This window comes from Lathamus discolor, chromosome 1, assembly GCF_037157495.1.
Source record: "Lathamus discolor isolate bLatDis1 chromosome 1, bLatDis1.hap1, whole genome shotgun sequence".
Lineage (NCBI taxonomy): Eukaryota > Metazoa > Chordata > Aves > Psittaciformes > Psittacidae > Lathamus > Lathamus discolor.
Window position 1 is genome coordinate 10,873,237 of NC_088884.1, and position 71,398 is coordinate 10,944,634.

Below are 71,398 nucleotides of genomic sequence, written 5' to 3' on the forward strand. Positions count from 1 at the left end.
AAGCATTAACACATAAGTTCGAACATGCCAGTGACGGATGTACTAAAATAGAGGTGAAGAGAACTCTGAGCACCTCCAGCTCCTCTTGTCAGGCTTGTCACATCAGCCATGAATCCCCCCACCGCAGGCACAGCTACCTCCGACTGCAGAGACTGCTTTCCCCTGGGCTGTAGCCACGTATTTGCCCAAGGGTAAAACATTTGAGCGGGTAATCATCCAAATTTAATGACCCTGCCATCAGCTTCATGCCAGGTGCAAGACTTGTGCTTGGAATCTCTCATAGGCTTCACTGAGATTTGGAAGCAAAACACTACAGCCAAGCCAACCAAGCCCCACTTCCAATAAAGTGCCCCCCAAACCGAACAGCATTCAGAAACCGCATGCAGGAGCTTGCCAAATGCTCACGCACGTGGTAAGTTAGTCAAACGAAGAAGTATTTGGTATCTTTTTGATTGAAGCTCACTTTTATTACGTAGGTACATTTTTTTGTTGCATACCTGCAGTTTCCATCAGACAGTTTAAGTTAGTCAATAAACATAACATTTTGAAGGGCAGTTGAGAAGGGAATGTTACAGACGCTGGAAGAACATTGCACTGCAGAGTGTAGTTCTGAAAATGAATGTGGCTATGGATACATTTTCTGCAGCTGGAATATAGGCTAAAGAACATTTGGAAGTTGCAAGTCTGAACAAAAGAAGAATGCGAATGGTGTTACCACAGAGAAAGGCACAGGGCTGTTTCAGAGGAAAGAGGATCCATTTTGACTAGATAAAACTGCATTGAAAGGCATCCAAGAAGAGAACTTGCCAGTTCTAGATAGACAAGAGGAAGAAAATTGATGGACCTGAAATGCAAAAGCAAATTCCTGAATCTTTGTTATATCTGAAACTAGATAAAGGAATGAGATTGTAAGTGAAAAGGATAAAGGGTAAGGCCTAGGAGGAGTAAATAAGGTAAACTTACAAGAAATCTTAAAAACTAGAAGATGCTGGCCACAAGCATTCAAGGTTTCACAGCATAACAGGGCAAACAGAACCAACGGCGCTAAAAAATCAGACAGATATTGAGAGGGAGAGTGGAGAAAGCTGAAACACCGAAAGTGCAAACTAAAACATTTCTGAGAGGTGCTGTTCTTTTTGTGGAGCTGTGTTAACATATGCTGATTTATTTATTTCTTCCCCAAATTCTATAAAAATAATTAACTTGGATTTAAGAATGTGCATGACAAGGTCAGAATCAAACTATCTGTAAGGTAGGAAAGGCCTGTCTTTGCAGAGGTAAAATGAATGGTGGTAACAGGATGTGTTGAATCAATGACCATTAACTGTCAGTCAGCCTGACGTGTTTTGTCTTAGAGACAAAACAGTTTCTTCTTATTGCCTACAACAGTATCATCTGACCACATGCACTACGTAACACACTTTATATAGTAATTTGGGGGAAGGTTGATTGTCAGTTTAAGAGACATCATAGAATCATAGAATAGTTAGGGTTGGAAAGGACCTCAAGATCATCTAGTTCCAACCCCCCTGCCATGGGCAGGGACACCTCACACTAAACCATCCCACACAAGGCTCTGCCCAACCTGGCCTTGAACACTGCCAGGGATGGAGCATTCACAACTTCCCTGGGTAATCCATTAAAGTGCCTCACCACGCTCATAGTAAAGAAGCTCTTCCTTATATCCAGCCTAAATTTCCCCTGTTTAAAACCCATTACCCCTTGCCCTGTCACTACAGTCCCTAATGAAGAGTCCATCCCCTATAGGCATCCCTATAGGCCCCCTTCAGATACTGGAAGGCTGCTATGAGGTCTCCACGCAGCCTTCTCTTCTCCAGGCTGAACAGCCCCAACTTCCTCAGCCTGTCTTCCTACGGGAGGTGCTCCAGTCCCCTGATCATCCTTGTGACCTCCTCTGGACTTGTTCCAACAGTTCTATGTCGTTTTTGTGTTGAGGACTCCAGAACTGCACACAATGCTCCAGGTGAGGTCTCACAAGAGCAGAGTAGGGGGGCAGGATCACCTCCTTCAACCTGCTGGTCACGCTCCTTTTGATGCAGCCCAGGATACGGTTGGCTTTCTGGGCTGCGAGCGCACACTGAAGCCGGCTCATGTTCATCTTCTCATCAACTAACACCCCCTGGGATTGTCCAACCCAGGTGTAGGACCTTGCACTTAGTCTTGCTGAACTTCATAAGGCTGGCATTGGCCCAACTCACAAGCGTGTCAAGTCCCTTTGGATGGCATCCCCTTCCCTACAGCATGTCAACCGTACCACGCAGCTTGGCATCATCAGCAAACTCACTGAGCGCACATTGCCTCCACAGAAAAGTCTAACCAAGTAGAAGTGAATTGCAAACACCTGTTTTTCTGCCTTGGGGCATGATTCCTTGCACATGGGGATGAATGGGGAGTCAAGCTCCTGACTTGGAATCCAACCCCACATCTTGTGTCCACCTGAAATATCTGTGGGGCTGCACATGGCACTGGCGTGAAGCCCTGCAAGGTTTATTCACAGGAGGAAGTGTTGAAAGAACAGCCCTTGGCTTAATGACCTTGGGCAGCTAGCTCTTCCCATGGCTCCACTCTCACAGTGATGATACAGCTCTCATTCTAGCAGGGTGTGAGGATGTAATTAAATTACTGTTTGCAGAGTGCTTCACATTAAAAGAACAACTCTAATGAAAAGGAAAAGGCATTACAAGCACCAAAACAGGAATCTTGTGCATGCAAAGATGGTAATTTGAAAACCACAGTTCTTCATCTGTCTCATCCGCCTTTTTGGCCTGACATTTAGGAGACCCAGTAGGGGAACTTAGAGAGCAAACACCTCAAGAAGCTGGTGGCAGAGTTACCACGAGAGCTTCCCAGCAGCCATTCCCACTTAGTGGATGGCCAGGCAAACTGTCCCCCGGCCTGCACGCTCCAGCATCCTCACTCTTGTGATACCCCACGCTAGTTGTGCATTGTATGGGGTGGAATCAAGGACTGCAGTCTTCAATTGTCAGCTGCAATGCCATCTTGCTTATGGTTTGCTCTTAATAAGCTGGGGTCTTTTCCAAGCCAATAAGCTCATACAATGCTTTCTAGAGATCAGCATGGAAACAACAAGCTGCAGCAAACCACCTGGGCATCAAACTCCCCTTTGTATCCGAGAAGCGTGTCTTGCCCCAGCTGGAAACGCTGTGACCTCCCGCGCGAATGGCAGCATTTTCAGCATATACATTCTGAATGACGAAACAGGAAATTGGGTAACATGATGATGCCAGACTTTCCGTGGCCATTTCTGGGGAAACGTCACCAAAATGCGGCCCGTCTGCCAGGACGGGTTCTCCCATGGGCAAGCGGTAGCATAGAGACAGAAAAATGGTGGGTTTGTTGTAAAACGAGTAAACCCTGCTTGCGAGAAAAGGTGCTGAACCGGGCAGGGACGGGAGCCGGGGGTCCCCTGCCCGGGCCACATCCGACCGGGCGGCCGCACGGAGGCGGCCCCGGGGGGGCACTCTGCGCCCCGGGGGGCACCGGGCTGCCTCAGCCCCAGCCGCGGCCCCGGCACGGCGGCGCGCCCCGCATGCTCCCGCCTGCCCACCTCCACATGCACACACCCTCGGCGGGAGGAGGAGCCGCATCCTCCTCGCTGTCTCCGTTTCGCCAGTTTAATTCCCCCTCGTCCTCGCCCCCTTTTCTTTAATTTTTCTCTATATTTGGTTTTATTTCACTTTATTCTTATCACTGAAATTATTTGCCGGGCTCTCCGGCCGGCTCCTCCCGAGAGGGTGGATAATTCCTCGGGGGATCCCCGCTGCTCTAGAGGAAGGTAAGAAGCAGCTGATGCAATCGGAGGGGGGGGAACGGTGCCGCGGCTCCCCGCGCAGCCTTTGTCTGCGCGCCGCGGCCGCGCAGCTCCGGCCGAGCCCGCTGCGGCCGCGCTTTGTCTCCGCCGTGTGCGCAGTTTCGCGTGTCCACCAGCCCCCTCAAATGTGCTTCCGAGCCCCCGGGCGCTCTGTTTCAACCCTAAAAATGCGCGCAGCGGGACGGGGAGGGGACGGGACGGGACCGGACGGGACGGGGAGCGCAGCGGCAGCGCTGCGGCGGGGCGGGAGCGGGACGGCGCCGGCCATGCGGCATCTTGCCGCGGCGGAGGATTTGGGGGCCCGCCGGGATGCTGCCGTAGCCAGGCGCTGCGGCTGGAAAACCCAGAGGCAAAGAACGGGCTTTCGGTGGCAGCGCCGAGATACGCTGATAGTAATAGACGCGGTGCAAGCGGCGGGCCGCGTGTGCCGCAGCCCCTGCAAGATGTGCGGCGGCGGGCGCAGCCCTGGCTCGCTGGGAAACGCTCCTGCCTCCCGCTGCGATCGAGCGCTGCCATAGGGGCAGGGGAAGTTACACGGTATTCGGAAAATGCAGGCTGGGCCCACGGTGCGCAGGCGTGTGTGTGTGTGTGTGTCTGTCTGTCTGTCTCGTGTGTCTGCCTGTGTGTGCGTTTGCCCGTAAACGCGTAGTAGCAGCTGAGCCGCCCGGTTTTGGTGAGCCGAAGGCGAGAACAAAAAGGCGCAGGTTCGGGTGCCTGGGGAGGCATCCGCTCACGTGTACATGCGCCCGGCTTGCTCTCTGGCCGAGGGCTTGTCCCGCTGTTCTGCAGAGTTTGCAGTACAACCTGTGGCAAGGATGTACGTCCTTGTGAGAGGAGGACGTGTGTAAACCCGTGCTTTGTTTACGTGACATTGGGAGGACCCAAATAAACCCCGTGTTTGGCAGCTGGTTTTATGGAAGGCGAAGCTACGGTCTGCTTGTGCCTACACGCGCATGTCCTTCAGCTCTTCGTGGGCTGCTTTGAGGCGTTTCGACTAACCTCTGTTCCTAATGGTAGTAACCTGTGCTTTGTGGTGCTTAGTTCACTGTTAGGTTTGCTTGGGTTTTTACATGTGCTTGAAAGGCAAAATAACACGGAGCAGCCCTTGTTCTAAAAGTAAAGTATTAGGAAAAGATCCCTGTTGATAGAGAAAATACATTCTGGATGGGAAATACAAAAAGACATTCTAAGAGTCTTAAATCAGAAGTAAAAACAGCTACAGGGGGAGAAAGAAAGCATCCTTCCTTCTAACTTACTTCACTTGCCACCAAAGCACCAACTTTGTTAAAAAAGCCTGTAAAAGGAAATTCCATCTGTTGCTGAAGGACAGAGTATCAATAACTGCCCTTTCCATGGTCGGAGCCCCCCTGAGTTTGTGCTGAAATCCACTGGCAAAACCTGTCTGAAATGTGGGAATTGCCATATTGCTGGTGAGCAGAGGCCTTCTGCCGGGGCTCGATGGAAATTCACTGACTAAAATGGGATCTGCTTCACTGTTGTGCAGAATGACTCCTATTTGACTTTGCCTTTTTGGAAGGCTTTTTTTCTCTTTGAGAGGCACCATAGGGAGAGCACTTCAGTGAAGCACGCTGCAGCGTACTCTGCCTTGTCACTTGAGACTCTTTGTGCTGTGGTTGGACCTACGGGGCTCTCTGGCCCAGGTGAGGACAGGAGATGTGTTGGCAGTGAGCACCATGCTCTGCATACCCCTGTGCAGAGGATTATGCGTGAGTTGTTCGAGGCTTTCCGCAGGCTGCCGTAGAACATGGAGGACCCATTGTCCTTCGTATCCAAATCCTGCTTTTTACAAGGGTTTTAAAGGATGGAAGGGGAGTCAGAGTTCTCTCAGCTGCTCTGCTTGCAGGATGCTCATCCTGGGTCTCTGTTCTACATTTCCTTGGTGTTTTCTGGTTTTGGGGTTTGTTCTTTACCAGGGGAAGAGTGGTGACTGAGCAGAACTGGGACTGTCCTTCCTCTCCTGCTCTCCCCCATCTTCTCAGCTTGCCCATTCCTGTAGAAACATGCTTAGCACATAGTCTGACAATAACTACTGCTTTAAAAGTGTGTATTGTGACGGCAGAAGAGATGTTGTGAGATTATTTAAATATTCTAAGCCAGAATTCCGTTTCCTTTCGGGTAGGTATTTATTGCTGTGACCAGTCCAAGAAGTTTGAGCAGCCAATCTTGGGGAAAATGGCAGCTTTTCCATGTTGAAAGTGTTTCAGGGCCCTTTTGCAATTAACTCTCATAATATTTGTGTAAGCTGATCAGGTAAATATCACTCTGAGTCTCTTAACAGTCAAGAAAACTGAAGCAAAGAAATTACTTGTAAACTGGGGCAGAAGTGAGTTACATATGAACTTGTGCAAAGGGTTCTTCCTCGTAGTACAAACTTTGTTTTAAATAAGGGTTTCAGAGCTGCTATTTAGCCCATACACATCTGCACAGTCTGTTCCATTACTGTAACCTGTAAGCCCGACTCATGGCACTTCCACTTTCTCTGGAAGACAAGAGTTCGTTCATTTGTGGCTCTGTGTTCCGGGATCTCTTCAGCAAAACCAAGACTGTTGAGAGGATTTCACAGAGAAACATAATTAGGAAAAAATGTGACTATATTCCTGTGCCAAATGCCTTCCCTAAATTGACTGGGATGGGCCCAAAACAAAAATGTACTTAAAACCATTTTCCTTTATGGCTCATCTTTAAGTGTTTTGCCTAAAGTAATGAATCACTGGGTGAATCAGGCTGGGATTTTATGGTTTCTTATTTGCCTGCCTTTGATCAGCTGAGTAGCCTGTCGAGACTTAATTTGGGACTGTCTTCCCTTTCTTTATGGCAGCATGGAAGGGCAGCGTGGATGGAGAGCAATGGGGCAGAGCATTTTTCCTGTTGCAGCGCAAGGTCACGCAGTACCTAGAGAAAGGCTGAGAATTTGTGCTCATGGCTTGTTTTTCACAGCCTCCTTTTCTAAGCTTCCTTCTCAAGACTTGTGTCACTTGGTTGTTGCCCCCCCCCTCCCTTATCCCTTAACTGTTTCCATCCCACGGGGGCTATGTGTGAGGAGCCTGGAAATGAACAGTAATGGCTTTGCATCCACCAAGCACACAGCTGCAGCAGCTGGAAGGCCCACATTGCCAGTGGGCAGCATGGGCGCATGCCAGCACCTCGGTGGTTCCCCTTGATCCCCTCGAGCCCACCGGTGGCCGTGGGGCCAGGGTGAATCCGCTTCCTTCCACCACTTCCTTCCACCATCAGTGGGCCGCAGCCTGCTGCAGAGGGACAGCACCGAGGAGCTGGAGGCAATGACATTTCAAACACTGCAGATGTTTGCTCAGGGGATGTGAGTCAGTCTTTAATTTCCAAGCTTTCTGTTATCTCAGTGGCTCTTCCCTAATCTCTCCATTTTGTCCTTCCTGTAGATGGGGAGTAAATCGGGAGCTTTACGTTCCAGATGTCAGGTGTCACTAAATGCTGAACAAAAAGGAGGTAGTTGCTTCCCTGCCTCCAACGTGATACTGTTACGTATAAAACCTATTATTGCTTTTTATCATTTAAGTGAATAGTCTGTACACAGAGTTTCAGGCTCAGTGTTTCATTATTTATATCCATAGTCTTTTAATGGTCATATTGCTCTTCTTTAGAAGAACTTTCAAAAGTATGAGCGAAGAAAGGCGTCTCACATCTCAGGCTTTGCAGGAATAAAATCAGCTTGTGTGAAACTCAAGCGCTGGATTCTGATGACTCGTAACAGACCAGGAGGAATTCTTGGCAAAACTCCCTTGGAGATAAAAGTTGAGTCATATTTCAACTTTTAAGCAAATTATCTGGAATTCCATAGTTAAAATTGCGTAGTGTGTCTTGGATATTTGCCATCCCCGAGACTGTTTGACTGCAGGAAGCACACAGTGAATGAAATGCCTGGTTAGTGTGCAAGGGCACATGACAGAAAACATACCCAGAGACAGGTGAGATGGTGTCCAACCCAATCACTTATCCAGATGCCTCTCACGTACTGGGTCAGCTTTTGAGCGGCCATGTGTCTTCATATGGCACATTTTTAACGATGTCATTTACAGGATATGAAAAAAGCTGGCCTGTGAATTAAGCCATCACCATTACCACCAGGAGCGATGATGTTACTATTAAAAACACAACTTCTAGCAAAGTGCTGAGATTACACCTCTTCTGGGTACTGCCCAGAAAGGATTTGTGCTGGAGTCAGCAGAAAACATGAAGTTAGATTGTCTGTATTGACGCGTGTTCTTGAATGCAAACTTTTTGAGCCCCTTAAACTGCCGGTGTAGAATTTTAACAGTGCAGAAAACTGCAGTTGCAGAGATTTATTGGTTTTGTTGATGTTTCAGTCAGCAACAGAGAAAATCGCCCCAGTTCTTGGAATGTGTTTTAATGGCTTGTGAAGGTCTCAGTGTCCTTGGGAAAAATAAACTCTTTTTATCATCTTGTGTCATCTCACAGTCCTCCTTCTGAAGTCTGTGACCAGTTGTGATCTTTCCCATATTCCGTAAGGAGCACACAATGAATAAATTACCCATAATGGGTTTTACAAGACATGTCATGGGATGTTTAAAGCCAAGCTCCTAGGCCAGAGCAGTGCTTTTTTTACTGAACAGAGGGGCCGGATCAGCTACCAAATACAGACCTTTGAGGTTCCTTTAGAAGGATCACTAGCACTTTCCTGGTTTTCTCTCAGGGTGATCCCTGCTTCAGGAAGGAATGTTTGCCCATCCAAGTAGAAATATTTAAAGTAAGAGCATAACTCTTGTTCATTTACTGTTTATGTGTCTGGAGGGAAAGGTTTGATGGCAGGTTTCTGGAAGTTTTCATTTTGGGAGGTGTAAGGCTGGGCAGAGTAATAGGCACGGTGACTGGGAGTGGTTGGGATTGTTGCAGTCACTCCTCAGATGATTATTTACTTCTTTTCAACGTGAATTAGGAATAAAGCTCAGCCTGGGAACTTTTGCCAACATAGCATTTTTATTTTCATTTATTTCATGACATTTCTTGAATGAAAAGGCCTTTAAAGTACAGGTATTACCTTGCTGCTCCCAGTATAGCTCAGCATCAGCATATGATGAATCTTCATTAGTTGAAGCAGTTTTTTCCCCTTCCCACAGCATTAGCGGTGCCTACACTTGAGATGGTGACTTCCTTAGCTCTGTTATCCCAGTGTGGAAGCTCCCTTTCAGGAGCAAGGCCAGGACGGATTGACCTCTGACAATGCTCCTCTGTAAAGGCCAGATGATGAGCTTGAAGTGGCTACTTCACTTGTAGGGCATCAAGCTGGTTGATGCAAGCCGACCTACCCTTTGGGGCTGTAGATTTTGTGTAGATGCTGAGATTTGTCACACCCATGAACTTGAAATTTAAACCAGGTAATCTGGTATGAAATTTGTGTGACCACCTGTATTCCACTGGCTACGGAGGGGGCCTGGTGTGATCAGCCATGACAAAGGGTTTGCTCTCTATATCTAAGGTAAAGTTACCTTTGCAAAAATAAAAGAGATTTGCATAGTGGTTTTTTTTCCAGGTATCACACTTCTATCACCCTTTCCCTCTGACTTTGCAAGCACTTCACAAAGTGAGTGTTATTGTCACTATTACATCTTAATTTTACAGATAGAGGTGCTAAGGACAAGGTGGTTATCTTTTGCCAAAGATTGCAATGAGTTCGTGCCATGACAGTAAAAGTTTCAGTCCCAAGCCCCACCACTCTCTCTCCTCACCCTCCTCATGTTTTGGCACTGAGATCAGCTTTACTTGTGCTTGGAGATGCAATGCGTTATTTCACTCAACAATTTTCTTTTGTTGTTTCAGGGTTTTGGTTGGTGTTTTTTTAGTAAATCACTTAACCTGAGGCAGATTGAAAGATGGAGGAAGTTGTCTGCCTGAAAACTGGCCTTGAGCACTGCCAGTGATGGAGCAGCCACAGCTTCTCTGGGTAACGTCTTCCAGTGTTCCACCATCCTCAGAGTAATTAATTTCTTCCTAATATCTAATGTAAATCTACCCTCTTCGAGTATAAAGCCACTCCCCTTGTCCTGTCACTACTTGCCCTTGTAAAAAGTCTTTATTCAGTCAGTTTTCTGTGGGATTGGAGTTTGGGTTAAAACAAAAGAACGTTGTCACTTTTGCACTGCAAAGATTTCCTTGTGAACAAAGCAGCGAGCCGTTTTCCTGCCAGGCCAGCCTTGCAGCATTTCAGCTTCAGAGGGGCAGAAAGGCAGAGCAGGATCTGCACGTCAGTGAGCTGTGAAGTTTGCTCTCCAGCACGCTGTTTACCTCACAAGAGGGCTCATTTCAGCACCTGCTTTTGAAACGCTTAACGGGGAATTTATTAAGCACAGGCAATGTCAGGGCAGTTCTGAAAATGCTCCTGGGGGACCAAAGGGGAAGCTTCTGTGCTTGGATCTTAGACGAACTTTTACTTGCATGTTTAAATGCCGGGGGATATAGATCTCGGAGCAGAGATTGTCAGGTCTGTTAAGGAATTGTTCATTTTAGGAACTCATGGTCACAAAAACCTTACGGATTCAGCAGGCTCGGTTCTTGCCACCTCAGCAGTCGCCATCTCCTGTGGCTTTACCCTTTTATAAGAAGATCGTGCTTCTCTTCCAAAATAGGTGGACTATTTTATCCCTGCAGCCTCTGGGAAGACTGTTCCAGGATGTCACTGCTAAGGCCACCCTCTGCTTGACAGTCTGCTTTTATTTATCCGCAGCCTGGGTCCTTTTTGTTTCTATTGTGCTGACATTTTAATACCCGAGCGGTCGCTCCCCTGGTGTCTGTAGTGGAAATCTCTTCTGTAGAGCAGTTGGAAAGGTCCCAGCTCACATCCCCCCAACACCATCCTCTCACCAGGCCAGACCAGCCCCGTCTGCCGCTGCAACCACATGCTTACTGGCTCCTTCAGTAGAAAAGAGCAGGTCCTGCCTTACTGTATGCCTCGAGGCTAGCTTTTAAACCTGAAATTTGGCCATTTTGGGCTCTTGAGGAGATGTTAAGAGCGCATGTAAACTTTAAAACTGCATTTCTGAGACAGTGTTTGAGGGAAAAACCTGCTCATTCGCAAAGCCCTTTTCTGTGAGGTGGGGATGTGGTATGAACCAGAAGTATTGGGTCCTGTAAACCTAATTTGAAACAGGCCGATAGCATAACTGAACAAGTGAACTACTTCCCTTTGCCTTGACATAAGACCTGCAAGAGCCGGGGATGCTCCTGCTTGTCTGGTTGCATGTGAGCAGTCTGATGCGTTTGAGGCAGCCCTGAGAATTGAAAGATACTCCCAGATTAATCTGGCATCTGAGCGCTCACCACGTACCCCAGGGTGAATAGCTGTTTGGCAGTATTGCAGGAATTCATTCACAACATGGGGACCGGGAGAGTTGTGGTGCGGGAGCTCGGTTGTGAATAACAGCCTGTGGCCTCAGCACCACGCTGGAGTTGTAGCTCAGCTGAGAGTGGTTGGACTCCGGAAAATACTGGTCTTTCAGTTGATTTGCATTGCTGATGAAGAAGGACGTCACCGTAGCAGGCTTGCCTGATCTGCCTTTGGTGGTGTTCCTGGTGATTTATGAAACACATTGATCAGAGGAGAGATCGCCTGATCTCCAGATAATAACTGCTGGACACTAGATACGCATTACTCTCTATTCCTGTGATACATGAGCTTCGGTTTTGGTCTGTTTCTGTCCTTGTTCAGAATAAGCTTGACCATACGCAAAGCATCCTACGCGCATCCTCTTTACCAAAACCATAACATATTCAAATACCTGGAATACAGATAGTAGTAGAACAGAGGACTGCGACAACTCGCTCTGTTCCATACACTTCGCAACAGCGTGGACACGATATATTTGATACTTTTAAGCAAGAATGGAGAACATACAGAAGACAAATACTAAATACCGAAATGCGACTTAGACAATCAAATCGTTTTTATTCCTTAATTTGTGGGTGGTTGATCTTTTTTTCCTGAAACAAAGAGGACTCATTTGCTCATTGATTTATAGATACAAGTACCCCCTTCAGCAGCAGGTTGTGGGACCATGTGAATTTATAAGGTTAGTGAAGTTGATCTCATTAAGGAGTATAAGGTTACTGATGTTCCGCAATGCGTTTAGGTTATAAGCTGGAGTCCATCTAACAATAAAAGTTGGTTGGTGAGGATGGTCCCTCTTGTCCAGATTTCACTGGTTTATTCTGGTAACACTGCCTGCTGTTGGTGGTATACATCTCGTGGGTTTTCTTCTTGTGTTTTATATAGGTTGTTGACACTGTGGCTGCAGTTTACTCACCAGATACCAACCAAACACTAATATTTGGAGAAACACTTGGATCGGTACCGTTCCTCACCCAGGATGCCTTTCAAAGCTGGATTAGAACTGACTGAACTGCAGAATATGACTGTCCCCGAAGACGATAACGTCAGCAACGATTCAAATGATTTCACAGAGGTGGAAAATGGCCAGATAAATAGGTGAGTATTTTTCCATGGACACTGCCTGTGCTAAGAAACACACTGTTTAAAACAGCATTCTAATATATATGTCTTGAATTATTCATTACCGTCATGCTCTGTTTGAAGATGTAATTTGAATTTCATATGTGACATCTGTTGGGCATAGGCTGCAACAGCAGATAAAGCAAACAGAGTGGCAATTTATTCATCGTTTTGAATCTTTCAAATTAGTCTTAATAAAATGCACAAACATATAACGTAGCAAAAAGCCAACGTTTTGAAATGTCTGCTTGCACACAGCAAAGGACTGATAATAATGAATACAATTGGACCCATGGCACAATCTGGGGCAAATCTCTTTCGCTGACCTTTGGTCTCCGATATGACAGTTTTGACCTGCCTGGCCACCTCCATGCATCCAGGCTCCTGGAGATTTTACAAGCTCCTGGCTGGCAGCACATCCTGTCCTGGTCCATGTTTGCAGTTTGGCAAGTTAAACTGGGCAGTGGCTGCCGCTCCCTGGGGCAGGGATGGCAAGAAGATGGTAAAACAGAGACTTGCACCTAATTCAAGTTTACAAAACGCACCTATTTGTCAGTATCGGTGAAAATCACTAGGTTGTTTAAATTATTGGGATGTTGGCTTTTCCTATAAGCTGTATAGTCATTTCCAATGAGCAGCCTGTTCCACCTATGGGTGGTTCTTCAGGCCTTCGTACCAGCCTCCAGCAGGTGCTGAGGTGTCCTGTTTACAGCAGAGACCCGCTGGCAGACCCTGTTTGGGTTTTGCAAGCTGTAAAACGAGAAGATGTTTTTCGATCAAACTTCCTGTTCAGTTATTGCAAACCAAGGTGGAACCTGTGCCCGCACAGGTACACAGCCATGCCCAGCACTGGTGCTGCTGAGAAGCCTCTGCTGGCACATCCTCCTGCTCCTTTACTGCTGGGCTGCCACTGCCTGGGTTTATGGTCTTTAAAAATCTCTTCTTTGGCCCTTTGTTCCTTTTGGCAGCAGCTCTTCTGGACAAACTCACTTTATGATGTAAGAACAAAGTTAAGAGCTGTTTTTTCCCAAGTGAGGGTAGAGTCATAAGGCTCTTGCGGCCACATGGGTGGATAGGGAGCAGCAATAAGCACCTGGTTATTCCTTATGTCCATACCATGCCTGCAGCAAAAACAGTTGGCGATACCCTGGAGTGGGGGGCCCTGGCTGATGACATGGGTGACCCCCCAGCAGGAGGGTGCCAGCATGTATTCCCCATTGCCTGCTATGGGGAAGTGCTGGCGCGGCCGCCAGCCGTGTGGTGTGGCAGTGGGACCACAACGCAGCTGCACTGGTGCAGATTAGAGCTGGTCAGGAATTTTCTGATGCAACTGCTTTGATGGAAAGTGCCAAAGTGAAACGCGAACCACTTCTGTTAAAGGAAAAAATACCCTGCAACTTTGCCAAAACACAACAGTTCCAGTACGAACCTGCTCGCTTCCCTGCTGGCTCACTTGGCAAAGAGAGATGCTCAGGGGCTGACAGTGGTGAATTTTCTCCCTGGAGCCTGCCGAGGATTTATATCCTCAAGAGAAGGAGTGGCTGCAGCGGGCTGGCTGTGCCTCGCCTCCCCAGCTTGTTGGCTGGTGCCACCAGTAACTGTTATGGGGAAAAACCCTGCTAACACTTCATCTCTCAGTGAATGTTTATGGAGGGTGGGGAGGGAGCGTGCCGTATGTGCCTGATCCTCTGCGGTCACAATGAACTTCGTGGAGTCAGGGCGTAGTAAGTGTGGCAAGGTCTGGGTTGGGTCCGCACTGCCTACAAAGGGAAGAAGAAAAGTGGGTGAGGAAAGGGTGTCAGAAACTCAGAGGGAGAATTTCTGACTACTGCTGTGGCTATTAGGGCAGGTGAACATATTCCACAGTTTTCCATTCCTTTCTGGGTAACTTTTCCTCTGCAGAGCATCATTTGGTTGTAGGAGGTAGCTCATTAAGGTTGCCTGTTATCCCTCTGCCAGGGTGCTCACTGGGCAGCTACTTACTCCTGCATCTTGTGCATGAGTATTTTGCCCTATATACATTCTGGTGTGCCCATATTCCCCTCCATGTCTAAAACAAGAGTTTCAAGGCAGCTCACATTGACCACAGCTTCCAGCATAGCAGCACGCTGGCACTGGAGCAGCCCTGTCAGCATTCCCTGGGGCTGAGCCACCCATGGCAACTGCCCTGCGCAGGCACCTCCTCACCAGTACGGGTGATGAGCAGGCAGACAGACCCTGCTCTGTACTCCATGCCAAATGCATCCTGAAAGGGTGTGGTTATTCCCTTTCCATAACTACTTTGGCTAACACCTTATCTCTATGGAATAAGAGGTTAATGGATGTATGGAAGAACACATTTTGGCGTTTGGTGCAAGGTCTTGTGAAACTCCAAAGTCCCTCAGAATCCATGGGAATTTTTCCGTTGATTTCACTTGAGCTTTAGATTAGATCTGTAATTTTCAACCAGCTTTTTGTTGTTGTTGTTTCAACCTGTTTGGTTTTACACTCCCTATTCCATTTTAAACATTCTTTTTTTACTCCCAGTGCATCATTTTTCAAGCTCGATATAAAGCAGTTTTTAAAGATCTTTTGGAGAAGAAACATCAGGAGAGGCTGATTCCAGGTCTGGTTGTAAATTCCAAGTATTTCTTCAGTTTGGAAAAGAATTCTCTATGTTTGTTTGGATTTACATCCTTTTCTGGGCCTAAATATACAGTTATATATGCAGCTGTACATAGGAAGGGGATGTAGATTGGAAGGAGCTGTACTGGGAGGGTTTTTTCTTTGTATGAAGATACTAAATTTCTTCTGAGGATGTCAATAAAGAGACTTGCAACAAATCCAGACATGGATTTGGTGACTTTCAACCATGTATCCTGGCTATAAAATGTTGCCATCTTTGCACATAACTGTAAACCAGCATTTAGATGACCTGCTCCTTATCCGTAGCTATGCTGATGGCTTTCAGGAAGCTGATGGCTGAATGCCTGTCTTGATTTACAGCTACTGGTAAGTTTTCAGCCCTCCTTGTTCAGTTAACAAAGTTGTTAGACCAGATACGATCCAAATTTCACGGTGTAAATCAGACCAAGGCTTCTTCTGCATTTCTTGTTCCTGCCTGCCCCGGAAATCTTTGCTGTTGCTCAGGTTAGCGCTCAATTTAAGAAGCTGCCTAAGGGTGAAGTCCTGTCATCTTGGCAAAACTAGCTTTCCCTAACAAACGTTTAAGGCATTGTCAAATATCACTTTAATTTAATTATGTTTAAACGTATCTGAGATGGATGAATGGTTTTTGGCTAACTCTGCTTTGCCAAAATGGTTAGCTTGGGGATATCCCTTTAATGAAACATTTCTCATTTAAGTCCTCTAAGACATTAATCTTGGAAACCGTAGTTAAGCATGCTCCTTTTGAAACCACTTTATCAGTAAGACTAAGTTTCTGCTTTGCACTAAATCAAGCCAGGAGAAGAATTAGATGAAGAAATTCTTTCCAAGCCAACCATGAGGCTTCCTGCATCGCGAGGATGAGCTTATTACTTTTTGGCCAGGGTGTTCTGTTAATGTGTCTGAAAAGTTTTGTGTAAGTTGTTCATACTCACCTGTGATGTGGGAAACACATCAGGAGAGCAGAAACATATAAGAACAGGTTGTATCTTACAACAATGAGTAAAGTGTGTGAAATGAAGACAACAAACAGCGCAAATGGATTTCATGCTTGTCGGGGAGTCACAAGGCTTTGATGGCACAGACAATCCTACTGCGCATTTCCACAGCGCCTGTCACAGGGGCCTCTGGTCCTCGGGAAGGCCGGGAGAGGCTGGAGTAAGCAGTCATTTCACTTCATTCATGTGTATTTATAAAGATCAAATGTACAGCGTTCTGCGACTGTGAATAGCTTGTTTCCTAAGCGCATCTATTGAGCGGGGCAGATGCATGTCACGGTTTAAGTAGAAATTCCAGTATTCCAACGTGTGTTACTTTTCATATGCTATAGGGGGGGAAAAACCCACCTTGAAATGAAAAAAAAAAGTTTGTAAAAAAAGCAAAATCTTGGGAAAAATTGTTTCAGCTGAACCCATTGGATTACTTTTGCCCTGTTTTATTTAACTTCAGTAATACATTCTGTTTATGGAAAACTTAATCTGTCATTTGCTGCGTCTGTGCCACCTACCCAGCATAGTCCCGAGGCAACCTTCTTGTCCGGACTTGCAGGTTAAGTTGCCTGCAGTAGCAAATGCAGCACAGACTCCGGACCAGGCAGACCCCACATCCTGCACCTCTGCAGCACTGCAGTGAGCAAGCACCCTGGGGCTGGGAAACAAACCATACAAAAGCTGGGTGCAGTGCTATGTACCTCACGATTTGGGAGCACGGTAGCCACTTTCGTGTGTCTGACTTTGCCCTCCCATGCGCATCACACAGCATAGATGGAGAAAAATGTGCAGTGTGACATGGTAAATGTGGGGTGGATGGAGAGCCCAGCTTGGAATAGAGGGCGAGATGCTGGACAACAAGCCAAATCTATTTTAATGCAGGACTAACACAGAAGAAGGTACTTGGGATCGATCTATCAAATCAAACTAGTTTCCTTAAAATCCCATCCAGAAGGTACAAATGTGTTTGCTGGCCACAGAAGATAGAAGTTCTGCAGAAGCTGTTCACTGGGTCAAAAGTCTTCTAATGGAAAGTCCCACGGTTGCTTTATATTCAGGCAGTATTACTCGATTGTTGTCTTGTATCGTGTGCTAACAGTGATTTTCATCAAACTTTAATACCAGGAGGCAATAATAATAGTATTTACAAATGTGTTATTTCTGTAATTATTAAGGGGGCTGGAGAGGGATGAGAAGGGGGGGGAGGGGGGCAGACAAGTTACTTCTATCTGAAGTCTGACAAAATCTGCAATGACACATGGTCTCTGTAAATGACAGAAGAAGAAGCCCACAGATGTTCCCAGCAGCCCTTACAAATCCAAAAGAGATAAAACTCTTCTCTGTGCTCCTGCCTGTACAAATTGCCTGCGGGGTGTTTCGAGAGAGTCGGAATGTCTGTTTCAAACCTTTCACACTCTGCTGCCCGCATTCAAGAGATGGGCTTTAAACAGACATGAAATAGAAAAGCACATGCTCTGAATCAGGTTGAGATTTTATTCTGTGAGGATGAAATACCTACACAGGGAGCTTTGGAAAGTTAATTTTGGATCAGTCTGTGTTAGAAGTGATTGCTTTTCACTTCGTAAAACACTGGGGGAGGTTCAGCCATCTATTCTAACTGCGTTAGGGCTGGTAAATGTGGCACAGTGTCTACATTTTGTAGCAAATTAGTTGCTGGATTTAGTGGTTTAAAAAATACAGGGGAAGCCTATAGTTGTCTTCTATTGCTGTTAAGGAAGTCAAAGCAGACCAGTGGCCAGGAGTCAAAGTTGCAACCAACCCATCAGAAATAGTCCATGCACTTTGCCAGCTGTGCCCGGATTTAAGGGATGAACTCAAAATGCATATGGAGTACACAAAATGGTGAAGACACAGAGCCCAGTATGTCAGCTGTGGAAGCTAAGTCAGCAGCATTACAACTGCATGATCTTGGCATACACTTGGAAGCTGTGCTAGTATGCATCACTAGTAACTAGGTCACAGCTGGGGTAGCAGGGAAGTTTGGTAGAGCTCTGTCTGTATGAGTTTGCAGTTACATTATGAGGCTGAATACTGCTGGATGCACTCAGTGATGCAGAGTCTTGAGTCACGGTTTGAGCTGTTCACCCCTGGCCAGTAGATATTCCCAGCGGAGGGAAAGGACCAGTGGAGCTGCCCTTTGTGTTCAGCGTATTGTTTGTCTGTTTTAATTTAAGAGCCACCTCAATTCACCTACAGCAAGAAAGGTCTCTGACACTTGCTGGCAGCCCCTGGTTAGGTATGAAACATGTACAGTGGCTGACGCATTAGCCAGTGCAGCCTAAAACCATCTGTGGATTAGCAAAGATGCCAGGGACTTAATTGTACATAAACATTCAAGAGATGAAAAGCTGAAAGAATGCTTTATACAAACTAAAATGCTTGCTGAGAAACGATCTGTGAGAAAGTAACAGCTCATCCGAACCAGTATTGTCATAAATCCCAAAGATACCAACAGAGCCGCAGGAGGCAAATCTTGTTCTGGTGACGGTAAGTTCCTAAATGTGGATAAATCAAGGACACAGGACAAGTAAAGGGTGCAGAGAGAAAAAAAATATGCTTATTCCCTGGTTCTGTGCACAGAAGTGTATCAGTTTGCAGTATGGTGAATTCAGCATTGAGTTTTGAAAGACACTTAAATGGAAATCAAGTAGCCCTGAGCCGCGCACCGGCAGAGCACACTGCCTGGTTCAGGATGGTCCAGGCAGTGCTGGCTGCGTGCAGCACCTCTTCCTCCTCTTAACTCCGGACACACTGACCCTACGGTGGCAATTTAGGTGTTCGCAGGGTGCTGCAGTGCCACCCAACAGAGAGGGAAGAGATAGGGTCTGTCAGGGATCCTTGGCAGAATGATGACAGCACTAAATGGTAGTTACAATCAAAGCTTTATTTCCTCAGGATATTATGATTACTGTAGCTCAGAAATTATTATTAGCATGGCACAGGATTCTACAAGCAGAATCAATTAACTTAATGGTTTCTAATCACCTGGATTCTATGCAGATCAGATCAAATCTTACTGCATGGTTTGCTGTATCACTGTAACAACCATAACCTAGACTTGTAAATCTATAGAAGGATATAAGTCACTCCCTCAGTCCTCAGAGTAGCCAGAGGACGGTGGTGGTGTACCTGGCCACTGCGGGTCCTGGGTGTCACTGCCCAGCAGCAGCTCCCATCCAAGTTCCCCACGCAGGACTTGTACCTGCTTGGTTTTACAGACAATACAGAATCTGGGTGCTGTTCCAGTCCCCTGTGCTGTGAGGGGGTCATCACCACCGCCCAGAAGGCTGGTTGCCTTGGGACATTCAAGGCTGGCAAGGAAGGGAGTAATCAGACTGGAGCCCAGGAGTTTTGAGGCTGATAGGGAGGGGAAGAAGGCATCTGTTTGGTTTGTCTGCTTGGTTCACAGGACCTTCAGGGCCTGATTATGAGGGAAAGGCAATGAATACATGACCCACTCGGTCACAGAATGGCTGTTTGCCTTATGAAATGACGTTAGTAATGCTAAGCTCATGAGCAGGGGTTGGGAGCTGGGGATACCTGTCACGCACACCTCTGCAGGACACTTGAAGTATCTCCTCATAATGTCTCCGCAAATAGATTTCTTCCCCATCCACAGAACTGGTGCTGTTGCTTTACTGAACGCTCTAAAAGACTTACTCTGTATATATACATTTATTCTGATCTTATGCTTGTGTTACCTTTATTGATGCCCAGCATACACTGATATCAGTGAAGCCTAATCTGGCTCATTAAATAATTATGAGTCTGACCTCTTTTCGCATACGGTTTTTATATGTTGCGTATTTTGTAATCACATGCTGCTCACAGAATTAATGTGTTCACATCTCCTAAACACTTGCTGCAAATAAATCCTCTGGCTTCTTTCAGCAAGTTTATTTCGGATCGCGAAAGCAGGAGAAGTCTCACAAACAGCCACTTGGAGAAGAAGAAATGTGATGAATATGTAAGTCTCTCTTGCTGTTCTTTTCGCTGTCAAAGTGAACTCTATGTTGTGTATATGAAGGGCCTTTAGACACGGTCTTCAGAAGCACTGGGCACACACAATTATAACTGAAACTCAAGTTCCTGTAGGAGCGGTCTGTGCTCAGCACTTTTAAATAGATAAATAAATAAGTAAAAATAACCCAAACAAACGTTTTGGTCAAGTTGAGGCAAGGGAATCCCTCTGGCCTGTGCTAGGCAGAAATCCTAGTGGGTCCTTATGGCTTTACATTATATATATCAAGCACGTAAGATGTTTCACAGGCATAGCAAAAGACAGGTTTAAAATTGAAACTGTGGTATGAGTTGAATGTTGCCTCCACCATTTATGTCAGTTTTCAGCAGTCAGAGTGCAGCTGTGACAGTGTTCAGAGATGCTTTTTCCTCCTTCAAACCAATTTTTAAGTCATTTCCGTAGCAGTAGTTACTTATATCTGATACACTGCAATATATGTGGCGTTTGAAGCACAGATGCATTTCCCTGCTCCATTCCAAGCTGTTGCTGACACGTCGGTCTTTACTTCTCCAGATTCCAGGAACTACTTCTCTGGGGATGTCTGTCTTCAACCTCAGCAATGCGATTATGGGCAGTGGGATTTTGGGTCTCGCTTTTGCCTTGGCCAACACAGGAATTCTCCTTTTTTTGTAAGTAGTTGTGTGGTGAGTAGCTGATCCCGGTGCAGTTTCACTGCATTCAGAGAACATGTGTGCTGCCATCAAGTGGAGGGATTTACACTCCATCTGTAATCAAATATAACATTTGAGCCTGAAAGTGTTAGCTACAAGTTTGGGACTTCTTTTAGTCAAATCTCTTTTGGGGAAAAGCTACTACTTGTAATGCTAGAGCAGATCAAGTCCATGTTATTTTCTACCTGAGCCTAGCCAGGGATTTTTCCTATGGTCCATAAGCTACACATACATCAGAAATACTCAGTAAGTAGTAGTTGCAGTTGGACAGTACCTAGTTCTTAGTCACGTCACAGGATCTCCAGAGCTTTCATCAAAGCATGATGCAATAACTACTTTTTTGAAACCAAGAAAAAGAATGAAAGATTGTTTATATTCGTTTCTATGTTCCATATAATATTTTCATCTCACTCCCACGGTTTCTTCAGTTTCTTATGTGAGAGTCTTTGAGAACAAGCATAAACATAGCCAAGATTTTAGTATAAAAAAGAATTGAGGTAGAGTACTTAACTCCAGCAAAAAAGAGGCATTCTGTAAAGGCGAATTGTGTAGTTTACGAATGAAATGTTGCCAGTGGATGAGTACGATGGTGTTGTTCGGTGTTATTCTGGATCGCAGTATGATACATTCATTGTGAAAAGTGATTGTTAAGAAATCCATTGGGAACTGTGTGCAGGTTGCAATGATAAATGTTCATTGAGGGAAGAAATGCAGTTATTTACAATCTTTGAGAAGTGTTCAACACAGTTATTGAGTTTATAATTACTCTTATGAGCTGTCATTTCTTGAATGCCAAATCTAAAAACCTAGAACTTTTGTTTTCTTCAGGGTTTGGGAAATATGAGCCCTGTATATAGCGGAGTAGATGGCCAAAGTGGTACATATAGCCATCTGCTCTGGGGTTTTGTGCCCGGACAGCTACATCCGTGCTGCTAGCTTACAGTTTGCTGTGGTTGGGTAACATCCAGGAATAATCCAAGGCCTTAATCCATTTACATTAAGAATGTACAAAGTCTCATAATCATGGTGTCACTAAGCTAGGCTATAAAGTAGCTGGACTCTAATTTAGGTCTTTCTTATGCAAAGCAGCTGAGTTGGTTTTATTTTTGCTGCTTTCTCTTACCCAGTGCACTAACCTGTGTGAGATATTCCCTGTGATGCTCTGACAAGCACACACAGACCGGCGGTGGCAAGAACTGCTGTCACCAGGAAATAAAAGTTCTTTCTTTTCAGCCATGTTACCTCTTCTGTGATAATAGTGTCTCAGCCAAGGAGCACCCTCAGCTTCTCTTTCCTGCTTCAGTTTTCTGTAAAATCTCACCCCCGTCTCATTCTTGCAGCAGTTTTTCTTGAGAGTGAAGTGAAATGTGAAACGTGTTTGCTCTAAAGGATGTAAAAGGCAGTTTCTTTCAAGTGAAATAGATCAGACCAGTGATGCGAACACCAGAGGAACTTCTAACATCGTGTGATGGTGACTGGGCTCCTCTTGGGCTGAGTAGTGAGTGTGTAGATCTGTACCACCACATTGTTCAAAAAACTGCCAACCCTGAATGTAGAGATTTTATACAGTAAAGAACAGCATTATTGTCCACAGAATTAACTGTGTGTATTTAAAAATAGATAATTGTTTTTGTTAGCTTTGTAATGCCTTTAGATCTGTTTGCCTGGAGGTAGACCAGCCCGCTGAGATCAAAGGTGAGGAAGCTAGCAGGACCTAACTGACCCTTTGAAGCCTGAGGATACAGGATCCCAATGTGGTGTCTGCAGTAATGCATGAAAGTTGTACTCTTTTAAATGTTCTTTTATCATGTGACAATCTCAAGAGTTACAACTAGTCCACTAGTGGTAGATTTTTTTCTCACATTTAGTCTATCTTTCTCATAAATATATCGTTCTGTTGTCACTATCGCAGGTAGATCTTAGAACCATTTCTGCATTACAAGTGATTAAAGATAGAGTCCTAGCAGTACTTTCATTTCTGCACATTAGAAAACACTTAATTCATTGTTCTTGAGTAGCACAGATGGGGAAGGTTTCTGTGTTGCTTTGTCTAGTATTGGCTTGCACCATCCTTGAAAAGTAGAGGTGGAAAAATTAAAGGAGCATTTTCAGCACTAACAAAGCGTACCCAGCCTCATTTCCTCTCACACCTTTTAGGCTCCTGCAGTGTGAAGCATGCGCTGCCATGAATACCTGGATCTGTTCAGATCCTATACTCCTGGCAAAAGACATGCAAAATAAATATGGCAATGAGTATATACTCTCACGTCCTATTTGCATAACCTGGTGCCATAGCAAAGTGTCATGATTTCTAGGCAAAACAAATGTGGTAGGAACTTAATCCCAGTGCTGTTGATATCTACACCCTAGCCAAAGAAGAGCATCGTTTCCCGTATGCAGAAGGAGGGAAAGCTTCGCTGCAGAACGATGGCGTGAAAGGCTTGGGAGGTTGGGGATAGGCCAGGCCAGGCAGGGATGGCAGGAGCACTCCTTGCTGCCTGTGGTTTCATCTTGGAGAGCCAGGACCAGAGTGATGGATCGTGCTGCAGAGACATATGGTCCAGCTGAGTGCAAATCAGCCTGCCATGCCATGGCACTGCACATGGTCTGAAAAGCCCTGCTGAGGCACAGGACCTTGTTAGATGAGGTGCAGCATGAGACTACAACCAAAGTTTCACACTGCATTCTGCGGCTGCTTCTGCTAGGGTTGGCTGGAAGCAGCCGTAATGCCACAGCCAACTCCTCCAGAGGTGTAGGGCAGACCAGACCCTCTGCAAGGCTGCGCAGTGGCAAATGCCGTGCTCTTCCACGCTGTTCTGTACCCCATACCTTGTGTGGTTCAGAGCTGTTCTGTGCAATAGGGCAGGTGACCGCACAAGCCTCACAGGTCTTCTGCCTCTAAAGCCTGGGACTGAACAAGAATAATATGGCAGTTGGTAATACAGCAGCTGGGAGCAAACAACAGTGCCATTGCAGAACAGTTTGTTCTTCACAGCACTGTATGAATCCCCTGCCCTAAACTGTTTATTCTGGATCTGCTGGGAGGAGGTGAGTTTTGTGTGTGCTGTTCTCTTGCATAGCTGCCAGCACTTCTTTAAAGGCAGGCAGAATGAAAAGTACAGGAGTGCTTTTGGGCCTGCAGTGCGAGCTCCCCTGCTTCTGTTTTGAGTTTGTGCAGAGCGAGTGGCATGGACATTATCATTCCTTTCCAAGGGGTGGTTCTGGCACGAATATTCCTGCCCATACCACAGCCCTAACACAAACAAGTTTTTTATACAGCGCTAATAGAAATGCCAAGTGTCCCTGCAAGAACCCTATGGGGAGCTAGGGACAACAGATCAGATAAATACCTGGCTGCTTGGGAGTGTTATTTTTACCGCTGCAGAGGCTCCGTGAGCTCAGTGCCTGAAAACCGGAGTTTTTAATGTTGAAGTAAACTCGGTGCTGGCATGCGGAGCAGGAGCCATTTGGGGCTGGAGTGAGTCAGCCCAGCACAGAGCATAGGGGAGCTGTGAGCACCATGCCTGCAGGCAGGCAGGGGTGTAACAGCTCTGTGGGGACACGAGAAATGAAGCAGAGTGACCTCAGCCAGTGCAGTCTCCCTTCCCTTCTCCACCTTCTGGAGGAGAAACACCCTTTGGGCTGTACAAAGAGTGTGTTGTTACTGTCAACCATCGCTCTTTGTTGGCAAAAGAGCAGTTCCTCCTATCGCCTCTTTATGTTTCTCCCTTCTCTGGCCCCATGAAACTTGTGGGTCATTATTTGGCTCTAAAGTATTTCTAGTCTAAGATAATAAAAAAGTGGGGGGAGGAGGCTTCTTATCCTGTTCTTTCGTATGAAAAAGATGTGTTGCTGCCTATCTGTAGCAGCAGCTTGTTTTCTGTTAAATCTTAGGCTTGTTTTTCTTGGTGTCCTGAGAGTAGTTGTCATAATAAAGAGAGGAATTGCCAACAGATTGTCTGAATGCTCTTCACACACATCATGAAAACATCATCAGGTCTTTGTGTGTCAGAGTGCTGGAGAGGAAAGCACACATGGTGCTTGGCTCCAAGACACAGAGCAATGAGCAAATGTGGTTTTATGCACTTAGCCCCCGGCACTGACTAATTATCATTTGTGCCAGCAAGTTCCCTGCACAAACAGTTTGGTCATTACTTCCTCCAGTTCCTCTACATGAAGTCAAATTGTGGATCACAGCAGACCAGGAGTGGCATCAGTGAGGGAACACCAGTTGCCACCTGGACAAAGGATAAGCCTTTGGTTTCTGCCTTTATTCCCAAGGGAAGCCAGATGAGCTGTAACTCCCCTCCTCTTCCCCCTGCTTGTGCACTGGGAGGCACATAAAAAGCTATTTAGGCACCCTTTTGATAGCACATGAAACATGCCCTGGAACGGGTGCTTCCATTTGGTTTGGAAGTTCTTAAATAGATGACTTTGGATGAAGCCTTGTGTGGGATGGTTTAGTGTGAGGTGTCCCTGTCCATGGCAGGGGGGTTGGAACTAGATGATCTTGAGGTCCTTTCCAACCCTAACTGTTCTATGATTCTATGATTCTGACTTTCCTTCTAAATTTTTACCTGCCTCCAGAAAAAAAAAAGCTTTAGAGTAGGTGGTGAGGGACATATCGAGCTCATCCCTGCTCTGACTGAATCTTAATTCCTATCTGATAAGACATCTTTATTCCTGCTTCTTTCAGTATGGGGAGATATAACTCACCGACAGGCTGCTCTGCTGTCTGACATGGTTGAATCCCTCTGCATGCAGGTCTTTCTGCCTGCACTGTGGTGTGGTAAAACTGCGAACACTATGTGAATCACATGTATTTTTAGGGCTTTTTGCATTGTCAGAAGAGAGAAAAAAAAGATCTTGGAATCAATGGGAATATGACCTGACATGAAATACTGCAGTGTTAGAGCTCAGCTCTTACAGTAAGCTTTATTTTCCATTCTTTTGTAGGCTGCTCTTGGTTTCAGTGACATTGCTGTCTATTTATTCAATACATCTCCTGTTGGTGTGTTCAAAGGAAACAGGTAATTTAAGATGTTATTATACTCTTTCAGTAGACTTGTAAAGAACAAGAGATAAAAAGTGCTCATAAAAGGCCGGGTGATGTGTGTAAGATGGAATTTCCATTGCTTTGCTGACACAATGGAAAAGCCTAACACATTTTGGGTCAGAAGTCCAGAATTAACAAGAATTTATGACACGTCAATGGAGAACAGCGTGTGACCATCACTACAGAGGGAAAAACTTACTATAACGAGTGGATTTTGCTACCATGAAATGTTGTCTTCAGTGAGCTAGAAAGAACAGCTCGCAGTTTCTTTGCATTACAAAACCAATTGCGAATGAAATGTGATGAATCTTTGCCTATGGTGAAGCGTACCTGGAAATACAGTTTGTCCTTAATGGTTAGCGTGAAATTCGTGATAAGACTTCGTGGTATAGTGGGAGGTTTCCTACAACATAAAAGGGAACTGTTCCTCCAGAGAGAAGTGTATCTGTAGGCAAAATATATTCTAAGCACAGAAATAGGAAGTAACCTACAGCGTTACGTGTCACTGTGCTCAGAAATCTGGGAGACACTTCCCTTGGGAAACCGTATCTGAAGCTAGACTTTTAAAATTATCTGTGCACGAGAGCACTGCAATATTTTACTATGTAATTTGGACACACATGAGTTGCTGTAATAGCAGGTATTGCGCAGCATAGGTTGCAACAGCCTGTTTAAATTGGGTACATATGCCTAATTGTGGACATTAATGCCCTCTTAGTTCTCAGAATTTAAACCCTGTTTCTATGCTGCTGTTACATTTAAGCTCGAACCTTCTGTTTATACAAGTTTCGAAGCAGAAATGTCAGCTGTAAGGAAATATGGAGAAAACCAAACAATGGGATGCATTTTAGAAATCATCGTTACAGCCCAGCATCTGCAATATTTCTCTCTTTCTGTTCTCATCTTCACAGTGTCCAGTCTTTTTCTCAGCCTAAATCACAGCGAAGCAGAAAAACATTTAAGACAGACTAGTTAATAGAGCGGTTTCTCAGGCTTGACAGATACTGAAAAGTTTTAGTTATAATTTACACCTCTCCCTGCTCTTACCGAAAACATACCACACTGAGAATTTGCACGTTAGGGCTTCCTCATTACAAGTTGTAAATCATCCTGTAAACAGTGGCTGCCCTCATTTGGGTCATTTAGTCAAAGCAAGCAAATTGCAGTTACTGTGTCTGCTTTGGCCAAGCTGCCAGTGCTGACTTGTGGATCCTACTGTACCAAGTTCTGTCTGGAGGGGAGGCTTTCTGCGTCACTGTCATTGGGGGTGCAAACCTAATATCCCCAGATGGGGATACCAGAACTTAACATGTTACTGAGGTATAGACAGACTCATTAAAGGGGTGTAAAAGCTTCACTAAGAGCTTCAGTTTCAAAAGTGCCTGGTAGCCAATGATAACATTTACAGACGTCAAGACAACATTCCTACATAAGTTTCAGCCCTAGTAATTACAAGAGAGCTCCCTATTTACTTGCAAAAGGCAGATATGGCTGCACAGATGGGTGGGTTGCTGAAAAGGAAGCATAAGAGTTTCAACCCAGCAGCTGTCACCAGTGTGTTTGTTACCTTTCTCCTCCATTCTTTAAATGCAGGCTGCATGGTGTATGAAAAGCTGGGTGAGCAAGTCTTCGGTACCCCAGGGAAAATGCTTGTCTTCGGATCTACATCTCTCCAGAACATTGGAGGTAAAGGAGATGAGGGACATTGAAAAACAAAACCCAGACATGTCTTCATTTTACAGCTACCAACCAGTCAGGTTCCTCCTTCTCTCAGTGACGTCTTGGGATCTTCATGCTCCTCAATATCGGTGTGGCTAACACTTTGCATGCAGCCTTTTAAATATGCTGTATTACTGGATGATCAGTAGTTTATGGTCAATTATAGTCTGGGTCTTCTGTCATCAGACACTGCTGTGAGAAAAGGTTCAGGATGCTTCTCTGTACTTGTTCCACAAAATATCTTACCTGTTTTCTAAACTGACTTTCTTCTTCCTCCAGCAATGTTGAGCTATCTCTTCATAGTCAAAAATGAGCTGCCTTCTGCCATAAACTTTCTAATGGGAAAAGAAGAAAATTTTTCGTAAGTTGAATTAATTTTGATGGTTATGTTATAGGATTTAATGCTGTGTAGGTAAGTTGAAGCATATGTTTATAAAAGCTTTTAGGTATGGGATACTCTTTAGATTTGTCCAAGTAGATTTTCATAGGAATATCTCAGGGGATTAATAAAAATCAAAACAAGTCTGGGAAGGAAAAGAGGATGACTAGGAAATGGAACGTGAAGTCATCAATAGTCACTCTCTTTGCACACCAGATATCCTGTAGAATGGTGGTCTATACAATCCTGTTATCATAGGATCCAATCTTTTAGAGTTAGGCTTCACCTTAAGATATTGGAAACAATGCATGTTTAAGATATCTTGCATTTCCCTGTGTCCTTAGCATCTTACAGAATTTTGCCTCTGAAGCACTGTCTATAGTATGAAATTCTCAGTACTAACATATGACAACAGCAGAATATTATACATAGGTTTCTGGTACTTACCACTCCATGACATTTACCAGCTTCTTTAATAAGAGGGGTGGTAAATATTCTTTGCACTGGGTTATATGGTGTGCTGTAGTACACAAGAAGAAAGCAGAGATCCCATTCCTCAGGCCTCCGTACTATTTGGACCAAGCAGTGGAAATAGGTCATACAGGATGTCACTGACACTGTCCCTTCTCCGCTTTCCAGCAGGATTCAAAGCACTTGGCTAGGAGATAAATGCTCGGGCTGGCTAGTGCATGCCAGCCTGAAGGAGCCTGGCAGGGTGGTTTGTATCAGGCTAGGGAGGGTGGTGGTCTGCCTCACAGTCCTGCTTACTGATCTCAGCAGTAGGGTCACATTTTCCCTGGTGACTATGAAAATCTGCCATACCTGAGTCAGAGCAGTGCCATGCTCTAAGGCCTGGATACTTAATGAGTCTACAGAGCTTAGCTGGGCCCCCATCTCTCCTTTTGTAGGAGCTTGTAGGGTAAGGAGACCAGAGGTAGTTCTGTAACTGCAGCAAAGAGGCTGACTGAGTGTGAGAAAAACCAAAGAGAGTTTCAGGTGTGCTCATGGGTTCTTTCAATTCTTTTACACAGGGCATGGTACGTGGATGGGCGGATTCTTGTTGTCGCAGTGACGTTTGGTATAATTCTGCCTTTATGTCTCCTTAAGAATTTAGGTAAGATGAAAATGTCATTGTGGGAATAAAATAAAGGAGCCCAGACATCATGCCACTGGCAGCCACACTGGCAGCTCAACTATAATGAAAAATAAATGCTGTCATGGTAATCTTAGCAGCCACCCTGGTCCAGGAATAAGCTGTGTTTAAGCATCTTGGAACAAGTAAGCCTAAATTGTCACAGTGGTTGAACTCGGTATAGACCAGCTTCCTCCGTACAGCTGTGGAAGTTTATTTCTAAGGTTACAGTTAAGAGGGTCTTCATTTCATAAAGCAGTTCTGTTTTATGTGTGCCCTGTAAAAATAAGTTCACAAGTTGTGAGATTACAAAGAATAACTTAGGTTTCTATCAGCATCGAGATTTTTAGTGGTGAGGTTAATTGGAGGTGCTGGGCTTGGAAGATGTGTATCAAGGATTGCATTTTCCGATGTGATCGAGTCCACAGAGATGCCAGGAGGTACGCAATGTACTTTTTAAGACCATGTAACAAGTTTTGGCACTGAAGTCCTGTTGGGATCTTCCTTCCCAGAAAATAACCCACATTCAGCTGACGTGGCTTGTATCAGGGAATCTGGGTCACATTCTGATTGCAGTTGCGCATTTTCAGGTTTCTTTCAATTATCACAGGCCCTTTCAAAAGTAAAAGTAGTTAAACTGACGTAAAGGTGACCCTCGGGAGGTCAAACCAGTCGGAGAAAAGCTCGGGTCAGTCTGAAAGCCACAAGGCTTGAGATATGGGAGACTCCCACCCTGACAGCACATGGATTAGTCCTGCCTAGAAGCTCACGATACATATTAAATGTATAACACATTCAGACTTCATGAAGCAGCAGAAAGAATTAAAACCCAAGATATGGGTAAAGAAAATAATTTTGATGAGATTTCCTTTTCATTTCTTTCAGGGTATCTTGGCTATACCAGTGGATTTTCATTAAGCTGCATGGTATTTTTCCTGGTAGTGGTAAGTTCAGCTTGCTTTCTTCATTGGATGACAGTCAGTTGATAGAGTACTCACAATTTCCCTCATGTTTTGATTTTAGTTTGCTTTTTATTATTATTTCTAGCAATTAACTGTCTTCCACTCTTATTCTAGGTTATTTACAAGAAGTTTCAAATTCCCTGTGGTGGAGTGGAGCTAAATGCAACATCATCTAGCCTATCAAATAGCTCAGCATATGACAATATGTGTAAGCCAAAGTATGTTATCTTTAATTCCAAGGTATGTTTCTTTTTATAATACTTATTCTTAATTCACGTAACATATGCACCTATACCTCGTGTTCTTAGTCTGCTCAGCATCACGCTGGGCCTGATTCTCCATGCTTCCACTCGTGCTTCTTGCCCGGTCTTAAGGAGATGCCATGTTGAACATCCCTCCTTGCCGCCTGGCTCTGCTCTGGTAGTAGATGTGCCAAGGCTGTGAGCCCAAGCTACCACCAGACAACTAATGCTTTCTTTGGGAGAGTTTTCCTTTCCACTGCTTCTCACTCTCCCTGCTGGAACTGCTCCTTTATGTTGTAGTAGAGCAGAGGCTGAGTAAGCCATTCCTGCGTCCAAAGCCCAGAAGTAATCCCTCTGTCCTTCTGCAGACAAACCACTCCTTTGTGACAGGGTGCATGTTTCTGTAGACATACAGTGAACTGGATTGCAAAAAGGATATAGCTGAAAGCTAATCCAGCAGAAATTTGATTGCCTTTCAGCTGGGTGCTTTCCTCCATCACCACACAGCTGCAGGAAAAGCTGTGCCAAGGGAATGTGAAACAGCAACTGGCTGTAGCTGGGGGAGCAGGAGGATTGCTCCTGCTAGCTCTGCCAGGGCGCAGTGCTCATTAAACAGCACCTTATCCAGCAGGGCAGGTCCCCAGGGTGCTGCAGGCACATCCGTAGGGAATGCACACATATAGCATATGCATGCAAAGTTTATTGTTTTCTAAATTAATCCTACCAGCTTCAGTTGAAGAAGCCAACCCAAGCACTTTTCTTTAGTTAGGGGTAGCAATGAGCCCAGATGCAGTGTGATGGACTAGGAATTAGTTAACCTGGAGTGCAATAGCAGCTTAGGTGTAGGTATATAGCTACATTGCCTACGTATGTATATACAGCCTGTACTATATACTATATATGTATACATAGTCTTCTACAGTGTCAGCATTTGACTTGGAGTCAGTGGAGGCACATGGGGAGTACCAGTTCGCCTGAACTGGGTGTGCTTGAGCTGAACTCTAGGGATTTGCCCCTGGCGGCAGCAGTTCGCCAGTCATTTGAGCGACTTTGGTGTGTGAGAGGAGACGGTTTCACAGAATCAGAGGGTGGCTGATGTTAGCAGGGACCTCTGGAGGGCCATCATCTGGTCCAAACTCCCTGCCCAAGCAGGACTGCCTAGAGCCGGTTGTCCAGTACCACAACCAGGCAACTTCTGAGCATCCTCACGGAGCATGCTATGAGTGAGGGAGAGGAGGCAGCACAGGCCTGGATGAGGCAGGATGGCTGGAAAGTGACCGGCGTATTTACTGGATGTGTCCGGCCTGGGGCAGACCCCAGGATGGCTTCTGTGGGAAGGGGATGCCTGTGACCAGCACGAGAGGGCTGGGTGGCGCTGCATGTAGGGATGGACTCATTTTGTCCTTGCAGGAGGACCTGTTTTTCATGCGATCTGTGTTCATACCCATTCCCAGGGGAGAATGGAAGTGCTTGGGCACTGAGATCATTTGTGAAACTTGGCTGTGTGCTGAGGACTGAAACCCACTCAGGTTTTTGGTGGAGAAGGGGGTGAGGTCCCCCCCAGAGGCCTCCTGCACTTCCTGGTGACGTAACGGTCTCTCTCTTTCCCCAAGGAAAAGCATGCTCCCTCCACAGCCCTCCTAGCCCTTTTGTTGGCCTGGGGAATGAAGGGACTCAGTCTGGTACCTTGAAATATCCATTTATTTGTAAGTTCTGCATTCCTGTTCTCTTTTCTTACAGTCTGGATATGGGCTTCCTCTTCAGGACTTCAGCCTTAGCGCCACGGGTGCGCGCCCCTCTCCATGCCAAGGCAGGGTAGCGTGGCGGTGACCCGCCATACGTCCCTTGGACGCGTGACACTGTTCTAGTAGCGCTGGCAGTAGCTGGGCAGGGAAACCCATCCCAGGGAGCAAAGCCAGCGGCCGCGTGGCATCCAGCGCTGCGCTCTGCGAGCAGACTCAGCACTGTGCTGGCGCGACCAAGGAGAAGGCTTTGTCCTCCCGTTGAGAGCGCGCTGCTTTCCATGCTTCATTAAACACGCGCCAATTGACAGGTCTTCCGCCTCCTCTGAAGGCTCTCAGCGTTGGGTTGAAGAGTCCAGAGAGGCGGCCGCTGAGGTAGTTGAACACGGATTGTGTCTTCACGCCACTGGGGGAGATGCTTCTTAACTTGTTCTCTGAAATTCTCTCTGAACAGACCGTGTACGCTTTGCCCACCATTGCTTTTGCGTTTGTGTGCCACCCGTCAGTCCTCCCGATTTACAGCGAACTTAAAGAGTAAGCCTTCCTCTTCTTTTATTTCCCCCACTTAATTGTTTTGAACTGCTTTAGGTGGAAAAATTTAGCGCAGAGGTGCTCTGAGTCATTGCTGCCATTCACAGATATGCTTTAGTAACACCCGACAAGCCAACAAGCGTGGCTGTCAGATAGGAAATCTGGCCCGCAGGCGTGCCGCTGGGCCGTCAGGGAGGGAGCCTGAGCATAATGCAATACTTTGGGAGTTTTCTCTGGAAGTACACGGCAGCCTGGCGGGGAGAGCCAAGTCGTGCCGCTTGTTATTTGGCACTGGAGAGAGGCGTGTGTTCAGCTGATGGTGTTTGTTCCAGTGCAACTAAAAATGTGTTGTGGTAGCAGGAAAAACAAAGTGCTTTCAGCCTCCCCTGTACTAAAAGACCTTTGCCGGGACGGCTGTCTCACTGACACCTGCACTAGGCAGGGCTGTGGGCACCTGGCAGCTGGCCCTGCTGTGACACTGCTGGTGGCACCAGGGGAGAGGTTGGGTCAGTCAGACCCGTGGATGCTCTCAGGTCCCAGCCACTTGCTGAATGGAGTGTCAGGTGTCTTCAGCAGGTTCCCAGGTGCCTATTTAGGGCATCCCTGTGGGAATTTAAGTCAGGTTTAGGTACTGGAGAGTGAATATTTCAGAACAAATATCTAAAAATGAAATGTTTGCTTTAACCTATTTTATGGGTCCACAGTGGTCTGCATACGTTCATGATTTGCTCCCCATAGGGACACAAACATTGCTCTGCAAACATTCAGAGTGTGTTTCAATCCCCTCTGTATAATTTTACTTCTACTTGATTTTGAGCTGTTTATTTAATTACTGAAGTGTTCAAGGGCCATCCCTCTCTAATCAGCTTCACTCTTCACTGTTTAGGCGGGTATGGCCTGGGAGCAGAGCCACAGAGTGGACTCGCCATCTCTTGACTTAAGCCCCAAGGAGGGTCCATTTCCCCAGGCCTTCTCTTTCTTGTGCAGCTGTCAATGAATTCCTGTTTTAAATGAAAATGCATTCAGAAGTCTCTCCAGAATTACTACATTTATGCAGAGGCTTAATAAATTTTTAAACAGCTATTGAAAAACCCAGCCTAGCCATTTTTATGTGTTCTCTTTCTTTTCTTCTTTCTCCAGCCGTTCACAGAAAAAAATGCAGTTGGTTTCAAATATCTCATTTTTTGCCATGTTTATGATGTACTTTATGACTGCCATATTTGGCTATTTGACTTTCTACGGTAAGTATGCAGTTCTTTACTGATGGAAGTAGAAAGGGAATACATGTGAAATCAATAGCGTATCCCAGCTGGAAAGAAAAGTCCCATCTACTTGCATTAAAATACTCACTCAGATAGTTTTCCTTAAGGTTTTCATACTGGAGGTACAAATCTTTTCCTCCTTTTCCCCTATAGATGAAAAGCACAAGTGAAAGTATTATTTGCAAAAGGCATATTCAGAACATGAGGGAGAGATTGGTTTAACAGTATTGGGGATTAGCTGGGCCCCACTAAGATTTTCATTCTGAGGTCCTCACCTGAATGTTGTGTACACTGGAAGTGATTGAAGCGTGGCATATCTGCGTAAAATGAGACAGATCTGAGAGCAGGTCCTAGGAAATGAGCATCAAATCAGCCGTCACAGCTTTTTTATGGCCTTATTGATGCTTTTATCATAGAGGTGAAGGACCAAATGTTTTCCCTGCGTCCCTAGAGCTGACCCCTCCAAGCCTTGATTAAATAAACTGGCAGTGAAGATGGGGAAGCTTTGAGAGTTGTCCCAGCTCAGCTGCCATAGGATGGTTATTTCAGTGTTTGAGACTTGCACCCTCTCTCTTTTCATGCATATCAAGCCATAAAAAAATTACGTCGTATCACTAAAGGATACAACATGTATGCCCTAAAGGCAAAAGTATTAAGTAAAGCAGGGTAAAATATGAGTGTTGCCCAGGAAGCTACTCCCATGTCCCAGTATAACAGGAATGTTGAAAAGTAGTGTCTTTTTTCCGTGAGCCATGAAGGGGTTACAAGACAGATGACAAAGCTGATGTTTGCCTTTTACCTCAGAGTCACCAATAGGTCATCAGTCTTCTCCACCCTATTCCAAGTAACCTTTTTTTATGATCTCCTCATTCATGATACCCTTCCTTGTGAGCCACGTATTGCAAGAGAAAGAAAATAAGCAAGTATGAAATGTGGCATTTTTTTCTCCCCAAAGGTGTATCTATCTCATCTTTGTTTTCTCTCATTCTGATGATGGGGCCTTGAGTCTGCATGCGTTGAAGTAACTCGAGGTCACCTGTTCTAACTTTCCCAATACAACCGCAAACCCTCTCCAAGTGACAACCACAACAGCCGTTCTCATCCAACTGCTCCCATCTAACACGTTTCCGTAGAACCGCATCAAATTAGCAGCCCCGGGGAGCAAGTGGGTGTAAATCAGCACGGACCCCTTCGCTTTGGCAGGGAGGAGATTCTGATGTGATTGCCCCAGGGATCTGAGGAGGCAGATCCGTGGCGCTCCTCTCTGGGAATCTCCCACACCCCTCAAGGACGAGGGTCTGGAGTCCATGGAGGAGGTAGGGGCTGCGTCCTTCTGGCCCTCCCGAGGGGGAATGGCGGAGGAATCCCTGGGTGTCTCGTGTGCCTCTCCCCATGTCAGGCGTCCCCGCTTCCCAGCACCAAGAGCCTGCGGGTGGAAGCTGTGCGGCTCTGCTGCGGCTTCTGCAGTGGTCATTGCCATGGCAGGCAGCAAAGAACACACTGAGGGAATACAGAATTCTCCGCTTTGATCCTTCTTCCCCTTTAGACTGACGAGACCTTACCTTTCATATGTTCACTTACAGTTTTCTAACCCTCTTCTCTACCCTTACCTGGGTAAGAACATTTTTTATTGTGGCCATTTCTTCTTTACACCAATAGTACTTGTCTGTTTGCTGTGTTCTCGAAAGTGTTGCAGTGATGACTATATTTACATTGCAGAATTACAGAAAAGAGGTGTTTTTCTTCCCCTAAAAGGTCACAGTGTGGTTGGGCTCTGTGGTGTATCTAGCTGAAAGGAAAACAGACCTTCAACTGTAAGCCTTGCCCTTCACTTCCTACCTGGCTGCAGTCCGTGAGCGGTACAGAAGTTGCAGTCTGTGCTTACAGGAGCAGAGTAAGCTCTGTGTTGCAGAAGCTGTGCATGTGCCCGGCTTGAAAACCCCACTCCTAATCTGCAGGGAGGTGGGAGAGTGTTTTCTTTCTCCTGGTGGGGATTCAAGCACTGTGTAGGTGGTGTTGACCTGTGTAGGTGGCGTTGACCTCTCACCAGAAGGGTGTCCTGGGGGGAGCACAGGCATTTCACCGCAGGACAGATCCCTCTGCCTCCAGGAATACATGAGGTTTGCCAAGTGCCAAAGATTTTAAATCAGACGTGGCTGCCGAGTTCACTTTAAGGGCTTTGCTTTAGGAGCTGTTACGTTTTACCAGCAGCTTTCTAAGATTAGCAGTCAGAAACAAAACATGAGCCTAAAACGGGGCAGCGAGTATGTTTTGTGGTGTGCTTAACAGCCGCCCCCTTAGGTTATTGCTCCTAGATATCTGAAAGTTGCAAAGCAAACACGTAGGGCCCTCAGCAACTTGGTTTTCCTGTTGGTTAGCACACACAGAACCATTCTGCGCTATTTACCGCAGCTGCAAGGAGCCATTTTTGCAGGAGGCTGTGTTAAAACACTGCCAGTGCCTGCACATTAGGCACCCCCTGTGATTTGTCTTGGCTGCTGGGGCCGAGCTGCAGGCACTGCTGGGGGGTGGCAGGTTCAAGAGAAGAAACCATCAGGGCAGCCCTCGGAGGAGCTGCTGAGGGATTTGAGTGCAAATGTCAGAGCATCCCACTGAGAGCTGACCCCAGATAGGCTTTGTTCTTGGCTGAGAACAGGGGCACTGCTTTTCACTGGAGGTTTATTTGCTGTTTAGATTAATTTAGCTCAAAACCTTGTGGTTTATATTAAGTTCAGCAGTTGCAGTGCATGTGGTTATTTTTATATCATTTGAAACTTAAAAAGCCCACAGAACTAATTAGAAATAGCTTATTTCACTTATTTTTTCATGTATGTATATATGTAAGCAAGCTTTTGTGTATGTCTCACTGTTGTCTTTCCTACAGTGAAAATTACCTTAGACTTAGGCATGTGCTGTCTTGAATTAAGATGCATTCCTAAATCAGGCCTCCAAAGGATTAATCTGGAATAATGGGATCACTGGGATTTGGTTCAAAGCGCTGTTTTAACTCAAGAATGTTTCATTCCATACTCTTTGTTCGCAGATAAATCACTTGTTTTTCAAGAAGGCTGTTGTTAAGCAATGATTTTTGTGAGCAGATTGCCTGTTTGCTAGCACACACTTACCTTGCTGTCTTTCCCATAGACGCTGTGCAGTCAGATCTGCTTCACAAGTACCAGAGCAAAGATGACATCCTCATCCTGACCGTGCGCTTGGCTGTGATCGTTGCGGTGATACTCACAGTGCCGGTGCTGTTTTTCACTGTAAGTAAAGAAGCTCCACACGGTTTGGCAGTCGGTAACAGCTGTACGCGGGTGCGTTACTTCAAACCACAGATCAGCAGTTGCTGAGACAGTGATGTGACAGCTACAGAAGGAGCCTGAGCCTGGATCAGTCTTTTCCCACACCAGACTCCCACCAGCTTCAGGAGAAGTTCTCCCTGCAGGAAACAAATTAATCGCTTTTTGGTCTTACATCTGTTTTAAATTGAATCCACAAGTGCCTTCTTTTACTCCACATGACTTCACTGGAGAAGGCTCAGAGGTGAAGTTCATTTTTAAGAGCAGAAGGATCCCAAAGGCATGTTGGAAAGAGAGGAATATCCTGCTGCAGATGCACATATACCTATAGTTTGAAATACCACATTGATTTTAAGGATTTTGTCAAAGGATGTTACATCAGAGACCCCAGAATTTCTGACAGGTCTATGCAGCACTTGTTGGCACATGAAGAACCTGTTAAAATAAACAGGGCAAGCTTTGAATTGGCTCATAGAATATTTCTGACAGAGAACTGTTTCTCTCTCTCTCTCTCTTCCTGCAGGTGCGTTCATCATTGTTTGAGCTGGCTAGAAAAACAAAATTTGACTTATGCCGCCATGTTCTGGTTACTGTTGTTCTTTTGGTTATCATCAACCTGCTAGTCATTTTTATCCCAACCATGAAGGATATTTTCGGAGTTGTAGGTACAGTATCCCGGTTTTGTACTACTACTAAAAGTCTGTTGCTAATCAGCAACACAGTAATTAGCTGTGGCAGACAGCTAACAAGACTCATGTATTTGAATTTTGCAGGGGTCACTTCTGCCAACATGCTGATTTTCATTCTTCCTTCATCGTTGTATTTAAAAATTAAACAGCAGGATGGATCAAAGTTGACTCAGAGGATTTGGGTATGCATTCCTTTCCCATCAGCACAACTCCTTCATCTTGTCATTGCTTGTAACGTGCTAGGTGCAAAGCGTGCCTAATCTGAACATATGTGTGAGCTGGTTGACGTTACTTTCCCTCCTTACTTCAGTCAGTTGGCACCTGTGCTTCTTGCCCTTCCCCTTTGCTCACCCTGCAGGTCTCCTTGCAAGGGGCCATACCACGCCGTGCACCTTGTGTTCTGGGGGACCCTGCCCTGTGGGGCAAGGGGCTCTCTCCCTAGCTGGCAAGCTGCAGCTGTAGCTGTCAGCAGGGTGCAGATACCCTTCCAGCCCACTTCAGCAAACCTTTCAGCCCAGCAGCCTTCCTCCGTTTCTGTGTGCTGATCCAGAAAGCGTGCAAAGCACTCTGTGGTATTCCACATGGTTTTAATGGACCTCAGTCAGACCTATGGTGCTTCCAGCAGAAGCAGCCAGCTGAAATGCTCACCCTCTGGCATGCATGAGCAAATGGGAATGGCCTGGGAAAGATTTCTTATGAGTCCCAGAAGGAGCTGTAGCTGAAAAGATGCAACACTCCTGTGTATTCCCAGTCTAACAGTGTGCACTGGAAGCATTGTAAAGTCAGACCTTCCTGCTCTGAGCAGACAGTCATGTCTCACTTGTGGATCCATCCACGGACTCCAAGACAAAAGGGCTGAACTTCAGTGGGCACATACTGGACACGTATTGGACTCTTCTAGTGGGAAGAGTATATGTATTTCTGTGAGGCTTTGCAAAGAGCAGAACAATCTCACTTAATTCTCTTCAGGGATGATCAGTGTTTAAGAAGTGAATTGAAGGGAGAAAAGAATTGGTTTTGGTGTTCAGCGAGTAATTATTAATGGTGCTAATCTCTTTAATTATCTATGGGTCTTGTCTCTACCAGAAGTGCTATCGCATTTTAGCTGATAGCTTTGATACCACACCTTGTAAATCTCCTTAAGTTAACATAGTTGAATTAATTGTCTTTTCGTGTAATTCATTAATTTTCTCTCCTTTTTGTTGCAGGCTTCTCTGTTCTTGGCACTGGGGATATTGTTTTCCCTAGTGAGCATTCCCTTGGTCATCTATGACTGGGTACAATCACGAGGCACTGAAGGCCACTGAAGTTCACCTCCTGAAGACACCCCTGTTTGCTACACACCAAAATCGCAACCATCCGTTCTGTTATCTATCCCATCTTTTGTGAGTTCACTCAAATCAAATCCAAATAATGATTATCCAGTACTGAAAATACTGTTAGAAAACAGACCTGTTTTCCTATCACTCTGTCCCCTAGTACTGCATTATCAGCGCTGAGTCTGTGTTAATTGTTTGTAAGACTGTACCAGAGCACTGCTCATAGGAATTCATCACAGTTAATGTGTTTCCCCTCTTCCACCCATGAATTGCTTTGTTCCTTGGTTATCCTTAGCCCTTCAGCCATAAGCTCTGCTCTTTTAGAGCAGCAGTGCCTGTTGTTATCAATCCCAACTGGAGTGATGTCCATTCACACCCTTTCCCTTCTGTCTTTTAGCCAGAGCTCTGCTCTCCAACTGTACCCTTCCGATTTTTCAGTTCGTTGGTTTGTTCTGTTGCTGTTTCATGCACCATTTGCCTCACTGGATAAAGTGTAGCATTCTGGATATGTGCACAAAAAGCATTATGAGAGCATAAATGAGCGTTTTATAAGCGTAGGTCCTAAATTTGGGGCTTCTTTCTGATGTTCTGGTGGGGAAACCAGCCCCAGGGCTTGGCCCTTTTGTGGTTTTGAGAAACAGACCCATATGTGTGTGTGTGTGTCTCGTAATGGGGTGCAGGGAGCAGAAGAAAGATGGCCAGCAAGACATTCGCTTGGCACACTTCAGTGGAAGCCTGACCAGAACTAGACTTTACCCCAAACCATGAGTACTTGAGCCTGATGAGAAGCAGATGCTCGGATATTTCCATAGGAAGTCTGTGCTTTCTTCAGCAATAAGCTGTTTACTGATGCCCCACATCCCTCAGAAAAAAAGAGACAAGCTCCAGTTTTATCAAAACCTACGCATTTAATCATACCTCATGTCTTTTCCATTCTGAGATTCATGTGTACATACCTTATTGAGAGGCTTCTCCATTGTGTCTTACCCTCCTCCCACTGAAGTCAGTGGGGTTTCTGACAGCAGTGGGAGCAGGATTTGACTCACCCTGCCAAACTGCTGGATTTCTAATGGAAATTGAAATCTGTAACATTTCTTTAAAAAAAAAAAGAAACAGAAACACTTTTTATACTTAAAACGTTTCATTTACATTTCTCATTGATTCTCCATAACAGTTAAAGACAAGACATTCAATTACTACTAGCAGGAACACTGTAACTTGCATCTGTTGTCCACAAAATAAGCATTTGCCTAATGCCTTATAGCTGGTGTAGAGAACTACTTGTAGAGACTCAAATGCTAAGCAGGTGATTGTTACCCATCCTGAGCAGACATCTTCTGTTAGTGCACTGCCAGCAGCATAAACGTGTTCATTTTGTGTCATTCACCATGTGAGCTAAAAAGCGTCTCAAAATACAAACCCAGCTCCCACGGAAAGAACCGATGGCTAAAGGGAGCCCTGCTTCATGCCTGAGGGCAGAGTGATGCCCTCGGAATGCTCGAGCCATACCTGCCAGTGTGCAGTGACCCTCTTGTTCCCAGTAGCTGGTTCATTGCTGACTCCCGTTGTTAACTGTGGAAGGAGACTGTCATCAGGTGTGGGGAACCTGTCATTGCAGCTCGCTCTTTTTAAGGTTAGGGATGAAGAATTTGGGATCCTGGGACTTCTGTGAGCTGTTGAATTGCCTCAGTTGCCATGCCTTGTTCTGCATGGCCTGAAGTCACTGAGAGACCACAGAGCACTTCTCAGGACCTTGAAAGTTGGCTTCTAAGGGTAACATCCAGAGAGGTTAGTTTGGGGCTTTCTTTGGAATTTGGGCATTGAGATGCAGAGTGTTCATGCTGCAGAAACTAAGCCTAATAAACCCAACTTGTAGATCTGTACCTCAGCTTAGGCAGCGAGGTGCCCAGCTCTGCTGGTACTCCACTGTGATCCAGAAATAAGGCGGAGCGGACTCCACAGGTTGACCAAGTCCTTGGAGTAGCCCAGCAGCAAGAACAAAACTGGAATCCTCCTTCCTTGGAGCAAGGTGACCTGTTAGACTGCAGAGTGCAGATTCTCCCTCCTGACGCTCAGACCTTCACTGACAGGCTCCCAGCAAGGTCTCCAGTGCGCCATCCCTCCTCCCAGGTATCCCACAGCCCAGCATTTAACACACAAACCGCTGGGCTACCTGGGACCCCTGGGCTAAGGTCCTGAGCTTTCCTGCAGCTGGTTTCCAATTGCCTGTGATGGTGCGTGTCATCAGTTCTCTCTGTGCTGGCTCTTTATGAGACTGATCCCTGCCCTTATTCACAGAGAGGTCCATGCCACAGCCTATGAGGCCAGGTATTCAAGCTCTGGAGAGAAGAAAGCTCCTGAGGGAAGAACCTGTGCTTGGTTCCCATCTCCTTGCAGCTCATTCCAGACATCTTGCTAGCTCAGGATGTAAGTTTGTGGCTCCCCTCTTGCAGGCATCCAACACTCCCTGGTCACTGCAGCAGGAGCCCGGCATCTCACTCTGTTCTCTGACTCAGCTTGCTGGGGTCACATTTCAGGTTTTGAGGTGCCTTATAATCTCTCTGGATCTTACCCTGAAAAACCTAACTCAGACCTGAGAAGGCTTTACAGTGTTATCCTCAAGATGCTCCAGGCTTTCCTGCTTTCCTCCCCTCTTCCTCCTTCTACTACTGATTTATGAGCAGAACAGCTCTGTGCATCAGGGGGTTGTGAGAGAGAAGATCCTGGGAGCAACTCTCAAGTAGCCGGGTATGAGCTAGAGGTCTGATCTGCTGCATCGGGTCCCAGCAAGGTCACAACTGCAACATCTCCCTCCCGGAATACCCCAGGTGGTCCATAGACCCTGTTTAAAATACCAGCCATTGAGCTTTGGCACCCAGCTTCCTTCGACTTGAAGGGCTGTTTGGTGACTGATTGCTCCTTGCATCTTCCCAAATTTCCTCCATCATTATCCCTCTCTCTCTGCTATTCTGCCTTCTCCTTTTTCCCTGTTTATTTGTGTATGGGAGTTTTACTGGATAAATAGGGAGATGAATGAGCTGGGTGTGTGCATAGAGTGAAATTACCCAAGTTACTGGACTATCAAAGTATATCTTAGATACTGAAAAATAGACACCCAAAATATCGAGTCTTTAAACAGACTTTGTTTCTGGGTCTCTGAAAAAAAAAAAAAAAAACAAAAAAAAAGAGGGAATTTTGCTGAGACTGATTTACTGGCATCATATTTATAGATATTTATGGAAAAGAATCATGTGTTTATTGATGTCTGTGGTAATGAACGTGAAATAACGTGCTTTTTGTTTTCTCATCAGGTTTATACATTCTTAACAGAATGCAATAGACCCTGCTGTAACTGTCAACATCAGTGATGGATGACAATATTTGTATGAGGTTATCTGTAAAATGTACTGCTGTTATTCAGTTCATTTGGAATAGTGAACTTGTAGCCAACGATGTACGAGTCCCACATTTTAGCTAGGATTTTAAGAGCACAGTGAAATGCTGTAGGAGTTTCTCTTGTTAAATTAATAGGATCCAGAGTACCGTATCTACTTAGTAGGTGGTAGCATGCTTTCTTTTCATAGAGAGTTTATCACTATTGTGAGCACTGCAAATGTCATAGACTGGATGGAAAATTGCTCTTAATAACTACAACAAAATAGTTTTTAATTCTCATTTGCGTACTAGCAGCAATTCAGTGGTAAGGAACAAGGAAGGACTAATTAGAAGCAGGGGCTCCTAATAAGATCACAGGTGTTAATCCTACACTTAAAAGATGGCCTTGCTGCCTCTCCTAGTCCACAGCACATTGCAAAGAAAATAGTCATGAGCTTAAAGCACCTTGACGGTTGCAGAATACAGCTGCCCTTCTCTGTCCGATGACAAACACACCTAGTAAGTAAAACACAGAAAATGGTTATTTGGGAACAACATCTCGGGAGCAGTGACCTCTCTGGGTGATGCTTGCTCCTGGTCAGAGGGGCCAGTGCCAAATCCATGTGCTGGCACAGACCTGTTAGGGCTGAGATGGGCTGAGTGGTGCTCGCCACAGGGCAGAGCAGCCGGTCTCACCCTGCAAGGTCAGGGATTGGGATGCCCATCCACTCCTGAGGGCTGCTTTCCTGAGCCACATACCAACCCACAGCTTCTGCTCCGTCTGCGACAGGTCATGTGCAAATGCAGGTTGGATGATACATAGGTTGAGTCTGTACATCTGCCTTACAATGCGTGAGCACCACAGCTCTCTCTGATATCAAGTATTAACAGTAACAATTAATGGTATCTGTAGCTTATCTTTAAATGAATAAGTTTCTTTGCTTGAACCTTACATTAAGGCTAAAGAGCATCTTGGTCAAAACAAAACTCTTTCCATGTGCTGGTATCCCACCTCCAGTCCTACCGTCCCACCCCAGTGCCTGCAGGAGAAAGGCACAGCAGAATGTACTCAGCTCTATCAGCAGCTCCACAAGATGCTTTATTGCCTGGCGCCAAGGTGCTTTCTTAAACAATTCCCCAGAGCCCTTGGCATCAGGACATCCTTATTTCCTATAACTTACACAAAGAATGTTTTATTTGTATCTAATGTAAGGATTTCTGTAACAAACTGTGAAAAAAAAAAAAAAAGAAAAGAAAATGAATTAATAAAAAGTACAGGGCTGGAAAGGTCTAGAATTCACAAATTGTACACATGCCTGTGTTACTGAAGACAAATCTATGCAGTTGTGTTGTATTGTAGGAAGTTCCATTTTTATGTACATATATATATTGTAAATAAATAGGATGCTGTATATTTTTGCAGTTGTTTATCCCCTCTGATATACAAGTGTTGAGATAGGCTCTGCATATTACAAATAATTTTAATAGAAATGCAAATACTTTAGCTTCTGAATTAGCAAAATGTGTATCCTTTCCTTTTTCCCAAGAGATCACATGTTAAATCCTAAACTTGAAGTTATAATTACATCACTAATGTAACAAGAGAAATAAAAGCTCCAATGAAATTGTCAGGATTAATTCCAGTGCACGACTCCCTGTTTTCTCAACAGCAAGTTAGCCAGTCTTCCTGCTGGGTAAAATACCTCCCTTGTAAAGGGCCCCTTCGGTACCCAGGTACCTCTTACCTCTTCAGCTGAGGTTAATTGGTAGTAAAGTACTGAAAAGGCTTTATGAAGAAGCCAGACCAAACTGCAGCCAGCAGTTTGACCCAGCTTTATGCCATGTTGTATCCAGGCGTGTATTTAACCGACTCGTACAAACAGAAGTCAGGGCAGGACTTCTGCATTTCCATTTTCAGCCACCAGAAATGCCTGTAGTCCAGGAAAAAAAAGTACTACAAGCCAGGGGTGGACAGAGGCCAGGGAAGTTTGTGCCATTTCTAGCCCACTCCCTTCCTGCAGAGTCCTGTGGCTGCTCCTCTGCTGCAGACCCAGGCACGTGGCTTTCACACAACCACAACACCAGCACCTGAGGATGACAAGAGCATCCCCAGCCAGGGATTGCTGGAGCATCCTACACGATGAACAGGCAGAGGCCAGTATTTTGGCTGTGGGATAGCTGCGTGTCCAGGGATGAGTATGATGGGAGGGGATGGTTGTGTATGTCCTGAGAGTGCCTCTGTCAAGAGCCTTGCATAGACTTCCTCGCTGGTAAAGCACAGAAAAATGTTTTTTTCAGGATTGATGAAATACGGAGGTTGAGAAATGCATCTTAAAATAATCGTATGTTTTTTCCACGTTTATATTATGATCTTTGATGAAAATGAAACTTAAAATACTGTTTGCTTTTACTGTGAGCATAAGTTTGAGGGAAAAAAAACCCATATGTGGTCACTTCTACAGAGCTTTTCAAATGAATACAAGTGTATGTTTTGTTTTCGGTGTTATAGCCAACAAAATATAAACTGTAAAGTTATTTTTCCACAATACTTGAACTTTGACTTGTTTATAGAAATCTGTTTTTAGTGTCCCAAGGTATGTTAAGGTTCACCCAGATCCAATATAAACAGTACTGTTTGAATGATGTATGCTTGATGCGAGCTCATCTCTAATAGATTGTTGAAGTGAGTCATTGGTAATATTTTGCTCCTGCTAACATCACCATACTTTGTGCTGCTCATATCCAAATAAACGATGCAGGTTTTCAGTTTCTGTGTGTAAATAAAAAATAAAATTTAAAAAAAAAGTATTCAGGTCTATGATCTGTTACCTCTATAGTTTTAAACATCAAAACTGTGATCTAAACTAATGTTGGGGCCATACTCATTCTTTCAAAGGGATGACTATATATTATAATGCCTTAAACAGCATGAGCTTCCTGCTGTTATGCAAGTATTGAGGGCATGCAGCTCTTGCAGAGGCAAATAATAGACCTGGTGCAGTATATAGCACAAATCATCCATAGGTGGCTATGAAGCAGTAATGTAGAGTTTCTGAAACAGAGGGACCTGAAGCTGGCGTGTGTGGTCACCGCAGACTGGAGATGCTGAGGATGACAATGTTTCTCAAACCCAGCACGTGTTTCTGCCTGCTCCTTGAAGACTGTCCAAGTGCTTGCCAGTCTGTTTCGGGGTCAAGACAGTTTAGCTTTAAGGGCCTCTGTTAGAGTTGGGTTTGAATTCAGATGCCAAACTGGTACCTGGAGCAGCTAAACCTTTGCCACACTTTCTCAGCTACAGAAGCAGAAGCTTTTATCAGATGGATGAGAAGGATACAAAAGACAGCAATGTCTTAAGCATTCCCAGCTAGACCTGCCAAAGTGCCTCTATAAAAGCCTTAGAGGGTCTGGAAAATGCATACTTTTTGCCTTTGACCGCTAGTTTTGCTAGTGTTCAGGTTGAGGTGACTTAGAAGAAGACCTCTTGGCCAGAGTCCTGGCTGTACAACTGAAGAGCTTAGTTGGCTGAACAGGATGACGACAGCCAACACCTCTCTGGCGCATCTCCCTGGGCCCCTCTGCAGAAGCAATGGGAGGATTTATGTACCAGAGGATCTTTGCCCTGTCCCCAAGCCCAGGGGAATGTCTCAAAGCCATAATCCTGGGAGCACACAGATACAAGCTTCTGCACTGGCCGGGTCTAACAGCTTTTGCTGTTTGGTGGACTATTTGCACCCACTTCTCTACGCAGCCAAGCTTATACCCACATCGCCATATCTCACAGCCAACCTCCTTTCCAGCCACACACTTCTACCTTTGTTTTGGTATGATCCTGTATCCCCAGAGCCAGCCAGATTTCTGAGTTCATCTGACCAGTCCTTACTTAGGGGTGGGGGGAAAAAAGGAAAATTGCTATTTCCTAAGGCAAGGGATGCAGCTCTGTTTGGAGGAAGAGATTCCTCCATATGGTTCAAGTGGAGCCTTAGACTTCAGTTCATGTGAAACTGCAGTTAGTCTTCAGGCTGAAACCCAAATACAGGCCACTGTTAAAATGTCTCATTCTCCACTATGCCAAGAGCTGGAAGCAAGCACTCACACCACTTTAAGAAGTGTGGAGCAAGTGGAGACGGTAGGAGCAGGAACAAGTGATAAGTACATTTCCAAGCCTTTCTAACCACAAACCCACGATAAACTGAACATGGGCTTTGCTTCTTTCACCCTGTACTCCTCAAATGTCCCCATGCAGGCCAGCAGCACCATTTGTAGTCAGTTGTGTTAACAATCTCTGACTGAAATACTGACTCCTTAACACAGATCCCAGTGAGGTTAGACAGATTTTAGGCTGCCTGGCATCAGCATTTTTGCAAATACTCAGTGCCATGCATTTCTCTTTCAACTTAGGGTTATGGAAAAGTGAGACTTTTAAAGCTGTAGGTGTTACGCTGCTAAATGCCACAGCGCTGGCAAGGGACGGTGCTGCTGGCTTGGTGTGCCTCAGCCTCACCACGGCTTACTGCTTGAAAAACATGGGGTTATTGGGATTCCTGGAAAAAGGTGCAGTTCAGCCGAGGCTTAGACAATAGGCCTAGCAAAGTAAAGTGCAATGAGCTGGGTTGGCACAGGCCAGCCCCGTCTGAGGGCCAATCTGCAGAGCAAAGCCTCCTTTATGAGGCTGATGATGGTACCTGGCCGAGTGCCACAGAATCACAGAATCACAGAATCCCAAGGGTTGGAAGGGACCTAAAAAGATCATCTAGTCCAACCCCCCTGCAAGAGCAGGGTAACCTACAGTACATCACACAGGAACTTGTCCAGGCGGGCCTTGAATATCTCCAGTGTAGGAGACTCCACAACCCCCCTGGGCAACCTGTTCCAGTGCTCTGTCACTCTTACAGTAAAGAAGTTCTTCCTGATGTTAACGTGGAACTTCCTATGCTCCAGTTTACACCCATTGCCCCTTGTCCTATCACTGGATATCACTGAAAAAAGCCTAGCTCCATCATCCTGACACCTACCCTTTACATATTTGTAAACATTGATGAGGTCACCCCTCAGTCTCCTCTTCTCCAAGCTAAAGAGACCCAGCTCCCTCAGCCTCTCCTCATAAGGGAGATGTTCCACTCCCTTAATCATCTTTGTGGCTCTGCGCTGGACTCCTTCAAGCAATTCCCTGTCCTTCTTGAATTGAGGGGCCCAGAACTGGACACAATATTCCAGATGCGGCCTCACCAAGGCTGAGTAGAGGGGGAGGAGAACCTCTCTTGACCTACTAACCACTCCCTTTCTAATGCACCCTAAGATGCCATTTGCCTTCTTGGCCACAAGAGCACATTGCTGGCTCATGGTCATCCTCCTATCCACCAGGACCCCCAGGTCCCTTTCCCCTTCACTACTTTCCAGCAGGTCAACCCCCAACCTGTACTGGTACATGGGGTTGTTCTTCCCCAGATGCAAGACTCTACACTTGCCCTTGTTAAATTTCATCAAGTTTCTCCCCGCCCAACTCTCCAGCCTGTCCAGGTCTCGCTGAATGGCAGCACAGTCCTCTGGTGTGTCAGCCACTCCTCCCAGTTTTGTGTCATCAGCAAACTTGCTGAGGGTGCACTCAGTTCCCTCATCCAGGTCATTGATGAAAATATTAAACAGCACCGGTCCCAGCACCGACCCCTGAGGAACTCCACTAGTCACAGACCTCCAGCTAGATTCTGCGCCATTGACCACAACTCTCTGCCTTCTTCCTTTCAACCAGTTCTCGATCCACCTCACTACTTGATCGTCAAGCCCACACTTCCTTAGCTTATCTATGAGGATGCTGTGGGAGACAGTATCAAATGCCTTACTGAAATCAAGAAAAACTACATCTACCGCTCTACCATCATCCCTCCACCTAGTCACTTCCTCATAGAAGGCTATAAGGTTGGTCATACATGACTTCCCCCTCATAAAACCATGTTGGCTGTTCTTAATGACCCCCTCATCCTTGATATGCCTAGTGATGGAGTCAAGAATAAGTTGTTCCATCATCTTTCCAGGGATGGAGGTAAGGCTGACCGGTCTATAATTACCCGGGTCCTCCTTCTTGCCCTTCTTATAGATTGGTGTGACCTTTGCCATCCGCCAATCCTCAGGCACCTCGCCCATTTCCCACGACTTACCAAAGATGATGGAAAGTGGCCTAGCAATGACCTCCGCCAGCTCCCTCAGCACCCGTGGGTGCATTCCATCCGGACCCATCGATTTACAGATGTCCAGTTTGCATAGCTGATCCCTAACCCAATCCTCATCTACCAAAGCAAACTCCTCCTTTGTCCTGACTCCTTCTGGGACTATAGAAATCCGGGGCCCTCGGGGAGAGTCTGCAGGAGTAAAGACAGAGGCAAAGAAGGCATTCAGCACCTCTGCCTTCTTTATATCCTCTGTCTCCAGGGTACCCACTTCGTTCAGCAGTGGGCCTATATTGCCTCTTGTTTTAGTTTTATTTGCTATGTATTTGAAGAAGCCCTTTCTATTGTCTTTAACCCGACTAGCAAGATTGAGTTCCAAGGAGGCCTTAGCTGTCCTAATTGCCTCCCTACATCCTCTAACAACTGTCCTATATTCCTCCCAAGCGGCCAGCCCCTCCTTCCATAATCCATAGATTCTCCTTTTCCACTTGAGTTTGCCCAGCAGCTCCTTGTTTAACCACGCCGGTCTCCTAGATCCCTTACTTGACTTCCTACTCATTGGGACGCTCCGATCCTGAGCTTGGAAGAAGCGGTCCTTGAATGCTAACCAACTATCTTGAGCCCCTTTACCGCCTAGTACACTTTCCCATGAGACTTCCCTTAGCAGTTGACTGAAGAGGCCAAAGTTGGCCCTTCGGAAATCCAGAACTGTGGCTTTGCTAGGTATTCTATTCCTCCCACACAGGATCCTAAACTCCACCATCTCATGGTCACTGCAGCCAAGGCTGCCATTGACCGTCACCACTTCGACCAAACCCTCCTTGTTGGCGAGTACTAAATCTAGCAGCGCTGCTCCCCTAGTTGGTACGTCCACCATTTGCATTAAGAAATTATCATCAATGCACTCGAGGAACCTCCTAGACTGTGAATGACTGGCTGTGTGAGTCTTCCAGCAAATATCGGGGTAATTAAAGTCCCCCACGACGACTAAGGCATGTAGTCGCGAGGCTACTTCCAGTTGCCTGTAGAAAGCCTCATCAACTCCTTCGTCCTGATCAGGAGGTCTGTAATAGACCCCCACAACTGTATCACCCGTGCCAGTCAGCCCCTTGATTCGTACCCACAGACATTCCACTTGCTCCTCATCCGACCCCGGACAGAACTCAATACATTCTAGTTGCTCTCTCACGTAAAGAGCAACTCCACCACCTCGCTTCGCTGACCTATCTTTCCTAAAAAGGACATAGCCATCCATGACCACATTCCAGTCATGTGAACTGTCCCACCATGTCTCTGTAATCGCCACTAGATCATAACCTTTAGCCCGCACACAGACTTCTAACTCCTCCTGTTTATTCCCCATGCTGCGTGCATTGGTGTACAGGCATTTCAGGGAGCCAGTCCTAGTACCCTTTTTCCCCTGCGGGACAGGGTCTAAAGAGCTATCCTTTCCCACAAGTGAAACAAGAGATTGATAGTCCTCCTTAGCCCGCCATCCTTCAATCCCTAGCATGTTCCTCTTAGGCTTGTCCCCAACAGGCCCAGTTAAATCCCCTCCCCCCTTCATAACTAGTTTAAAGCCCTGTCAATAAGCCCTGCTAACTCCTGCCCCAAAACCCTTTTTTTTCTCTGGGACTGGTGTATCCCGCCTGTCACCAGCAAACCAGGTGTCCCATACAGCAGCCCGTGACTGAAAAACCCAAACCCCTGCCTTTGGCACCAGTCACGTAGCCATACATTAACCTGCAGAGTCTTCTTATATATCCCTTCACCCTCGCTTGCAACAGGTACGGAGGCAAACACCACTTGCGCTCCAGACCCTTTAACCAGCCGTCCCAGGGCCCTGTAGTCTCTCTTCATTGCCCTTACGTTCCTCGTAATAATTTCGTCACTGCCAACCTGAAAAACCAGCAGTGGGTAGTAGTCAGACGGCTGCACCAGTTCAGAGAGCTTCTTTTTAACATCTCTAATCCGAGCCCCAGGCAGGCAGCAGACCTCCCTGTGGGGTGGATCCGGTCGACAAATGGGCCCTTCTGTTCCCCTCAGAAGGGAGTCACCCACCACAATTACTCTTCTTTTCTTCTTGGTTGGGGAAGTTCTGAGGCATGTGGGTGAGTGACTAGCCCTGGGTGACTCACTAGATAGATTTGCCTCACCATCTCCATTCACCTGGCCCTGAATTTCCAAGACCTCGTACCTGTTATTCAAGGGCAACTGGGAGGGAGGAAGGGATTGTGAGGGTTTTCGCTTACCTCTCTGAAGAGGAACCTCCCTCCATCCATCCTTGTCCATTAAGCTCTCTCCTTCTGTCTGATGGCAGGAGGGAAGGGGATCCATATCTTGTTGAACCACTTCCCTCTGCCCTTGCCTTAGGGTGTGGTTCCACCAATCTATTTCACTTTCACACTCTCTAATGGCTCTCAACCTTTCTACCTCCTCCCTCAGTTCAGCCACCTGCCTGAGCAGGTCATTTATTTGCTCACAGCGAACACAAGCAGTGTCACTGGCTCCCTCCAATACAAGTGCCAGGCTCAGGCATTCGCTGCAGCCAGAGACCTGCACAGCTGCATGTCTGCAGGAAGGCTCAGTCTGGATACCCACATTAGTACTCACTACAGCTTTCGATCGTGTTGTAACCATGATCTATCTGGTCAATCAATCCGTCTACGTCCCTCAGCACTCCTTCCCCCTCCTGTACTCCAGGCGAGTCCTCTCGATGAGGCGGTTGGAACGCTCCCCTGCCCGCTCGCCTGCCCGTGCGAACTGCCGCGCAAACTGCCTCGACCCTCTGCACCCTCATTGAGATCCCTGTGCTGTGGGCCCGTAGAGGCTGCTGCCCTGGAAAAATGGAGGGAAGTATATTATCCCAGGAGTCAGAACGGACAATAACCACATCCCCTCCTTGGGAAATGCCACGTGGCTTAAAGCCTCAGGTCCTTTCCTCACAGGTAACCAGATCCTCCTCCTCCTGCCTACTATGACCCCTTGGGAGAGTGTTTGTCCAGTGGTCAGCAAATGTTGAGCACTGCCCTCTTGCCAGTTATGAAAAGCTGGTGAAATTCACCTAGTTTTTGGTGCTGATCATTACTTCAGGCTACACAATTTGAATGCACAAGCCACTGACTATGCCATTGACATGCTCCTGTGAACCCTTCCTTCCTGGACACCTTCTGGGACCCATGCTCAAGTGAGTTCCCAAAAGCGATTCTTTCCAAAGCCCATTGTTTTTCTAGCAGTGCTCATTTCACATGAGCTTTGCAACAACTGGACCATCCCCGTTACTGCCTGTTACAGACCTGCCCCACAGCTCAGGCAAAGCTGCCAGCTTCCCTCATCTCACTTATGAGGGGTTTGCTCAACCATTCCCCTTGCTCAGCACTGGATGGCAACAACCCTTGTTCAGAGGTGTCTGACAGTGATTAGAGGGGTGAAAACCAAATACTAGATGCAGGAGCATCCTTGGTTGCCATTTCCCCTCTTCAGGCTGGTGCCATGAGCTCGTGCTGGTGAGCAGCCAACAAGGATGAGAGGAAGAAGGTCTGATGGCCAAATGTTCCCCCAGCCACTGGGACCAGCCCTATGGAACTCCTGCCACAGAGATGCAGCAAGTGCGGAGCTTGGCGGCCCCGCCATAGGAGCTAAGCATATTGAGCATAAAAAAGCAGTTGTTCTACGCCAGGTAATTATGAGGGAACGTAGCACAGTTGAGCGCCAAGGTATTGGGAAGTGTTATGATAATAATGAAACTCATGAAGAGGGTGGGGAAATTTTTACAGCGTGAAATTGGATTAATGACCTGTACCAGGGCTGCAGTAAAAACAGCAGCATACAGATGCTACAACATTTGCAGAACACATTTCTTCAAACCATAACCAAAGCCTGCAATTTACTAGGATGTTAGGGGGAAAAAAAAAAAGAAAAAAGAAAAAAAAAAAAGAAAGAAAATTATACGTTCACTGACAAAGCCAGTTCTTGCAGACTCTGAAGTCTGCTTGGGCTCGGTGCAGGCAACAGTTCCCAATAGTATTTCCTACAGGAAAGCTGGATCTCCTGTTAATTTTCAGATATCGTTTTAGATAATCAGAGAAGTACCAGATGCTGGAGAAGCAACTTCCCTGACATAACAAGGAATTATATATCTCCTGCAATTAGATCATCATGAAATGAAAGGAAAACAGGCATCGGTCTGTCATTCTCACATCCAGTGGCATCTAAACAATGAGCACAGCCTCTGTTACTACTGCTGGCAGGCCTCCAGCAGCACTTTGAAAAGGCAGTATGGCCCCCCTGTAAACTGATAAACAATCTTGTTGAGCAACAGGCACAGGAACATTCAAGCCTTTGTTCAGTTTTGACTCGAGTAGAGCACTAATTGGCATCTTTCTGGGCAGAGCAAACAGGGTCAACTTCTCCGCTCTCCAGAGGCACATTATTTGAACCGAAACCCACAGTCCCTGCAGCGAGTGGAATAAAACCCAGGAATGTGGGTACTGAGCAATGCAGAAATTGCTTTCTTAAAGAATTCTCATAGTGAATCAATCAAATTTAGCTGACAAAAAAGCCTGAAAAACTGAGTCCTAGCTGTGCTGATGGCTTCAATACACACTCAGTACGACAAAAGCAGACGTGTCATCTTCACATGGCATGCTGATTTCCTAGAGTAGGATGCGATCACTGGCCATACCATTCAGGACCAATCTAATCCAGAGAGGGGATGATATTCTCACCTCTGCACTGGGCCAAGGAATAAAGACTCACCTGAGATCCCTTTTACAGTGCCGGTCAAGATGCAGAGTACTCTCTAGGAAGTGAGAAGTATGCTCAGACACACACATGCTACCTAATGATCTTCCTTTGCCCAGCGCTCTGGCATGTCCCTGCCCTCTCCAGATTGCACTGGGGCAAAGTCAGCTCTTGGTGGGACTCATGCTGTTGCCAGATGCATGGAGGAAGATGGGCACCTTGCAGCTTGCAGAGCCCATGCAGGCAGCTAAAGCACTGAGCAAGTGGGGTGGCACTACAAACACATGACCAGCACCTTGTCTGCTCTGGGGACAATCTCACTATCCTAAAAAAAGGATGATTATAAATCAGTTCATTCAAGTAAAAACATGTCTGTATTTACATTACAGCCCTCTACCAAGCACAAGAGACCATTAGGCCTGTTTACTGCAGAACTAACCCATACTTCCTCTGAGGGTGTCTGAACACCACTCTGGGAGCTCAGGACTAAAATTGGAAAGCTTTTTTTCTTTTTATTTTGGTGTTCACAAACAGTCCAGATGCCAGTAAACAAAATAGGTCAAAACCAATAGCTAGAAAACACCTCTTGCAACACACTCTTTACCTACCCACCTACCTCTGAGGAAACACAGAGGTTAGCCCAGCTGAGCAATGAAAACAACACCCACAAAGAGCAGGATTCATTGAAGCCAGCTCTGAGAGGTGTACTTTTCACAAGGGGACAGGCAGGATGAGGGCATTTACCCACAAGAAGAGCATGCAGTGTTTCCAACCCCACTACTTTATAGGTGCTTTCTCAGCGGGCCTCCATAATTGGTCCACCAAAAGCAGTACTGTCCCAGCACATACCTGGCAACACCTCTGCTGCCTTGCTGGGGAAGTACTAACTTTGGGATGTCTTACAGGAGATTTCAAGTGTCCTTGCCAAGGATCTCCTGAGAAAGGTTTGAATCCTTGGGATCTTCCAGGAAGATCTGGATGAGGGAAGGCAGAAAACCAACAGCCTAGCTACAATAGACCAGATTAACTATATAGCACCCATATATAAACGCTATACCTTTTTGATTAATTAATTAATTAATGGCTCACAAGGCTGCCATTTAGAGTGCCAAGTTTTATGAGCAAAGAAATTTAGCCACAAAGAATCTGGGTCAGTACAGAACTCATTTCACACAGGTCACTAGCAGCCACCGCTAAGTGGTAGGAACATGACTGAAAAGGGCTGAACTAATGTACTTACTAGATACATGGAGACATTCCCAAGCATTACTTCCTCAGACTTTCCAAGGTTCACTGCCTGTTGTGAAACGGTTGAGGTCTACTGTGGCCGGTGGAATTAGCCTTAGATTTATATATCTGAAGAACTGTCTTAATGGGTTTCTACTAAGTTGACCTTAATTACTTCAGGGCAATGGAGGAGCCAAGAGAAATGCTAGTTAGGGTTCAAGCCTTTGTATCTTTAACTGCTGATTCAGTTTTTTATATTTTCTTGGTTGCAACCTTGATAAGAAACGAAAATTCACCTAAACCAGCTCTGTGAAAGATTCGGAGAGTCACCAGAAACCCGGGGAAATAAACATCAAAGGATGCCGGTGTTGCACTGCAAGGAAAACATTTTGAGGAATTAAGTCCACCACAATGGAGCTGTAGGAGCTCCGGGTCTTTTAGGGCAACACCATTGCAAAACTCAACTAAGGATAAAAAAATCAAAGGCAAGTACAAGTGTAGGTGTACAGCTCAGTGAAACCCCACCTAATGTGTGAGGCCCAAGCTGTGAGAAGGTAGTCAACGTGGCTAGTGATGGCTACTGAGAATCACACAACAGGGCACCAGAATCTTCTCTGTTCTTGTAGCAACATTACTGTGCATGTGCACTCATCTTTCTAAGCATGTCTTTAGCTGTTGCTGCTCTTTTTCCTCACTTCCACAGTGTGTTAAGCAAAAACATTAGCTGTATGATTTCTACTTCTGGGCTACACCTGCAGACTAATCCCTGACACAGTTATCATTCTTACCCAAGTCAAGAGGTAAATCAGCAAAGACATCAGGAGTTTAGCTCTAAACCAACAGGCTTTGTAGCAGTACTGCACGCTATGGAAATATATATGCACTCAACTTCAGTGAAACTGGGTCACCAAAAGTGTTTCCTCCTGCACTGTTATTTTATATCTGGATCCACAGAAGCTGAAGTGTTACTCCAGTGTACAAGCTCCTGATGACCCATGGAACAAATCCACCTCACCCAGCAAGGAAACAAAGGCCAACCACAAGCCTCTCTGGGACTCACAGCATTTTTCACAGGGTTAGGTCTGGAATAAGACAGATACATCATGCATTGCTTCAGCATCTGAACAAGAGATAGTCATAGCACAACACTAATGTGTGCCTGCCATTTAGCAGCACAGCTCACGATGCTCGCGATGGCCTCACCCTATCTGCAAGACACTGGGTGCCTGCTGCTTTTTCTGTTTCAAGTCAGCAGATGGTGCTTTTAGAAGAACTGCCTTCTTACTGAGCTGCTTTACAGCCAAAGGAGTTTGGTAGACCCTTAAAAGAGATGCTCCACCAAGCCGCACATCACCTGGGAAGCCTCGAAGGAGAGAATCTGGAAAAGAGGAAAAGGTTGCACACATAACCTAATGCTGATTGAAGTCAGAGAAGACTGACAGGGGGTCAGAAAGCTTTGTGTGAAAATACAATCCCTTGGTAAGCCATGCTTTCATTTTTAGTAATGTGCCACTCTCTCATCTCAGCATTTTATACCGCTCAGGAGAGAGTATCAACCTGCCCCAGTGCACAACCAGCCAAGGCGGCGAAGTCTCTGCTCAGTGTGTTCTGCCGAGAGACACAAACAAGCTGCAAAGAAAGAAAGCTCCCCCAAGAGACCCAACACCTCCTCAGAGCTGGTCAGGCGAGGAGTGTTGTTTTCACTTGCCATCCTGAATTTGAGGGCCTTGAAGAGGACAGGGGAGGAGAATAAGGCAGTTGAGTTTATTTCTAACTCTCTTTTTGATGCTCCTGTGCTTTCTGTCTGACTCAGCCTCTGCACCGTGGCTGGAATTTCAGTGCCAAAATGAGCAATTTGAAAGCATTTTAATAATATTAGTAATAATAGTAATGTTATTCATACTATTATTCATAATATTGTTACATTATTGCAATAACAATAATTCAGAAAATGTGCTGTTTATATTCTTAAAATGTGCATTCCCTCTGCCTTTTTAGTGAAAATTATCTTTTCCTTGAGTTTTTTATAGAGTCCCTTACATTTTCAAGCGCCTCCCCTATCCCCCTGCCCAGGCAGTGTAGCCTCAGCTGGATTTTCATGGGTACAGCTCAGACCTGAGGCTCCCCTTCCCCATGACCCAGCCCAACCTAGGGACACTCTTTCTACCTGCCTGGTCTCAGGGGCTGGGCAGGAAGGGTAGAGGCAGCTTCTTGGCCCCCAGCCGAGTTCCCAAACCACGTGAGAGCAAAGGTAACCCGCTACATGTGCCAGGCAGGCTCACTGAACCATTCTTAAACTCATGTGGTCAGGGATAGGACTGACTGTCCCGCCTGTCATTCTTTTCTTGCCATGATAAACCCATAGTTTTTCAATCATTGCCTTTTGCTTTTGAGGGACCACCAGGAGCCTGGCTCCTGTAACACTGAACTGAGCAAAGCACAAGGACAATGTGCTCACACCTACACTGCCCTTCTGCTGGTACTGAGCTAACAGCTCCCTGCAGAGCCAGCAACGCATTTAAGGGCTCATGCTGCTGTGCCGTAACCCAAGTGGCATCAGCGATGCTCCCATTTGGCACTTGTACCCGTGGCATCTTGATATTACAATAATAAAAAACATATCTCTGCAGGCTTCACTGCTCCTTTGTAATAACAGAGAACAAACATCATTCTAACATCATCCGAGCAAATCCGTAATATTTCAGTCCTGTATGGCAAACATCTCAATAAATACGACATTCTGCATCAGTTTTCTTGCTGTTTCACAGAATAAACCTTAGAAGCATTTTAGCTGTGATTGGTGATACTTAATGTGTTTCATAAACTTAGCAAAACTCAAAGCAATTCAAATCAAATTAAGAGGTGTTCACTGCATAGCCATATGCAGGGGAAACCGCAGAGGGTTCTTAGTCCCAAGCATGTAGAAGTTAGCCAATATGGCTTTCCTGGTGTACTGCCACAGCAAATGACAATACAAAATTGATATTAGGTAGAAGACCAGCAGAAAATCTGCAACCACCACAAAGGAGCTGGCTCTCTACAGTTGTCTTAGCTGTGCCTCCTGCAGTTCGCTACAACATCCCTTGCACATGGAAGCAGATGGTATGCTACGTATAAATTTACTATGCTGCTCTTTCACAGATTTTTTTTCAGCTCCGTCTGTGCATTTTTATTCAAAAGGGGACCATATGGTCCCTGTGAGGTAGTTTATAAATAATTGTATATTTACAGTAGCAATCGAAACCAGAGTCACATGCTTACCTTCAGGAAGGCAGCTGAAAGTAGCTGGGCACTATAGGGTTTGGAATGATTTCCTCAGTACAGCACAGAGATATGTAATGAATAATTAAACAGAAATCGATTTCACGTGGCCCTCCTGATTGCATTTGTTCTGCTACTGTTGCGAAACACAAGGTTCCTAATCAGACCGGGTCAAAGCGAAGCGGGGCCATGCACACTCCAACAGCATTGCCTCCATCCGTCATTTGCAGGCAGGAGCAATCATCTCATGCCCCTACTCTGCCAGGGCCTGGATCAAGCTCTCCGTGAAGGATGGCCTAGGAAAGATGGTGCTGCCTCACCAGTTTACCCTCCTTTACTTCAGCCTTGCAGTCTGCAGGGCTGGTTTGAACGCCTACCTCAGCCCTTACCCAGGAGAGCAGTTTTCCAGGTGCAGATGGTTGGAGGACAGCGGGTATCTGTCCTCCTGACAGCTAGCACCACTTCCACAACGCTCCAAGGAATAAAGGCTCCTGCAAATGACTGCCATGCTTGTGCCTCCTTCTGCTTGCCCTCCCCCTACCTCCCCGCGCACTAACTGACCCTACTTTATTTCAGTCTCAGCAAAGAGCAAATTTACTTTAGGAAAAAAACCCAACTGTGTCAAGAAACGAGACCAAAGTTATTCGTGTAAAACCCCGACCTTTTGCAAGGGGACCACCCCACCCCCCTGAATATTTTCAGCTCTGCCTTTGTTTTTGCACAGAAAGAATGAAAGACAAAACTGTACCTCCCTGTACCAAGGGAGGTACCAAGGGAGGGTGTGCAAGGTCAGATGTCCCACATGCTCAGTCTCCCCACTGGGGATAAACTGAAGAGCTCAGCTCCTGCTTAGGTCAATAAATAAGAGCATATTTTTAAGAAGTGCTTCACATTGCTATTACTGGCCAGGATATGTCAGTGAGAGCGCTCTTCCGGAGAGGTCAATATCTCTTTGTAAATCCTGACTACTCATTTGAGGGCTTAACTGGAGACGCTGGAATAAACATGACCCCTGACTCTCTAATCCCATACCTTCAGCACAAGATCCAGGCTCCCCTGGTCACAAACAATCCTGTACTCCAGTTCTTACCTCATTCCCCACACCCTGGCACCATGTGTTTTGTGTGTGTAAGAATTAGTACTGGATGAAAATGAAGATAAAAATTAGTCCATCTAGGAGGCAACATTATAATTCTCTTTACTTTCTGTTCTCTATCGCTTGCACTGCTGATAGGTAATGAGATTTGCTTTTCATCATGATCCTCTGGGTTGATGCCTAAGAAGAGGGCTGTGAGCTGTGATTTACCAAGCAGAGAGGCAGGATTAGGTGAGTTATGCAAGCAGCACAGCAATATCAATTGCAAACAAAATTTAGGCTCATTCCAGTGTTGTGCTGAACCCTGCCCTCTCCCCTTCAGCTTGAGGAGAAAAACTGCAATGGTTTGAGAAGCAGCACTGTCCCTCCTACTCCTTTCCAGCTTGGCTGTTCACACTGCCAGATGCTGCCAGCATCTTTTGCTTCAGTTATCCAGCACGTTCATCAGCACCACATGCAGCAACATGTGCCAATGTGCTTCTCTTACACAAATATGGAATAAAAGTATAACATATACTTGCAACCCCTGCCAATTAAGTCTGCTCATGGTGCCTGGACTCAGGCAAGGCAATGGTTTGCCCACTGAGCACACAGCAACCATGGAGATGAGCACAGCCAGCCCTGAGTTCTGCTATCGGGATGGCACATGGTGGGAAGTGGAGCAGGCTGGATTCACAGCATCATCCTTCAGAGATGTTGGGCCTCGGTGGTGCTCCAGTTGCTTGTTTCGAGAAAGCTAGAAGAGGCATTGCCTGGAATTGTCTCTGCGTCGCCACTTTGTGAGGTGGTTACAGCATGGTCCTCTGGCTGAAGAGGGCTGCCCACCTGAGCCCCCACTGCAGCCGCTGGCCATCCTGCACTCCCCATGCCCTGCATAGGTCACCCTGTGAAAGCATCTGCAGCAGTGTGAGCTGCCACAGTGAAAGCCACCCACTGGGGACTCAGATGGTATCTTGCCCAGTGCTGTACATAAGCTTTCTGCCTGCTTTCCTTATGTAAGGAGTGAGAGAGGAGTTTTGTTTTTCATTGTTTTTCTTTCTGAACTTGACAACCAGACTGTTCACAGTAACAGAGTTAGGTACAGATTAATGTGTTTCCATTATCAGGTCTAATGTCTGACTCCACAAAGTTATTTAGGCTCCTAATAACAAACACAAGCACCAGCTTGCCCTAGATTTCCAAACTGAAATGCCTCTAAAGATCTGGGTCTAAGTGGCCATAAAACCATAGAAGTAATTATACACAGAGGGCTATCAAGTGCATAGACTAAGCAGCTAAAACATAGAGATCGCTTTTTGTTAATTGCTTTCATTAATAGTTATTTTGCTGCTATTGGTGATAATAGTTCAAACTCAAAATAGTTTTCTCTGATGGTATTCCCTTTCAGTGTTCCAATGCAGTGCTCGATACAAATACAGTGCACCAGTTCTGTGCTCCTGCAAAAGCTCCAGAGGGTAAAACCGACACAAAAATGAGAAATACAAATTTTGTCTAACCAAGTTCACTGTGATAAATCAATCAAGCAGAATACCTAAAAATACCGGGTTTTTACAAGTGTTATTGCTTCATATAATTTCCAGTATTATCGGTTTAGCCACCCTACCTCCAAAGGTACAGACACGTTTTAAATACACAGGACCAGATAATGCACCGATGCAAATCCTAATTTTGCTGATTTCATCAAAATGACTTTAATTTTTTGCTAAGGGACAGCAGATCCAATAGTATCTGTCACCTATTTTTAGCTTTACTCCAGAACATTGTCCCTGGCATAGTAAAATGACACCTTCCACAAAGAGAAGAAATTCATTGACTTCACATTCTAAACAAGCCATTGTTAAAATAAATGGAAGTCTCTTAACTCTTAACAATAGTGAGCCAGATGGATCTGACCTCTGCGGGTGGGGCTTTAATGAGGTCCGTTGTGTTTAAGAGAGTACAGTATTGTAATAATATTATTCATTGCATACCAAGAGTTCCATTAAAAGCTTGACAATCCCAGGAAACGATGCACATCCTCACTTACAGCACTGCTAAAATGCTAAATATGTCCGGTCATATAAAGCCTGATCCTGTGGAGTTTTGGCATTGCCACTTAATAGGAACTAAAAACATCTCCAGCCGTTCCCTTTCCCTAAGGGACAGTCATTGTGCGCAATCACAGCTTGCTGCCTTCTCAAAAAAAAGGATAACTGGGATAAAACCACAGCAAAAACAAGTGGTATTGCTGCTGTACAATGAAGTGCTTGTGAGGGGTGGGAAGGAAGGGAGTGAATAAGTGGTTATCTGGCGAGGAAAGCCAGGAATAGGTAATTTATGGCCTGTAGAAAACAGAAGGACTGCTGGAAGGAGCGATACTGTAACATGACATAAAAGCAGTGTCTCTGCAGAGCCTGTGATTTCTCTTAGCCAGCCGGTTGTGACTTGGAGCTCCTGGCCACCAAACCATCACCTCAGAGGGTGACGTCCTGCCACCTCTTCAGGGTAGAGCACGAAGCGGGGGACAGTTCACCAGGCCCTCCTGCCCTGCTGGTGGAAACACCAAATCCTCCAAATGATGAGGCTAATTGATACTTGCCTGATCAATACTTTTGAATCGATTTCATTGCAGTGAACAGAAACCTTGACTGAACTGAGTTACTGCAGCAAGCCTGTATTGTTTTTTCTGGAAATACAGGATGCTGTCACTCAGTTACCCCTCTCATTCACAGAGAGTAGCGTCTGCACAAATAATCACAGCTGTATTCTGACTCACAGGCTGTGTTTTAGATCCTGACAAAACACTTGTTCAGGTAGAAACAAGCCAAAATGTTCAAGCGTTTAGAAAATCAAACTTTTCCCGTAACCTTATGTTTTCATTGCAGCAGTTAGGTCTGCAGCTAGGGTCCTGTGCCCGCTGTATTTGATCCCGCTATTAAGCTTTGCCGAAACCACTTGCTAAATCTCTTCCCTGTTGAGAGCTGCTTTTTTTGTTTGTTTATGTTTTGTCTCTATTTGCAGGCCTACTGAACACTTAGGTCTGCGAGATACCAAGCAGGAAGCCTGCCAGCAGTTTGGGAGGCAGCATCCCTTGTCCCAAGCCAGGAGGAGCACCTCCCGTTTTGACCTTAGCTCCACCATGTGGCTGGTTGAGTTACTTCGCATCTTCTGCAACTCCAATTGTGCAATAGTCGCTCGGGGTCTGGTTTGCAGAAGCTGCCGCAGGAAGTTTGTCTGAAGGGGCCTTCCAACTGATCAGTCTGACTGTCGTTTGGAGAGGAAGTCCTGTTCAAAGAGGATTTTGCACTGTTTCCCACACGTATCTAAGTATTTAAACCCTGATCAAACAAGGGCACTTGTAGCCAGCATGTGCAGAGTTTTTGTTTCCATTTAAAATTTCCTAGAATTATTAGCCAGAGTAAATGGAAAATGCACATTTTTCCCTCTAAAAAAATAATAAAAAAATAAAATAGAAATCTGCTTTACTAAAATCAGTGTGGAAATCCACACAAACTGCCGCAGCAGGGAGTGCTCCCAGGAGCTGTGGGGCCCATGGACAAGCTGGATGACAGGAGTTGTCCCCCTGCCATGTGTAAGTCCAAGGGCCCAGTTAGCCCCAGTGACACTCAGGGACAGCCCCTCCAGGGAGCAAGCTGCACAGCTCCAAAGAGCAGCACGTGGGGGCTGCCCACCTCTCCCACCACAAAAACGGGAGCACCCACAAGCTGGCAGCTGCTACCTGATAAATTCATCTCACCCATAAAACAGTTCCCTACCCGTTCTTGAAGTCCTTTTGGAAAGGTGGTCAGCAAGCTGGGGGAGCAGAGTGGTTGCTCATGGGCAGCAGTGCCACACCACCAGCCTCTCCCAAGAGATGGTATGTTGATACTGTGTTAAGGAAGAGCAAGGGAACACTTCCTTTGCAGGGCTATAAAATGTTCAACCTATCCAACTTATTCCAGAGGGGTTGGCTGAACACGGAGCATCCATCACATCTCTATTGGAGAGCTGCAGTCTCAGATCTTGTTTCTGTTAAGAAAGTGCAAAGTTTTATTTGGAATCTCTTTAGCACTTCTATTATAGACTTTAAAGCAGCTGGAAGAGGTTGGTAGGCGCAAATACACACTTCTATACTATGTGCTTAAAATGTTCCGTTTGAGCAGCATACCCCAATACGTGAAACATAAGGTTTGTCACACCTCAGGAATGAACTGTCATGCTCTTAATGTCTAACTGAGCAGGTCATTACTGACTCCCCATAACAGCTTAATGTTATTAATAGCTATGAAATATATAACGTGCTCCCTCAGCAGAAATGTGGCTTTCTGTTTTATTAAAACTTTATAACATTTCCACCTCGCTAACCTGGGAGGATGACATTTATATGATCAACTTAGCTCTCCAGCCTACCAATGTGGGAATTTATAAAGCAGCTCATCTAACTCGATAGCATTTTCTTTTCTTCTTTTCCCATACTTGCTGAAAACCAGCTTAGCAGAAAAGGTCCTGGGGGTCTCTGGTGGACACCCAGTTGAACATGAGCCAGCAAAGCGCCCTTGCCACAGAGAAGGCAGGCTGAGGGAGACGATCCTTCACCTCTGCTCAGCACTAGGGAGGCCCATCCTAGAGTGATGGGTGAAGTTCTGGGCTCCCCAATACAAAAGAGAGATGATAGAGCTACTGAAGAGAGCCCAGCAAAGGGCCACATGGATATGGAAGGGACTGGAACACTTCACGTATGAGGAGAGTGTGAGAGAGCCGGGGCTGTTCAGCCTGGAGAAGAGGAGGCTCAGGGGGATCTCATCAGTGTGTACAGATATTTGAAGGGAGGGTGCAAGGAGGACAGAGCCAGGCTCTTTTCATTGGTGCCCAAAGACACGACCCGAGGCAAGCGGCACAACCTGAAACACAGGTTCCTTCTGAATGTCAGGGAATACTTTTTCCATTGAGAGGCAACCGAGCACTGACACAGGTTGCCCAGGCAGGTTGTGGTTTCCATCCTTGGAAACATTCAAAAGGCTTCTGAACATGGTCCTGGGCAACTGGCTGTGAGTGGCCTTGCCTGAGCAGGGCAGGGCTGGACCAGAGGACCTCCAGAGGTGACTCCCAACCCCAACCATTCTGTGATTCTGTGAATTCTGACAAACAAATTGATACACAATGGGTCACAAAGACATATCCAGTGTGACAAGCACATGCAGACTATGAAGTGCAGTGGTTCTCTAAGGAGCTGCTGTGGGCAACAAGGGCTGTTACCCACAGTCATTCCACCTAAACAGATCTGCAGTAACAGCAAGCTGTTAGGGGAAGAAGATAACTATGACGGCATTGGTTCCTTTGATGGCTGGTCAGTTTGGTTTAAGAGCTCAGATCCCTTCTTATGTCTGACATTACATGATAGTCACAACCCAGACACTCTTTATATCTCCTGAGTCCAATGAAGAGATAATGAACAGCTTTTCCTTTCAGACACTACTCCAATGTTTGTCTTTCACCTCTGTGTCCCATGAGCCTTGCTTGGGTGACGTTCATACCATGGCAGTCCTGCTGTGCCCACACACAGAGCTGAGAGCAGCAGGGATGGAGACCCCACAGCATCCAGTGTGCCCCACGGCTCGGGGGCCTTGAGACTGCAGTCAGAAGGTGTCCAACTCACTGACTTCCTATTGGGAAGGTTACTTCATTCTTTTTAATTATTACTTACAGGTGTGCAGGTGCTTACAGCTTTGGTTAGATTTTCTTTTAGCATTTTAAAATCAAAGGACTAAGAAACGTTGGGTGGAAAAAAGCCCTGCTAGAAAAAAAAAAAAAATCCTATCTTAACTGTTGAAATGTAACCATAGGAGAAAAAAAATAAACCAAAACAACTGAAGAAAAACCCAAGGCATGTGATGATGGACCTAGGAAACAATTACATTTGTGTTTATATCCCGTGAGTAATCTCAGCGACTCAACAAAACTCTTCGAAGTGCATGAAGCTCAGCACCTCCTCCAGTCCAGCCCTGACAGAGGCTGCATTAGCTTGAGCACCATAACATTAACAACTCCTCCACCTAGCTGCCTTTTCTATAATGTCAACCTGAGCAGCTGCAGCCAGGCAGAGGCTCGTTGAAGTGTTATTTTGGGGGAAGTGCCAGAAATTATTTATTTCAACAGACTTTTGAACATGCTGTACTATTATTCTTAGAGTGTATTAAATGAGGTGTACTTTTAGGAGAGTGGCTGCTTAATTTTTGCTTTGGGTAAAAAGATTGTTTATTATGCACTAAAAATATACCAGCAGTATTAGATATCATTTAGGGATGTTCTTTTTAGTGATGCCTGTATTAGCAAGTCTGCTATGAAAAATGTGTTTATCAGATAGCTAGCAGCACTTCAGTTTGTACTGGACCATTAGCCAGCAACCTCACGGGTGACTCTATTGCTGTTTGTGGGTGATCAACTGGGGATTACTGGTTAGGGACTGTAATAACATAGCCCAGTTTGGGTGCAGTAAATCACTAACGTCCAAATTATGTTATCAACGTAAAGTATTTGATAATAATACAAAGCTAAATGACTGTTTGGAAAAGCTGATGTCAGTGGTGTTGGCACTGATGTACTTCATGTGAGCTATATAGCAAATAATCTGAAGTCTGAAATGATTTTTTTACAGGTTACAGCCAAGTTTTGTTCTTATTTTAGTCACTTGGATTATTGCCTGTGGTGTTCAGGACATGACATTTGCTGAATGCATCTAAAGAATGCATTTAAGGAAACATACACAACCAGAAAACTAGTTAATAGAAGTTAATAGACGAAATGGTCTGGAAGTGCCCTGAGAAGGTGCCCAGCCCCTGAGAGCCACTGCCTCAGAGCAACTCCTCTTCCAACTTGTGTGACACTGAACTATATTTCTGTTTCCTGCTTTCTCTGAAGAAAACCCATGCAGCCAGCACAGGGGATCAACAAGCTGAGTTGGCAGACTCAGACTTACCGAAAAGATGAAATAAGCTATCTCAAAATAAAAACAATCAAGTAGAATCACCTTTCCTTGTCACTGCCTCATCAACTCTACCAGCACTACCTAAAGTGAATGTGGATCATCTCCTCCCCTCTCGGAGTATTTCCAGACAAGCTTGGTTAACTCAAGTGAAGCAATCCAATAGTGTATTACTATCTCTAGTTATCTGCTTTTCCCTTTTGCTGCTTACAGCAGGCAGCAGAATTAATGTCTCAAATTACACAATGTACTGACATCCAGAACCATCAGTTTGGGATTTATTTGTTATTTGTTGTGATTTGTTACTTGTTTTTCCTGATTGTATTATTTGTTTTACCTGAAATGCAAACCTTCAGGAGAAAGACAGCTTAGACAGAAGGGGAAGGTAATTTCTCTTGGTATGAGCAGAAGACAGATGTTTCCTGGGAGACACTGTTCTGCATCATATTCTTTAACTTCTCTCGGATCACAACTAGATGGCATGGTAAGTTCCATTTCAGAGACTCCTGTTCATCCTCCAGTTACTGCCATTGTTAAACCACAGAGTTACAGACACAGAATTCCTCAACAGGGGGAACAGCAACTAGAGGGAATCTTGAGAAGTCTGGCGTATTCAAAAACTCAAAGAAGGGCAAACAGCACTGCAAGTCTCAAAATGCTGGACAACTGAGGAAGAAAAAGATTTCGAGCCAGATTTTTACTGGTTTTTATTGATCCACTGTAGTAGTTAGCCAACACTTTGGAGAAAGTAAGTCTGCACTAAAGATTCAGCATGTTAAATTAAATATATGGAGCTCTTCCATAGCAGAACCAGCAAAGGCCAAAGGATGTTCCTAACCTCTCCAAGTTAAATAACAAAGATCAGGCAAATCATTCTGCCCTTATCTAGCATGTAAAAAATCAACTAATGGACCTTTTGCATCTGCTTAAAACCTAAAAACTTTTAGATATTCATAGGAGTACAAAAGTATTGATTCTCATGAAACAAATCTATTAAAATGCAGTTTTATAGTATTCCCCGGTATGATTCAGATTTCATAAGCTCTTGATAGATGAGAGGTTTTCACCCCTCAGGGTAAACAAAAAGAATTAAAAAAGATAGGGAAGGAACACTGTTTTATAAGTTCACTGATGTAAGAGAGTTCTGGCATGCAGGGGCAGCAGTACCTCCATCTACAGAGTCCAGCTGCATGGTACAAATTAGGAGTCAACACGCAAATAACAAATCACCAATCAAGGCTCCTTTGTGACAGGCCTTAGAAAGGTTCCATTTTGTAGGGTTCTTTCAGTTCTTCAATACCACCCGGTATGCCTAGTTTATTACCTGTTCAAAATAAAGACAAGAAGAATTTGCAGTTAACAATTGCTTTAGCCGAAATACTGTAAACTAACCAGAAAGGTGCAATTTATCCACCTCCTCATTAATCAGAGAATTACAGAATGGTTTGGGTTGGAAGGGACTTTAAATATCATTTAGTTCCAACCCCCCTGCCATGGGCAGGGACACCTTACACTAGACCAGGTTGTTCAAAGCCCCATTGAGCCTGGCTTTGAACACTGCCAGAGATGGGACATCACTTCCAGGGATGGTGCATTAAATCAAGAATATTAATGGGTTTATTCCTACATCAAAAAGAAACGAAAGACAAGATCTTACTTGAATTACATTAAGAATCAGTTATTTATGAATTCAGCACATAATTTTAAACGTTCTTCTTCCTATTGCCACATGGGAAAAGTATACATTATTTTAATGTATATGCTTTCTATATCAAGAGGATTGAAGAGTTTCACAAATAGATGGCTGAATCTACAGCAGGCACAGGCTTGAGACTGAGAAGCAGAAACACTTTCAGCATTGGCTGAGAAGGAGGTATCAAAAGCTGAGTCTTGCCAAGCTGCCTATTTATGTAATATTAAATTATAACCATAAGGGCACTATGTAGCTTGAAAACACTAATTACACACTAATTTAGCAAATAATGCAGAGATTAATGCTAAAAAATCAAGAAATTAGAAATACAAAACATAAACTAGTACTTTTAGAAAGGAGAGTATGAAAAAGCAGAAATGGATACTGGGTTCTCTGCCATTCCTTGGTCATTTGAGAATGCAGGGTTTCTTGAAGAGTGACCTATGCAGCTGCAATCACGTAGCACATTCCTGGGCAATGTCTGAAAGCAATCATTATCACAGTTACAACCTGAAATACCCAGTCTCCGGCTATAGTTCACAGTGCCACCAGCACCTAGAACACACTGCACCTTTACAGTGTATGGCTTGCATAAGTGTTTCATGCCAGGTTTGTCCTGGGCATTCGTGAAGCACATGTGTGTCTGACTCACACATGCTATACAGCTCAGTGTGAGAAGAGGTTGATAGAGGAATTGGAATGTTTCATTGTATTTCTCCTTATTCTGGTTATCTGCACAAATATAAAAGACTCACCTTCCCTATTTCAGCTGTACTCGTTTCCTCTCGGTGCTACTGGTTAACCCTGCTCCCTTGCATCCTCCTCTCACTCTCTCACACAAACAGCCCCACAGCAAAACCCTTCTGCTCAAAGAGTTCAAGCCCACATGTGCCTTTGATTTGAGCTTAACTTGGCTTTTTAGTTATCTATCTCCTATAGCTCCTCTGAGACAAAGGGCAGTAGTTATACCCAACACTTTCAATCCTATTTATCACAACCTGTTGCAGCAAGTTTGAGGAAACCAGGAAGGCTGTTCAGGGTAGTGAAGAGGACCATTGCATAGCGTGATTCAGCTTAAGGGCAATGTGCTAAATTGGTCACCATGCCACAGATGCGAACACATAAGTTGGAACATGAAAAGAATGTGGGCCATATTTGCTAAGGAGTGCACTGTTGGGTTTTGTTAGAAATTGCAAGGTAGGCGCATATTATATGCTGGTGTGAAAAGCTCCAAGCATTTTTTGTCTTAAGACTGTGAATAAATGTGCTTGGTCACAGCTCACTGCTAGGATATTTGAAAATGCTCAGGGGAGCTCTTGGAATAATTGAAGACTGGTGTCTCCATGGCAGAATAACACCCATTCCATTTCTTGCTGAGGAAACAATATGGTTATATATTGTAAATTATGGATAATTATCTCACATCCTGTTTCCTCATAGGCCTAAACACAGGAAGCCTCTTCTTTTTCATGATATTCAATCTTGCTATTAATAACATCTTTCATTTCTACAGCGGGACGTACTCCAGAGGATTCCAGTCTATCTCCACGGAGCACAGTTGAAGTGTGACCACAACCTGGCATGGCAAGAGGAAAATTCCAGCCAACCAGTACTAAATTCCTCTGATCCTATATAAAAGGGCTGCTGCTATCCACAAGGAACTGAGAAAGTCTGATTTCCTAGCATTTTGTCCAGGATCTTCAGCTTCAGAGCCAGAACATGCTTTAATTGAATAGGAAACTCTCAGGAACTGACACATGGTTCCTGGATATGGAAATACAGTGAACCTGAAATGTGTGCTGCCAAATTTTATCTCATCTGATCCCACCCATTGGATTCTTTTGAAGCTTAGTGTTGCCAAAGATTAAGCCAACAAGGGGTTTTGTATTTAGCTCATTAAATGGTAAACACGGCTGATTCAAACACCAATAGTAATTATAGCTGATTACCCTCTTCTAATAATTTAGAAGACCAAAAAAAACAACCGAAGCAGAGGCTTGATAATTTTGTTTCCAACATGGGCCCTAGCATTTATTAAACAAATACAAGGAAAAAACCCAACCGAACAACAAAAAAAAAAAAAGCAGAAGTGTTCAATTCCTCATCAGTGTGTGCTAACTCATCCCACTTGTTTTTATTTATAGAACATCATGCTGTTTCCAAACAATGAACCCATGCATGCAAAAAGTAAGTATCTCAAACATCTTTTTTTTTTAAACCAGAGCAGAATTAAAAGCTTTAACATGGAAATAATAAGCTCAGTGCAGCCAACTATCTGAGGCATCTTGATACACAAAACACACAACCTACTTAGATGGTAGACATACATATGGAAGAACTTCAAAATGAAAAATTCCTTTAAAACAATGAGAACCCAAGTACTAAAGACAGAGATTTGAGGACACTACTTTATTGGAGCAATTAGCTAATCTACCCAGCGGTTTTCCAGTTAATTTATTTTTACTTTTTCATAGTTATCAAACAGAAGCTAAAGTCTAATCTGAAATTAAAGCAATAATCAAAACTCATTGCTGGAAAAAGGGAGAGAAGGAAAGATCCCCAGAAAAAATCAGGAAAAAAAATAATCAAGCAACTGATTTGTAAGACTTCAAAGGCAAGAAGAAAATAAGGAACAACACTGATTTTCCAGGAACAAAACTGATGCCAAACCAATGTCATTTCCTTTTACAGCAGAGTAACAGGGCCCTTGGAGAGGACAGACAGCATTTGTTGTGTATTTGACTTTAGCAGGCCTTTCAATGCTGTTTAACCTAGGAAGGAGGTCTAGATGGAATTTTAAAAAGCAAAAGCAGATAAATGTCTGTGTTAAAGGGACAATCTGATCCTGGTGCTCATGGTGGACAGGACCAAGTGTACCGGCTTTTGATGCAGCAGGAAGGATGCTGGTTATGGATCAGAACAACTTTCCAGAAGTACATACTTTAAACCAGAGAAAGACCCTGCTTGAGGAAGCTTTGGAAGAGTCCACCACCAGAGATTTTGATGAACAGACCGAATGAAGGAGTAACGTACGCATGACTGAGCATCCATGATGGCAGAGCAGATGAATGAGCTCTGAATAAACCCTCTGAGTCCACTTCAGACTTTTCTTATGTTGTTTGAATATATCCACATTCTTCAAAGCTCAAAATCCAAGAGCCAGTCAAGCTCAATCCACATCCACAAGCTGTGTCGGGGGAGGCTTAGCCTGGATATTAGGAAAAAATTCTTCACTGAGAGAGTGATCAGGCATTGGAACAGGCTGCCAGGGAAGTGGTGGAGTCACTGCCCTTGGAAGTGTTCAGAAAACATGTAGATGATGCCTCAATGACACAGCTCACTGGTGGACTTGGCAGTCCTGGGGTAACAGTTGGACTTTATGATTTTAAAGGTCTTTTCCAGTGTAGCTGATTCTATGCTTCTAGTATTCTAAGCTCAGAATCCAATAGATGAATCATTCATTGCTCAAACAAGCATATGTCACATACCTCCTTTCCTGCCATCTTCACCTCAGATCCCAGTGATATTTCATCTACTCCTTCAGGCCAAACCCTTCTTGATTTCTGAGAAAAACATTAATAGGTATGTGTATGAGTGGAGCCTGATAAATTTATGTGTGCCTATATCATAGGCTTTGCAGAGGTTAGTAAAAAATCAGAGCTCATGACCCCCTATTTCTGTATCCCTTAACAAAGCCTGAACTTCTTGCTCTCCCTTTCACCAGGCACAGATCTGCACCTCACATTGACAGAACTGACAGACCGCTCATCCTTGATGGGCTGGTTCTGGAAGCAGTTATCCAACTGGACAGCATTAGCCTCAGCTGA

The 71,398-nt window shown here is 45.3% G+C and overlaps 1 protein-coding gene and 1 long non-coding RNA gene across 6 annotated transcripts; one reads left to right on the plus strand and one right to left on the minus strand.

The window, feature by feature from the left end:
• The first annotated feature begins 3,286 nt into the window (after positions 1–3,286).
• On the plus strand, positions 3,287–45,237 carry SLC38A1 (solute carrier family 38 member 1). Of its 5 annotated transcripts, XR_010614773.1 has the most exons (18): positions 3,452–3,817; positions 9,689–9,844; positions 12,138–12,350; positions 19,922–19,997; positions 20,565–20,680; positions 25,679–25,752; positions 27,372–27,464; positions 27,777–27,858; positions 28,908–28,990; positions 29,894–29,952; positions 30,085–30,210; positions 32,409–32,488; positions 33,626–33,726; positions 36,892–37,010; positions 37,570–37,711; positions 37,820–37,917; positions 38,944–39,120; positions 42,366–45,237. XR_010614773.1 is itself a non-coding variant. In XM_065688942.1 (17 exons), exons 3-17 carry the CDS (start codon positions 12,232–12,234, stop codon positions 39,040–39,042), a joined length of 1,467 nt encoding a protein of 488 aa, XP_065545014.1. In that variant the 5' UTR covers positions 3,287–3,369; positions 9,689–9,844; positions 12,138–12,231; the 3' UTR covers positions 39,043–45,237. The 5 variants fall into 5 exon arrangements, 4 of the variants coding, with proteins under 4 accessions (XP_065545014.1, XP_065544846.1, XP_065544926.1 ...); XM_065688942.1 differs by lacking the exon at positions 3,452–3,817 and adding an exon at positions 3,287–3,369 and having other exon boundaries at positions 38,944–45,237; XM_065688774.1 differs by having other exon boundaries at positions 38,944–45,237.
• A 24,324-nt stretch (positions 45,238–69,561) lies between these two features.
• Positions 69,562–71,320, minus strand: LOC136006880 (uncharacterized). The gene is made up of 2 exons (XR_010609303.1): positions 71,060–71,320; positions 69,562–70,779 (listed from the first exon to the last, which is right to left on the minus strand). It is a non-coding gene; the product is annotated as an uncharacterized LOC136006880 (long non-coding RNA).
• Positions 71,321–71,398: the final 78 nt, after the last annotated feature.

Bases quoted from the DNA above. Each gene is read 5' to 3' on its own strand.
- SLC38A1 (XM_065688942.1), top strand. From the start codon at position 12,232: ATGCCTTTCAAAGCTGGATTAGAACTGACTGAACTGCAGAATATGACT. The intron at 27,859-28,907 runs GTAAGTTGAATT...TCTTTTACACAG, and splicing joins GGAAAAGAAGAAAATTTTTC to GGCATGGTACGTGGATGGGC. The intron at 33,727-36,891 runs GTAAGTATGCAG...TCTTTCCCATAG, and splicing joins TGGCTATTTGACTTTCTACG to ACGCTGTGCAGTCAGATCTG.